We start from the raw sequence: 70452 nt of genomic DNA on the forward strand, positions 1-70452 counted from the left end.
AGGACAATTCAAAAAATCTGCTTAATCTGTTCCAATCTCATATATTTTTAAGATGATTGTTGGAACATCCCTGCTATGTCCAGGTATCAACTATCTGTCCCTGTTACTGCCAGATGAAATTAGGCACTGTAATTTGTGTCTGTTGTGGGCATCTTCAGTGAGGCTGAGTCTTACATAGGTATATGAAATCTGAATTCATGTCATTTGGAATACTTTGGCCTTGATTACTGCAAACTATTGCAATATTAATACTGTGATGACAATATATTTGTAAAATGTATAGTCTAAATAAGGACGTTCAGGAACAACCAGCAACAACAAGGCTCAGACCTATTGTAAACTAAAAGCTCCTTTGAACTGGTGCACACCAAAATGATGCGAGTTTTACTTTACCATGAACTGAGTGGGTGCTGACCAAGATAGAAATGCAACCTTCAAAGTCAGCTGAAATTCATGGTTGCACACATGGACAAATCAAATGCCTTCTGGGAAAATGTTTAATCTCCAGCCGAGACAAATTGAGCTGCTCAGTCACAATGACAAGAAGCATGTTTGGAAAGGTCAAAGGTGGGGATTTCAAACCTAATAATAGGGGTACCTGTCAAGCATAACGGTACACGCATCATGCTGAGGGTCTGCTTAACTGCCATTAATACCAGAACATCACATCAGGTTGGTGGAAAAACAAAGGGGGATCACTACTTCCAAATTATTCAGCTTCACCCCAAATTACTAGATGTTTGGAACTTGGAGACAATTGGGTGTTTGGAATGGAAAAATCTGGAAATTATTAAGCTTCTGGAATGTCCCTCTTCTCAACCCAATTAAAAATGTGGGGACATTGATTAAAAGCCAGGTCTGCCCCAGTTAACCACACAATTTAAATGAACTCGACCAATTCTTTCAAGCATAGTAGTCCGATATCTGGCCAGAAATATGTCAGAAGATGGTTGATACAAAAAGGGTGTGTTTTTTCTGTAAATGTCGAAGAGTTATTTTGGCAGTTGTCTCTTAAGGCTGTACTCACTTTATTTTTTTAAGGTGACACACTTACAATCTTCTTATGTTGTCATATTGTTTATTTGTTTAGGTGCCAAGAGTCTTTGTCAATGGAAGCTGCATCGGAGGCGGCTCTGACACCAAACAGCTCCATCAGCAAGGAAAGTTGTTGCCCCTCATCGAGCAGTGTTCTCCCTGCTGTGCTGCCGAGGGCTCAGGGAGTGGACACTTTGAATCCTCTAAATGACTAACCGTTTTTGTAGTCTTTCTAAATCCTCTAGTATTTACACCTTTGCTCAATTTGATGCTAAAGGTTATGAATTCTTTGAGCATGTATATGCTCTTCGTTTATCAAAGCCAAGCATGTTGTTGATGTCTAGTTTGCTTGTATTTTCTCACAGAGATGGAGAAAAAGGAGTGTGATTTATGAGTGTAATATTTTATTAAAGTCTTTATCTTAAAATCTAAGTAGTAAGCACTGGATGCACTTCAGTTTTTTCTGTTATTTTGTTGAATTGCAAAATTCAAAGAGAAAATACTTTAAACCTTAATATGTATTGGAATTGGCAAACCTAGAAATAATAACATGTAAGAGTGAATCATTTTTGAATACACCCTTTACTCTGCTGCTGTTCAGGGAAATAGTAGAGACCAACATATATGTAAGGGAAAAGTTGATCTGTTTTGTTTTGTGACTTGAGCAAAAGCTGCGACTGTCTGAATGTTTACTAGAGAAATGCATTGATAAAGAATTACCAATGCAGGTCAAGTGTTTATGGTTACAGATGAGCCTAAATACGATAAAATATTTTTATTCCTGTACATCAGATGTATATTATTATTTGATAAACATAAATTAAAGTCCTTTCTCAGGTTCCAATGCATTTGTCCACATTTCTGTCTTTCGGAACTGTGTATTTTTTTCTGTTGATATTTTAAAATCAGAATGCATTTCAGTGAATTAGAAACTTGTGGAAAAGTTCATTTATTTCAGTAATTCAATTCAAAAAGTGACAATTAGTCTTTCATAAGACTTCATAGAGTTTGTATTAAAATTTGCAGCTCCTTTTGCAGGAAGTGCTGCATAAATGAGGTGTGGCATGGAGGTGATAAGGCTACTTAGGTGTTAAATAACCCCTGGTTGATCTAATAGCAGGCTGCTCTATGTCTTAGAGGCTGACATTTTTTCGGGAGTCCCACGGGTCACGGGATTCTCACGGGAAACCCGCGGGACGAGAGACAGCTTCAGTAAAGATCACGTGATTGGGACGGTACAGGATAAAACATGAACGGGAGCGGGAGCTAAGCAATAGGAGGGAAAATAAACTAGGATCAATTGTCTTTGGAAATGTAAACTGAGACTTTGTTATAAACTTTCAGAAAAACAAAACTTGGATCGACGCCGCCATTGTGTAGTTTTTTTCCAAGAAGCCTATACTATAATGTGAGTCAAACGAACTACACGACCCACAAGCCAACAGTGCTTCTGATCGATGTTTTCCACCTGCGTTCAGGATGGAAGGAACAAACGCAGGTGGAGAACTGGACGTGGTAAAATTGGATTTGTAACGTAAAGTCAGAAGTAAGGACTTATCTATTAAACTCATAGAGCTGACAGGAAAGTCAGGAGAGTTGAATGTAGCGGTTTTAACACGCAGTCTGCTGCTTGTAAAACGTGTTTAGTTGTAATCAAGTTCACCAGTGATTAAGGGACACTTGTAAGGCAGATTCTGGATTAAATCAGCCCTGCGTCTCTTCATTCATCAAAGCAAAAGTACCAACATGTGTTAAGTCTCATCTGACCAACAAAATTGCTGCATGTGCTCTAAAGATTTAAGAGGTAAGGTACGGAAGCCCGTGAGGGGACATGGGGAAATTTATTACTTTTGCGTCTCGACTCAATACTTTTGCATTCGGCATTTTGGAGCAACAGCACAGATGACAAACTGCTCATAAAACAAACAGCACTGATATGTCATTGATATGGTTTATTTGTCATTTGCAGGTTAACACGCAGTAAACAATGTGATGAAATGCTTAGGATAAGAAGAACCGTTCAAATCACGATAAAAACAAAAACACTAATGGCGTACAAAACAAAGTACACATCATGCAGCAGTAATAAGGAAATAAAGTGTCACAGATGTGGTTTCGTGCAGTTTTATGGTCCAGAGTTCAGTAGTTTGTTTGACAGCTTGTGGATAAAAACTGTCTTTTAGTCTGATTGAAGATAATTTTATTTAATGCTGATTTCAAAATAAAACTCAATAAATCTCAAAACGGGTGTAGTGTTTGTTTCAATTTTGCAGTTATCTGGTTTGGAAACTATCCCACAAAGTATTGCGAAATAACGCAAAGACTATTGCGTGGGGACACAAAAAAGAAAAAAATCCCCCCTTGTCCCCTCGCGGGCTCCGTATAGAAAGGCTTCATCAAGGGAAGATATTAAATAAATATGTTGTGAAATAGAAAAAAAATTGAATGTACCATTAAATGTACAATTTATTTAATACATCATTAAATATTAAGTGTACCACTAATTACATCATGTCGTCTTTAAAATTATACTTAATTATTCAGTGGCATATTTAATTGCATAATAGTCCATTTCATGATATAATGGTACATTTATTGTTTCTAATGATGTATTAAATAAATAAATGGTACCTTTTAATTTAATGGCACATTTAATGTTACATTTATTTCGTGTTACATTTACTTCACTTATGGGACATTCACAACATTTATTTATTTTATGATGATTTTATTGTATTAATTTTGTCCAGTTTGACCCTCCATTCTTGATGCCTGTATAGGAGGTCATGTCAGAATTTAAATCAGGTGTTCTGGAGCAGACACACATCTAAAACTTGCAGAGAAGGGGTCCCTTAGGACCAGGGCTGTGAACCGTTGAGGTACAGTTTCTAAATTGTGAAGGTAATGCCTTTTTGGCCTTTTGTTCAACAAGTACAGTTCTCTTACTAGGTGTATTTTTCTTTCGTTTCAGCAACTTGAAACATAAAAGTAATGTCATTGTTCAAAGGAAACAGTCACTTAATAAATAAGTAAAATACAACTATGTACATTTTGTTTATTCAGCTAAGATAGACATGGTCTGTTTCCTTGTTTAATATTTTATTATTTCTTCATTATTATTATTTTTACTTTAACTGGCCTTTACTACAGCTAAAAACAGGGACCTAACTGGTCCTTCAAAGAAAGAAATTGCCAAAAGACTAAATGAAGAAAACAAAAATGGGAGTGGCACAGGAGTGGGAGTCAATTTACCAGGAGTGGGACGGGACAGGATTTTTTTTGTTATGCTGGCCTGGGATTGGGATGGGACAAGACATTTTTCTGTGGGAGCGGGATGGGACAGGAGAGAAAATCCACTCCCGTGTCACCCTCTACTATGTTTCTCATTTTCTTAGCTAAATCACACAGGTTCTCTTGAGTTAAGGTCGGACAGGGTTTCTGGTGTGTCCAGCACAGTGTTGCTACTTTTGGCAATATCGAAAATAAAATCAGCATCTCCATAAAGCTTCTCAACAGAATGAAGCATGAAGTGCTCTACAATTTCTTAGTAGACATCTTTTCTGACTTTGGACCAGATAAAACATAGTAGAGCAACACCAGCAGACAATATGGTTCGCCAAATAATAACAGCATCTTCACTCTTCCTTGACTCTGGGACCTTGATTTTCCAAATGAAATGCAAAATTTGCAGTTGAAGAGAGGACCCTTCCCCACAGCAACAATACAGTCCTATATTTATCTTAGCCAATGTATGATTCTTCAGACGTTGCCACTGTTTCAGGAGTGGGTTTTACACAAAGAACGTGACAGCTGTAGCCCATGTCTTCGATACGTCTGTTAGTGGTGGATCTTGAAGCATTTACTCCTGTGACAGCCCATGTCTTGTGAATGTCATCCAAGTTCTTTAGTGGTCTTAGGTTGACATCCTGTCCTAGGCAGTGGTTACCCTTGTGCAAGTTTTCTACCACACGTTTTTCTTCCACTCAACTTTCCAATTGTATGAGACATCTTTGGCACTTACCGTTTAACTTAACCTGTCACTGTGTTGGACAGTCAGCAGTGTTCCCCTATGACTGTGCAGGCAGACAGTTCTGTATTAAACGCCCCCTCTTATTTTGTGTTACATAATATGCTGTAGAAAGTTACATTTTAACAAACGAACAAATAACCGCTTGAAACATGCCGCTTGATGTAACAAATGTACATTCATGATTTAGGCAGCTTGAATTGACCTGCTAAAATACTAATATAAAGCATTTTCGATTTGGTGTTCACAAATATTTACTGCCAAACAACATGGGTGTTATATAATTTTTTTAAACGACAACTAAGACATATTTTTTTCAAAGTTGGGGGATCCCTCCGCCGGTGCATCCACTAAAACAAATCGCGCGTACCCAGCTAGCCCACGATGCACCGCATAGCAGTGAGTCCACTGTGCAACAATTAATTAGCCCAGCTAGCGTGTGCAGTGCTAACCTGTCAGCATTTGATAAATATATACACCCTGAAGGTTTAACTGTACGGTGAGAAATGTCTGGAAGCGCCGGAGAATGGTGCCTGATGGAGAGTGACCCCGGAGTGTTCACGGAGCTCATAAAAGGCTTCGGTAAGTGTTTGTCTGGGCAAACGCTGGCAGCTCATTCAATGTGATGTGGCTATGCGTCAGCAGGAGCTAGTTGCTGCAAAGCTAATTTCTAGCTGGTGCCAAATTCCCTTCATTGTTACCAATATATCCTTATCTGAGAATCTTGATATGCCATCTAATTATCGCTCCTTTGGAAAATTAGCAAGCAGTAGATAACTTCATTAGGAAAGCTAAATAGCTAGCATTACTCAGCGTTCAAAAACTACGGCGCGTAAAAACAAGCCGTCATTGTAACAGTTTTGTTTTTCATGGCTTTGCTGTCTGACTGTATATTAGAGGCACTTCATTTTCAGCTCAACTGTTATTAGCAATTTAAATGACAGATCAATGCTTCCTTTTATTTGCCAGGCTGCAAAGGAGCTCAGGTTGAAGAGATATGGAGTATGGAACCGGAGAACTTTGAGAACCTGAAGTATGTTTATATTTGCTACATTACATTCTTGAACGGCTTCTCTTAAGACGGACCGTTTAATGAATCTGTTATGTTTCAGGCCAGTCCACGGGTTGATTTTTCTCTTCAAGTGGCAGCCAGGGGAAGAACCAGCAGGATCGATTGTCCAGGATTCAAGGCTTGACCACATTTTCTTTGCCAAACAGGTACAAATTTTGTGCTTTAAAATGACACCTCATTGGTGAAGGTTAAACAAATCCATGACTAAGAGAAATGCAAGGTTTCCACTTCCTTTTGTTTAAAATAGTTCCTAGTCACTTCCTTTTGTTTCTTTGAAAGTGAAGCGTTTATCCATTTTTTGTTTTGCAGTCACTGCATAATTGCAAAACTTGCAAAACATATCTGTAGCACACTGGCTTTCTCATTGGTTTCTCAATTCAATTCAAAAATACTTTATTAATCCCAAAGGGAAATTAAATGTTGTTATAGCTCATATTATGAAGGTTTCCTCAAAGAGCTGTTGTAGATGCTGATGGCTGTGGGCAGGAAGGATCTCCTGTAGCGCTCCGTCTTACAGCAGATCTGAAGAAGCCTCTGACTGAAGACACTCTGTTGTTGTAGGACAGTCTCATGAAGAGGATGCTCAGGGTTCTCCATAATGTTCTTCATTTTATGAAGAATCCTTCTTTCCACAATGATCTCCAGAGGTTCCAGAGGAGTCCCCAAAACAGAGGCAGCCTTTTTTATCAGCTTGTTGAGCTTTTTTAAGTCCCTGGCTCTGATGCTGCTTCCCCAGCAGATGATGGCAGAAGAGATCACACTCTCCACAACAGACTTATAGAAAATATGCAGCATCTTGCTGCAAACACCAAAGGACCTAAGCTTCCTCAAGAAGTACAGTCTGCTCTGTCCCTTCTTGTAGATGGCTTCACAGTTGCATCTCCACTCTAGTCTGTTGTCCAGGTGAACACCGAGGTATTTATACTCCTCCACCACCTCCACCTCTTCTCCCATGATGGAAATAGTTTTAGACTTATTCCTGTTTCTTTTCAAATCTACAATAATCTCCTTTGTTTTAGTCACGTTCAAAATGAGATGATTGTTTCCACACTATGCCACAAAGCGGTCCACTGCCTTCCTGTACTCAGCTTCTTGTCCATCTCTGATCCACCACACGACTGCAGAATCATCCGAGTATTTCTGCAGATGACAGGAGTCTGTCTTTTACTGGAAGTCTGAGGTGTACAGAGTGAAAAGGAATGGTGAGAGTACAGTCCCCTGTGGTGCTCCTGTGCTGCTGACTACCTGGTTAGACTCACAACCCTTCAGTCTCACAAACTGTTTTCTGTTTGTCAGGTAGTCTTTGATCCAGGAGATTGTTGAGGCCTCCACCTGAGTCTTCTGGAGTTACTACAGTTGTTAAAAAAAAACTTTAGTCTGCTGTGCTGCAGACATAAAATGTCACATAATGCTTTTTATTGCCTTAGAAGCTATATGCTCTCACAGTTTTTTTGCAAGATAGCTCAAGCTGTCAGATTGGAAGGAAAGCATTTGGGTCATCAAATAGCTGGATGGTTAACCTTGCTCCAGTCTTAAGGTCTTTTTCTGTTTCTTCAAGGGGTTTCTTCCAGGATTGCCCTGTATTTAGTTCTGTATATCTTTACGTTGATTCGGATCAGCTTCCCTGTCCCTGGTGAAGAACAGTATCTCCAGTGCATGCTGCCAGCACCATGTTTTACTGTGGGGATTGTGTGTTCAGGGTTATATTCTTCTGTCACACATGGCACATTCATAACTTCTGCCTGGTTTTGTGCCTTCTCTACATGCCTGTGGCACGCCAAAAAACAGGACAATTTATGGCTTCTTCTGCGATTCTTCTCTAGAGGGCAGATTTAAGGAGTACATGACTAATACTTATTCTGTCGAAAGATTCTTCAATCTAAGCTGTGCATTACTGCTGTTCCTCCAGATATATCATGGGACTCTTGTTTGCATCTCCAACGAATGATATCCTTGACCAGCCTGTCAGTTTAAGTGGACTTTGTTGTCTTAGAAGTTTTGCAGTTGTGACTTCTCTTTACGTTTTCAGATAATGAATTAAACCGTGTTTTTATGAGATGATCAAAGCATTGGTTATTGTGTTATAACCTAACCCCGCTTTCATCTTCCCTATAACTTTATCCCTGACATGTCTGGTGCATTTCTTAGTTTTCATGATGCAGTTTGTCCTCTAATGTTGTCTAACAAATATCTGAGGCCTCCACAGGACATATACTGAGATTAAATTAGAACCACTTGGGCTCCATTTATTAAGTGAATTTCAAGGATAGTTCGTTGAACTGCACTTTTTTTAGGGGTGACAGAGCAGAGATTGCTTAATATAAAATGCACCTTACACTTGTTACATTTTGAATTGAAAAACATGTTGAGTCATGTCTCAATTTCTTTCCACTTTACATAAAATCGCCCAAAAAACAAAGGGGATTGTTCAAGGAGTGCGATAACTTTGGCATGGCGTTGTTGCTCTTCAATGTCAGCAGAATACCGAAACACTGAGGGTATGGACGACCAATTCTGCCATAATTAAGAATATATACAGAAATAAATAAGTGATTATAAGATAACTACTGGGCCCAAATGTAGCTAGAAATATAAATTAGTGTGCTATTTAATGGAACAAAATAAAAAAAAAAAGGGATTTATTCAATAATTGATCAATTAATCAGATATAAATACAGGTCCTTCTCAAAATATTAGCATATTGTGATAAAGTTTATTATTTTCCATAATGTAATGATGAAAATTTAACATTCATATATTTTAGATTCATTGCACACTAACTGAAATATTTCAGGTCTTTTATTGTCTTAATACGGATGATTTTGGCATACAGCTCATGAAAACCCAAAATTCCTATCTCACAAAATTAGCATATCATTAAAAGGGTCTCTAAATGAGCTATGAACCTAATCATCTGAATCAACGAGTTAACTCTAAACACCTGCAAAAGATTCCTGAGGCCTTTAAAACTCCCAGCCTGGTTCATCACTCAAAACCCAATCATGGGTAAGACTGCCGACCTGACTGCTGTCCAGAAGGCCACTATTGACACCCTCAAGCAAGAGGGTAAGACACAGAAATAAATTTTTGAACGAATAGGCTGTTCCCAGAGTGCTGTATCAAGGCACCTCAGTGGGAAGTCTGTGGGAAGGAAAAAGTGTGGCAGAAAACGCTGCACAACGAGAAGAGGTGACCGGACCCTGAGGAAGATTGTGGAGAAGGGCCGATTCCAGACCTTGGGGGACCTGCGGAAGCAGTGGACTGAGTCTGAAGTAGAAACATCCAGAGCCACCGTGCACAGGCGTGTGCAGGAAATGGGCTACAGGTGCCTCATTCCCCAGGTCAAGCCACTTTTGAACCAGAAACAGCAGCAGAAGCGCCTGACCTGGGCTACAGAGAAGCAGCCCTGGACTGTTGCTCAGTGGTCCAAAGTACTTTTTTCGGATGAAAGCAAATTCTGCATGTCATTTGGAAATCAAGGTGCCAGAGTCTGGAGGAAGACTGGGGAGAAGGAAATGCCAAAATGCCAGAAGTCCAGTGTCAAGTACCCACAGTCAGTGATGGTCCGGGGTGCCGTGTCAGCTGCTGGTGTTGGTCCACTGTGTTTTATCAAGGGCAGGGTCAATGCAGCTAGCTATCAGGAGATTTTGGAGCACTTCATGCTTCCATCTGCTGAAAAGCTTTATGGAGATGAAGATTTCATTTTTCAGCACAACCTGGCACCTGCTCACAGTGCCAAAACCACTGGTAAATGGTTTACTGACCATGGTATCACTGTGCTCAATTGGCCTGCCAACTCTCCTGACCTGAACCCCATAGAGAATCTGTGGGATATTGTGAAGAGAACGTTGAGAGACTCAAGACCCAACACTCTGGATGAGCTAAAGGCCGCTATCGAAGCATCCTGGGCCTCCATAAGACCTCAGCAGTGCCACAGGCTGATTGCCTCCATGTCACGCCGCATTGAAGCAGTCATTTCTGCAAAAGGATTCCTGACCAAGTATTGAGTGCATAACTGTACATGATTATTTGAAGGTTGACGTTTTTTGTATTAAAAACACTTTTCTTTTATTGGTTGGATGAAATATTCTAATTTTGTGAGATAGGAATTTTGGGTTTTCATGAGCTGTATGCCAAAATCATCCGTATTAAGACAATAAAAGACCTGAAATATTTCAGTTAGTGTGCAATGAATCTAAAATATATGAATGTTACATTTTCATCACGACATTATGGAAAATAATGAACTTTTTCACAATATGCTAATATTTTGAGAAGGACCTGTACATTTGTCAGAAATAAAGCCTGGTAAATATGGGCAATATTTATCACCATATTAATAATCTTTTTAAAGTAAACAGTCATTTAAAGATGATTTCTGTCCTGATCAAGAGTTCAGTTTATATAAAGTTTATATGTTTTATTTCATGTGGAATTCATGTGATTTCTTAAAAAAAAAAAAATACAACTGGCATATATTAGAGGAGAAAATATACCAGTGCTTAAGAAATAAAAGGACAGTAAAATAATTTGAAAAATAATATATTTTTGAGGAAAGAAAATATGTTTTAAATATGTTTGGGTGGTAATGAATATAAAAAAGTAAAGAGATAGAGAGGGAGTCATTTATTTATTTCTGTATATATTCCTAATTATGGCAGGATCAGTCTTCCATAGCTGGCTGTTGCTAAAATCAAACAGTTTTTTTTTTTTTTACCTTACAGTTTAGTTCATAATATATAAATATTTAAATGTTGATTTCAGTCAGTTTATCTGTTGTTTCTCATCTTTTCATTCAGGAGTACCTAAGTTACTACAGAGAAAACCATTTGTATGGAGCAGTTTATTTAAAATGCTTACACATCAGAAATGATATTTACTACCAATGATTTCTTAAGTAAAGCTGTTAAGTTTTAAATGTTAGTATTTTTTATTTATTTCTTAACTGACTAAGCCTAATGTGACACTTAAGTCCACTACCATCAAAAAAGTGTGAGGATGCTGCAGATCCTTATTATTGTTAATCAGTGGATGTACTCTGTGTGCTTTCAAACATCTATAATTAATACTCTGTGTGCTATTTTCAGGTCATAAACAATGCATGTGCCACCCAGGCGATCATCAGTGTTCTGCTCAACTGCTCCCATCCTGACATGTTGCTGGGAGACACACTGACAGAGTTCAGAGAGTTTTCACTGAGTTTTGATGGAGCTGTACGTAAAGGGTATTTTTGTATACTTGCTGCACTGAAGGGATAAACAACACAACTTGTGTATCGCTCTCTCTCCACCTCTGCATTTGTAAGGCCATGGTTTCACTGTTGGTTTTAAAATCTTCTTCATTCGCTCCACAGATGAAGGGTTTGGCTCTCAGCAACTCCGAAGTGATCCGTCAAGTTCACAACAGCTTTGCTAGGTGAGCATTTGCTCATGTCGTTCCAAGTTGGAGAAGTTCCGTTTGCCTGCTTGCTACTTATTTTTAGTTGTTTGTAACTTTGTTTATTAACTGGTAAATCTAGTAAATTCATTTGATGTTTGTTATTCTAAAACAAGTCAGTAAAAAAAAAAAAACAGGGTTTGTTCATTTTTCCAATCTAATGACAAAAAAAGACCCTTTTCCAGCAGTTGATTCTTATACTTTACAGAAACAAGGTTTTAATTTATTTTGCCTTATGTTTGTTTTATTTGTCTCTAACATTAGGATTTGTCACATGATTATCTTTTGACTGGGTTTTTATATGTTTTGAAGACAGCAGATGTTTGAATTTGATGCAAAGTCTTCAGCAAAGGATGAAGATGCCTTTCACTTTGTGAGTTATGTTCCTGTGAACGGCAGACTGTATGAACTGGATGGGCTTCGGGAAGGTCCAATTGACTTGGGTAATCGGAATAATTTTGTCTCTAAATATTTCACATTTAAAGTTTCTGTACATGTTGTAAAAAAAAATTTTAATTTCTAAACATGAGATCCTGATTATCCTTTGCTTGGCCAAACTCTTTATTTCAAGGTGATGTACTGTGCACGCTTATGGAAACAGCAGATTTTCATAGATCTCAAAATTTTGTCACAGGAACCTGCAACCAGGATGACTGGATCAGTGCAGTTCGCCCAGTGATTGAGAAGAGAATACAAAAGTAATCAATACATGTAAATATAGGTATATATATTTATATTTTTACATAAATCTCAGGTTGATTTGTACACACTCGTTTCCTTCTTCAGGTACAGTGAAGGAGAGATCCGATTCAACCTGATGGCCATCGTATCTGACAGAAAGATGGTTTATGAGAAGAAAATTGCAGAGCTCCAGGCTCAGCTCACAGAGGTAAGTTGCAATGAGAAATAATATTACACTTTTCTGATTTGAAGGCTGCAAATGTTAAAGGGTCTTATCATTGACGAGCTCATTATATAACATGTTTTTTAGACGACAGCCACTGTTTTAATGAAATTAGAGGTTAAACATAATTATTTTGCTTAATCAAAACATTTAAGTCATTATAGATAAAACAACCAACTAAAGACCCAACATGATATTTATTAATAAAACTAAGGGAATTTGTAGTTATTGAATGTTTGACATCTTCCAAAATGACTAAGTTCATCTTTTTTGTTTCCGTTTGGAGAAAATAGTTTTGGACATTAGAGCAAACAGCAGTTATGCATACATAACTTGCGCACTCAGTAAGCTGTAGCCTGTTCATACTCATAATGAAGGATGTGGGTTGTTCAGAGTGCCTCGTCACTCCAAAAAGATGTCATGTAAGGGGGATAGGACAATTGCCTGTTGTTTTACTAGCCATTGTAGCCAGGAACAGGAATTGTGATGTGGGTTTGACTTAGGACTGCTTAATTATGGAAAAAATATAATAGCAATAATATTTTATCAATATTAAAATAACAATTATTTAAACATTTTATTCATTGGGGTTGGAAAAACATTGCAGTTTTTATCTTAAAGCACAAGGAATAGCCTTAAACATGAAATATTGGGAAAAAAAATCTCAACTGTAGATAAATAAACAAAAAACATTAGAATTACAAAATGAATAAATAAGAACATAAAATATTGTCACAACGTATTATAAATAAATAATTTAGCTTGACCAGACCAATTCTCTCACATTTACTACATTAAGCTAATGGAATATCGTCTCATGTACCTTAATTTAGACCAAATATATCTAATGAATTTCGTTCAGTTTCTGTATTAGTTGCAAGTAGTTCCTCAAGTTTAAACTTTAGGTTCAGAGCACTTCAAACACCTAAGAGTTGCAAATCTCTGCTTAATGCTTCTGCTGCTGCTGCTTACTTTGAGTGCTGATCATTTAGCCCCTTCTCCATGTTGTACCTTTGCAGTTTGAGTCATTGCATTCCTGACTTATGAAATGACGCTGTTTACCGCAGGGTATATATAATGACTTTGTGTCACTTTATACCCGCCATGGGGACATTTTGCCACTGGTTCCCACCTCACTTTCACTTTTGCTGACTTTTCAAAACACTGAACTTCAGCAAGTGGATTCTGTCTCCGAGAGGGAGGAAAGTGTTCTTCGGACAAGATTCGTTGCAAATTAAGAGCATATTTTCAAAGTACAAATGGCCTAAATAATATTTAAAAACCATTAGGAATAACAATTACGCTGTTTTTTTTGTTTTTTTTTTGTAATTTTAGCACAAATTGAATTTCAACAATAAATGTGATTAATTGCACAGCTCTATTTTGACAGTAAAATCATGTTATAATGCAGTAGTATATACAATTAAATAAATATTAGTAGCATAAGAAAAAAACTCAAGTGATAAAGGATAAGCTGAAAATACAGTAATTGCATACATGTTACATAAAACAGTAGCTGATAAATACTTAATGCTTTCTTTAAGGTCACACCTGCCATTCTGGATTTTTGATCTACAGTATTCTTTTGTCTGGGCTATAATCCATACGAACTCAATTGTGTGAATTTAGTTTTAATTTAACTATCAAATGTAATACATTCATCAAATAAAAAAGGTGCTACAGGCTCCTTGACAAAGGTATTAGTTTTAAATCCAACCGTAAATGAAGACATTTTTATTCAACTAAGACGGGAAATGAGCTTTGGATTTCTGGGCTTACCACTAGAGGTCAGCAAAAGTAGTGTTTACATATTGTTTATGCTGGCTTTACCAAAGTGGTAAACATCTTTTGAAACAGTCCCCAAGTATGGTAGAAATCAGTCTGTGAAGAAGATAGGGCTGGATCCCAGAGACTGTTAAAATCGTGTATTTCTTTTAATGATTTCATTTAATATTTTTTGAAATACATTTTATCACTCTATTTTCAGGATGAGCCCATGGACACCGACCAGAGCAGCACGTTTCTTAGCTCCATCCAGTCAGAGATCGCCAAGTACCAGCTGCTTATTGAGGAGGAAAATCAAAAGCTTAAAAGATATAAGGTAGATCACAATTAAACTAGCCAAACAACACAAGGTCATTCATGAATGTGAAGCTTTGTTTTATTTGTATTCATCTGGTAAAGTAAATAGTTCATACCCATTACACATCTTGTTTGAATTCTGGTTTCTTGCAGGTTGAAAATATTCGACGAAAGCACAACTACCTTCCCTTCATCATGGAGCTACTGAAGACATTGGCAGAGTACCAGCAGCTAATACCTTTGGTGGAAAAGGTAACATTTTTCTCCTTTTTGCAGTTTTCCACAGCCTCATCGACTCTGAGTGCACAGAGGCTGAGAACATAAGTACCTTGACATTTCAAAACGTCCTCCATTAAGCATGCAAATTAATTTAATGAGCTATCGCGGTGCAACCTGCAGGTCATTTTTGTGGGCTGTGAATGAAAGATAATTATTTTCCAGCAAAGAAAAGAGGTTTTTAAAGGGAATATAATTACCATTTTGATAAGGCACTCCTTTCATGAAAAGTTCTAATTGACATTATTATAAACCAATGCTTCAGTTGTTGTTTTGTACACTAGAGGGCATCATTGGTGAGCAATTTACTTTACTTTCACATGTGAAATAGGTTAATTTGTAAGAAAGGGCTTAATAATATGTAAAGTTCTTTTTTTTTTTTGTTTTAACACATGGATACTGTACCAATCTAAACGCCATGGTGTGTGTGGTTTTTTCTCAACAGGCAAAAGAGAAACAAAGTGCTAAAAAGGCTCAGGAGGCCAAGTGAACACCACCACCAACAAAATCACTTTACCAGAGGAGGTTCTGATCAGACATAAGCACGCAATCATCCTGAACACCAGTCACTCATTCATCTGTGAGCCAAGTTCAGATTCTGTACTTCACCAGTTTTCTTCATAAGAGCAAGCATGACAGCCTGCAGCACTCGCACACTGTGGCTTCCTGTGAATTATTCAGAAAGAACTGCACTGCAGCTGTAGCACAAAGACTGTCTGACAAAACGCTGTCTCCGTGTGTTTTATTAGCGCTAATGCATGTCTGAAGGAAAAATGTGGTCGTATTTTGTTCTGTCTATTTTCATAATAAAATGTCTAGATGTTTGTGAGGTGTTTGTTTTCAGACATTTCATTTTCATCTTCACTCACCTCTTTGTTTTATGTTTTAATTCTGGCTAGAGATTTTCACATTCCCCCGCTGTTTAGCCGGACTTGGGTCTTTACTGCGACCTATGGTCGAAGCACTGTAACAGCTGGAAGCATTACATTTTGAAAGTGCCCAGGACAGCTCAGTAAGTCTACATGATTAAAATAAAATACTTTTACAATGCTGTGTAAAAGTATTTATTTTACACAGCAGTCAATCATTAGGATGAGATTTACATGTCATTAGTACAGCATCAAGCAAAGGCTGATTCATTTTGGATAATGATTGTTATACTTTTTGAAAGTGCCAGTGGTGAACACGAGTGAAAGAAAAAAGTGCACAAGTAACGGGTAACCACAGCCTTTATAGGATTGCCCTTACCTGGGTTAAGGGGGAAAAGGACTGAAATTACGCACTCTTTGCAATTGATGCAGCAATTGATGCAAAAGAAGCCCTGAGCACGTATTGAGTACATGCACTACAGTACACTGACATACCTTTTGAACAGAGCTGCAGTTTACCATGTAATGAAAATGTTCTGCACATTTTCTATGTAACATTATTTGAGAAACTTTATTTGGGTTTTCATTAGTTGCAAACTAAATGGTCAAAATGAACAAAAATGAAGTCTTGAACTACATCACTGATAGATCTATGATACAGGACATTTTTTCAGTTTAGTGAAATAAAACGGCTAAGGATGTTTGATGATGGATCAAATGATTTGATATTTTAATTGGAGCTGCACCTGTATATGCTGCCATATGGTAACCAGCAGTAGCTGTATTTAAATAATCCAATAAAAAACTTTAATTAAAATATTTAAAATGACATTTGTGACTACTGAGATTACTTTGTTGCAATTGTTAGTTTTGAGCAAAATATGACATTGCAGTTTTAGTTTCATATGATTTAAGATGATATATGTAATTGTCCTATGGTTCAAACTCAGGCTTCCACAACTTTGCAAAAGAATCCAAGCGGAGTGAGGATATGCACATAATAGTTCTCTGAAACAAAAACCAGCTCAAAGAATGACGAGCACACCATTTTGTATTGTTTAGATTTAGAAATACTGTATGTTGTTTTGAACCTGTTCTTATTTAGTCTTCTCTTTTCCTCCATTCAAATCAACATACTAATGGAAACCTACTGAGAAGACTCTTATTTGCTTAAATACCTGCTCTTGAACAGAGCGTGCATCAAAAAGCCTGTGTGCATTCTGACGCATCTGCAGTCTGCTGACCAAAGTAAGACGTGGCCTGTTTCTAATTTTAGATCCAGAGTTTACATATGTACCTTGAGTACTTGTTGGACCAGATCCCAGGAGTCTGTTGCCAGGTTCATGCATGGCAACAAATGAAAACCTCATTGGTCTTACTACCAGCCGAGTGGAAAAAAGATCATCTCTGTTTTATTATTCTGTCACTGCACGTGGATTAGCAACTAAATCAACAAGTATTCTGTTCAGCAGACTTTGTTTTCATACCCTAGCCACCACAGTTCAGTTCTTTATTAAATCCAATAATTGTGGGTTTATTTTTCTTGTTGTAATGTTTGTGTTTGACTACAAAATGAAGTACTGCAGATGGTGACTACAGATGCTACGAAAAAGAATAAAGTCCTAAATAGCAAGAGCAGCGTAGCGGAATGTGTATATGTTATGCCTACTTTGAGGGTCAAGGAAAGTTTATTAGAGTTGAACAGGCCGATCACTAAAAACAGTTTTGTTTAGACAAAGTCTTTAAGCTTTAGGCGTTTTTACGTAAATCAGAGTAAAATTAATGTAACCTAACCTGTAACCTAAGCTCAAATATCGTGAAAAGCAGAAATCACAATCTTAAACATTAAAAAGTTTTCAAAATCTTCATTTTAAATCTGCAGTAATTATATAAATATAAGAAACCCATCTTTTTTGACTGTCAAATGTGCACATTTACTCAGTTGACCACACCTGCTTTTATTGACACAGGTCTTAAAATTGACTTCTCTCAGCTGCAGGTACACAGAACATATCGTACATCTTTTCACGTTATGGCAGCAGGGCACAGGTCTGAGAGGGGAGCAGACGGTGTCAGGAGCAGCATCTTTGTGTCCTGGCTGCTGTCAACTGCTACAGTGAGTCCACAGCCTCTGTGAACGCAGACAAACAGCCGACAGGAGTAGGATCCGCGGTGCTATCTCTTCTCCACTGACTTTAAACACGGTAGTTATTGTTATTAGAACAAAGAAGGTTGTAGCATTTTAAAATGATAAGGAATGTTGTGTGACTTAACATCGTGCAAACAGTTTCTAATACCTGTGTACACTGCATACCTTTGTCCTTTGGTCACAGTTAAAAATACATAGCATTTAATTACTTCTAATTTAAGTACAATGACGGCGATAAGAATTTCCTGGAACACTGCATGACACCTTGAGAATTTTCCACTAAAATTAACAGATCAGCATCAATTTCCAAACAGTGTCTTGCAGACATATTTATATCCCCTGTGATTTTTCAGTGTATGTAACATTACAAAATCAAACTTCATGTATTTCACTGGGATTTTATGCTAAACAATAAAAGAAAATGGTGTATAGTTGTGGAGCAAATGATAAATGTGTTTTTAAGCAAAGGACAATCTGGACATTTTTGCATACATTTGTATACAACCGCCTTTACTCTAATACCCCAAGATAAAACTTATGTAATTAGTAACTATAGTCTACCTGTGTGTAATTTAATCTCAGTATAAATACAGCTGTTCTGTGAAGGCCTCTGAGGTTTGCCCAGGAACACAGCAGACAGGTCAGGTATAAAGTTATAGAAAAGCTTAATGCAGAGTTAGGTTATAAAACTGTTGTGATTATGAATCTGAGAATATTATTTAATATTAATATTTTAATATTTTATCAAATAATATTTCAGTCTGTTAAGGGTTGTCCTGTGAATACCAGTCCAGTAAGGCGATGGTATTAGGACAAAATAGAAAGGTGTGAGCCAAGGTCTGACATTATTGAACAGCATAAACTCTGCACACATGGAATGAATTCACACAATTTCTTAAAATACAAGAATTTATTAACAAAAATAAGTCAACTCAAAGTCAAACATATTTCAATCAACAAACTCTTTACTATGCTAAAATAATCCAACTAAACTACCAAGCAGAATTAAAGAATAACAAAGACTAATGGGCTATGTACAATATAAACAAGTTGATCAAAGATGATTGAGAACCATGACCAAAAGAGTGATGCAACATTACCATGCAATGTTATTTATGTTTGAGAACCAAGGATTATCTTGAAGAATCTGGAAGTGAAGTTAAGTTAGTTTTGGGACCAACTTAGGCAATAATCAGCAAACATTTAGACAACCATTCACAATGCAAGATCAGATAAAATATTTTAATAAAATAAAGTTTTAAATAATGATCTGCTGAATAAAACCAATCTTCTGGATGACTAATTCTCAATGGTGTCTCATTAGATGCCTTTATTTATTAAAATAATATTCAAAGAAATATTATTAAGGAAGTGGTAAAATATTTGAGGAAATATTTTGAAAAAGAGCCAAATCTTTCTGGAGAAATTGGGGCTTAATGGTGTTTACTTAGTTATCAAGTTTAGTAAAATAATGTTTAGGGACTATTATTTACTACATTGAAAACTAACAACCTTTCTGGGTAAATATTCTTTAGCAGGCAAGCACATGTTCTAAGCTGTTAGCAGTGAAAGCTAACAAAAGAAGCTGATAGCTTAGCACCAGAATCAAACATATACCTTTAAAATACCGTCAAAAAAAGGGTTTAAGCGCATACTGGGAAAACCGCTCCACTCGGCTTCGTAGAGACAACGTCTCTACTGGGGAATTCTCTGGAACACAGCTTGCTTCTGCAGGCCTCAGAGAAAAAGTCAAGCAAAATGCTTATACCTTAATTTCCCTTTTTTATGAATGAATACCGGATACACAAACAGTGATTCACTCGTACTTAACTCAGTGCATATGATCGCGTAATCTTATGACACCCTTGGATCCAGTTTGAAGAGTTTATGTCTGTTTGCCAGCAAAGAGACATTAGCGCGCTGCCTCCCCTGTCCCAATGATCACCGGCGTGGAAGAGAAAGGACCATTGGAAAGGTGGGGGTTTTATACGGGCAGTGGCATCATGGGAAGTCCGCTGTTACCCCCCTTTCCACTTCAAAAGTTGTGCTGGAAGTCGGTTAAATGCCATTTATTTTGAAAGTTTCAGAAAAGTTTGTACCAGAGTTTTCATGTTGAAATCCATGGCTGTGGGTCCCAACAAAATAATTTCCAAAGCTTTAAGCATCTCACATAGCTCTGTTCAATCCCTACTCTAAAAATGGACAGAGTGTTGCACAACTGGCTCCCTACCAAGACATCGATGTCTGCCTAAACTGACAGGGGACACGGAAAGGGTTCATCAGAGAAGCAGCCAAGAGGTCCATGGTAACTCTGGAGGAGCTGCAAAGATTCACAGCTGTTGACAGGACTACAATTACTCATGTACTCCACAAACATGATCAAATATGAGCTGGTTAAAGAAGTTTGAATACTTTAGGAAGGCAAGTAACAGAAGTAGTAGTTTTTTAAGACGAGTTCACAGCCGCAAAAGTGCATTATTTTTAAAAGGTGGATATTGCACTTTGAAATCATTACATGGCATCAATGGCACCTGATGGAATAATAAATAATGAATGTGATATCTTTTGCCTATCTAATATTTGATACAAGTTTAAATAAGTTATTTTTGTATCTAAATCTACCTCTTTATTGCCAAAAACTTTGGTTAAATCAATGTGCAAACCATGTATATGTGCACAAAAACAATGAAATAGTTTACTAGAACAATCTTAACGTGGGTGAATACTCTTACAGTAAATCTGAAAGTTACTAATATTTAGATATATCTAGCTTTAATATTTAGTTTTGCACTTAATCGATAAAGAACCACATTAGAGGGTTAAAGCATTAAGAAAACATTTTATATCACAGGCAGGCCAGCTGCCCAAAGCTTAAATATACATGAAATATCTAGTACAGGATCACAGTTTTTACATTCTCAAAGTCATTTGCAGTGAAAACAGTAGACAGTGTCATACATATTAAACTTGCACATCTTCTGTAAACAAGTGCGAATGCAGCAAAACAAAAGAAAAATGCTTGGTTACATGGGAAGCGTAAGACTCCTGTACAAAGTCTTTCCGTGGATTTCGACCAAAAGTACATTCTTACAGTGCTGTCGGTTTGATAAGAGCAGAGATGCACAGTTCAATGTTGTTTACCTTCTCAGTTCTGATGCAACAACTCTACATTATTCTGTTGGAAGTGTATCATTGCATAAAACTTAAAAAGGCATAAGATTGTAACGGTATACCGAACAAAATATGGGTAACAGCCCAGTGATAAAAATGTAACCTTAATCCTATCTTGTAAAAGTACTTCCTACAGCATATTCATATTACCCTCACAGCTTCCTTGTTGAAATCACACAGTAGGACAGTCCAAAAATGACTTTACTTTGCATTTTCCACCCTCACCGCTGCTGTTTATGCTCAGAATTTGCATTCAGGTCTGTTATCCTGATGCAGCACCGGGAATGAATATCATCTGCACTCAACTCACAGTCCAGCGGTAAACAAATGACTTCAGGAGTGGGTGTGCAGTTTGACTAGTACTTTATGAGCTTGCTCTTTCCACTGGCAACTGCACACAGTTCTTTGTAGAGGTCTGAGTTGATAAACCTGGGGTATGAGTTGTTCTCCATCAAGCTGTAGATTTTCTTCTGAGCAGCCTGGAAGGTTGTGGCGGTGGGTGCATTTAAACTTTGCTCAATAGCATTTTTTGTGTTGAAATCCAGGTTGATCTGTGGCAAAAGAAAAAGAAATACTAAGCATTTCATATTCTCAAGCAAAATACCACAAATAATATAATATGAGATAAAAATCAGCTCCTCAAAAAGCTAATTTTGTTACCTCCTTTGGAGCTTCACTTTTAATGAACTCCTCGTAGATGGTGTTGGCCTTGGACACCAGATCTTTTTGTGACGTGAGGGTCTTGTAGTTCTCACACGTCGTCCAAAATTCTATGTTCTCCTCACAGAACTCAGACTTCAAAAAGATACGGAAGGCAGCTTTCCCATCTGTGGGAGGAAGGAACAGAAGATGAGGGTTGTGAGATGGGCCCTAGTGTCTTTCTTAGGCTCTTTGCCCATTAATGGAAGGTAAAGTAAGTGCAAAGTAATTACGAGTTTAAGTTTATTGAGGCCAATAAACTGCCTTTATTCAGCTCCCAGTTAGTGTGACCTTTGAGACGCTTTTTTATGTAAGACTGCTGCAGCAGTCGGATGAATGATACTTACATTTATGGGCGAGTAGTTTGTCAAGTGACTGTTCCCATTGATTCACGTCATCAACACCTGGCCTGAGGGTAGAGAACAGAGCTTTTGTAAGAGATAATTATAGCCAAGACAGCTATCACTTTTGTACTGCCACTGTAAATTCTTGCAATTGACTACCGCACCTAAAATAATACTAGGGACAACTGACTGGTTATTCAGTCGTTGCATAGCCTTACGGTCCTTTTTGCAGCTTGTTTAGCTCTACTGCACACTTTGATGTCTTTCATTTTGAATCTAATTAGTTATTTTTGAAATTGAAATAGTATTTCATATTGAAACATGGTTATGTGTAAAAATGTGCCCAAAACCAAATTTTGATAAATATATAACATTTATTTGAGAATAAATCCACAATATATGTATACACATATAAAAATTGCCATCCTACCTGTACGACCTGTTTTTCATTGGACGCAGAATCGACTTGGAAGAGTTTGTCCACAGAAATCTTATTCTGTTTCTCCAGTTTTTCCTCCTATTAAAAAGTACAATTTATCAGTATTTTCTTTAAGTAAAATTTCATTAAGAACAGGAATAGGTCACAGAATGCTTCACTTACTTTATCCCCTTTTTCTCTGCAGAGAGGTCACTGGGTTTCATGCAGTCAGTAGGAGCCATGTTTTGTGACGACATGCTGCTGAGCTTCTCTCTCATGGTTTAGTCTTGTCTCCTTCTTACTCTTGGCTTGAGAGGCTGCTTTATACTTTTTTGCTCTGGCCAGGAACCCATGCATGACGAATGGGAGGTGGCTTTAACCTGATTGGCTCTAAATGGACCCTGGTATGCCTCTGCCTGGGACTTTGCCTGAGGCAGAGGAGAGGCTGTCACTGCATAAACATTCTCTCTGAATATGCTGCTGGTTTCCAAAATTAAGAGCTGGGTCAAAATGTGAAATACATGGCAACCATATTGTTTCTAAAAAAAAAGTATATGCAAGAGTAATGTCTTAACTCATATTTTCTACAGTACTTTTTTTGTCTTAATGAAAAGTTCTCAATCAATTTTGAAAAAACTTTAGCAGGTTGTGCCAAAAAAGTGTTCTTTTTCAAGATGGTCTGCATTCTTCTTTTTTCACTATTTGTTCTTTAAAACAGATTAATTCGAACACCTGAAACACTACCTGCAGTTCTAGTTTGTAATGAATTACTCACACAGGGTGTGGGAGCGTGAAGCCTCCTGACGTTGTTGTAATGGTATGCTGTTTTATGACCAGTTGGTACAAATATGACGCAATATCCTCACACCTTTCAAGATAGGATGGATAAAATAGGTATGTATGCTTTAGACAGGATAATACTTGACATTTATCGTAGATTAGTGTTTAAAACATTTGTTTAGATATTGGACTGTTTGGTTTTAGGCATAAAAAAGGTGTTAAAAGTTATTAATTTGATTCTTAATATGTGGGCAAAAAACATATGGAAAATGTTACGTAGTTAGATTTATTGGATTAAGGTTTGGCTTATTCTCGGAGGTCTACAGAGAATTCCATGTGAACCGAAATGCAAGTCTGGGAACTGATCCTCCTTCAGCAAACACAAGCTCAAACATTACATCTTATTAAAGTCAACTTCAAAATGTTCGACCCAGCAGGATTAGGAGTGGACTGGGCTAATTTAAAAATAACACCCACACACACTCCAAGCCTTGTAAATACAACTGGATGTCAATGGTCAGCTGGATAAAAATGAATGAGATGGTGACAGACATCAAATTATGCAAGTAGAAAATTTGAGATGAAAACTTTTTTTGGTGCTCAAACTGCGTCAATTCTTCTTTTGACTGATAAGCTGATAAATACATAGCCTGCTTGCTTTGGCTGAACAGAGATTATTTAATAAAAGGTATGTAAGTACAACAATGGCATTAGGGAGATGAATTATGCTTAGCCTGAAAAGTAAAAACAGCTTTAGGTAATTGACTACAGACAGGAAAAATTACACCCAGCTGTTCAAGAGTTTTGTTTACCCATAGTTAAGAAAAATGTATCTTTTTGGATTACTTTCCAACTTATTTATATACACCTACATAATGTTATAAGAAAATTAAAAACAATTTCACTGAGTTCACTGTAGCAAGGTATGGAACAAATCCCAAACATAATATTTATTCAGCTTAACCTGCAGGTCCTGTATTTATTCACAACTGGTGAATAACCGCTTCACCTTTGCTAAACACAAACTCTGCTATCTTTTGATTCCCTTTTTGTCTGTGTTTAAATCTCTATTCATTAAAAATCTCAATCTCAATCATAAAAAAGCAGATGTTGAAAGAAAATCAGAGCTGAATACTATTTGGATGACCTTAAATAATAAAGATTTAGAGCAATGTTATGGTTTATGTCAGCAAAACATTCAGTAACTGGAGGGCCCTAATAGGCTCGGTAAAAGATTTTACAATAACATTATGAGCTTACAACTATGACATCATATCCCCACGAAACTAAAAGGTCAAGTCTACTTTGGAACACAACATGCTTATAGGTAGAATGATCCCATTTTGTTCTGCGTTATTAGTGCTATAGTGTATCTGCGTCACCTGTTGTGTACCGTTGTGGTTATCCTTGGCCTCCCTCCCGCTTTCGCACGGGTCTAGAGCTCTGCTGGGCGAAAACATGGTGTTCACCTCTTGTGTTTATTATGATGTGCAGACTGTGTGTAAGCATCTGTCTGTTTATAAGTGGATGGAGAGCAGAGCCAAGTTTCCACTAAAGTACCCGTTTTATTCGTCTTAAACAGAAGGTAATTCCCATCAATGCTTTGCACCATTTGTCCTTTTAGTGCTTTTGGAAATTGCAGTATTCAGAAAGCACATCTGCACTGTTAACCTCCAATTGGGGGTCTTCTGCTTGGACTGATAGCACAGAGCAGCAAAATAAAGAGCCTACATTAAGCATGACGCTGTAAAGGTTTTACAAAAGATTTGCTCTGAGCCAGAAGCACAATTGTTGAAGGGAAGCACAGCAATCATAACAACACGTTCTCTTTTTGATCCAAACAGCTTGGCAGTCAAACAATTTCAGAGAAAAGAATCAAACAGGAAATACTATTAAATTGACTTTCCATTCTAGCTGCAACTAATGATTAAAGTTTACCCAACAGGTATATAATGAAATCAGGTAAGCTGCTCTTTCTCCTCTCCTGGAACTTTCTTCAAACACAAAATACTTTAACACAACAAGAAGAGGCTGGTTTGATGAGAGTAAATAATTTGAGCTGAATTGTGCTTGTAGGTATTTGCTAAAAAGACAGATTGTAGACTTACGTATAATAATTGACAGGAATATTTTTTGCCTGCTAGAGGGTGAAATTTCACAAAATTACACTAAAATATTATTTTATATATTATATTTAGTTGTTTTTTTTCCCTGATACAGCATACATTTTAATTTTGATTTGCTCATGTTTCAACATTCTAGTAATAGTTTTACATATGCCAGAACAGATATTTTATACCAGAGTCCTTAAAACACCTTTTTGGGGCATTTCGTCTTCTACAGAAGGCATTATTGTATATGGCAGTTGGGATGCACATGCTCACACACAAGTGCTTTAACAATGAATTAACTCCCTTGACTCCTAAAGCAGCTAAATGGATATCTAGTCATCAAGTAAAATGTAGTTGGACATTAATCGCATTCCTAAACATCTGCACTAATGAATTCCAACAATGTTTCTTTATGGCAGTGGCCTTTTTACCAGGAAAATATGCTTTACAAAAGTGGTCAAGAACAATTAGAATCTTTTAAAGAGTCTTTTTAAAAAGCATACATCATCATTTTTATAACGTTACCTTTCCAACTGTGCTTGGGCTTGTCACTCATGATGTTCATTATTTCATTTCTTATCTGAGGTTCAGAAAAAAAAAAATAAAGAAAGAAGGTGAGCTTAAGGCAGCTGAGCACATAGCCAAAATTCCAAAGAATGAATTTGTAACACATGGAAAACTAATCTCTGACACCATTGCAAAAAGCAAAGGTCACCAAAGAAGAAAGCCATTATACAAAGATATCCAGATTGAATGGGAATTCATAAGGCAATGACTTGCATCATGGTAACTTGTTTAGTGAGATGATGGAAGTGAGGAGAAATGCGTGAGAACAGCAGTTCAGAGACCTAAAAGACCAGCACACTATCCAAGGATTTAAAAGTGCTCTTTCTTGACGAACCTGATCTATTACTTTTTTGCCACAGTGGGGAATAATTCAATGTAGTTCATTTTGGACAGCATACAGAAAACAAAAATCTGCCTTACTTCTGAATAGCATTATTACCCACTGGTGTGTGCCACACTCCCTTTCCTACCAACAACTTTGAGATCAAAATATTTTATGTAGTGAGAATGCAGCAGTTGTGTAAAACTGAAGTGAACAGAACCAACTGAAAGTTTCACTTTCTACACATGATCGCTGTGCTACATTCATTTAGTTGCCAAACCAATATTCAAAGGACACCATCACACCCCACAAACCTTATAAAACTATTTACAATCAGTTTTCGCACAACAAGATGTCATTTGGGCGTAAAATGTAATTCCAAACTAATGCTACACTTGTAATAGTTGAAGGGAAGTCAAATTAATAATTTGTAATCTGTTGTTAATTTGGCCAGACTGAGAAAAACAATTTTGTCCCATCTAATTAATGGTCTGGCTGTTGATTCCTCTGGAGCTATCTGTCATTCTTATGGTTTGAACTGTTCTCTGTCCCTTTTTGTCAGCCTTAAACTGGTTCTTCTACTTAAGATCTATCTTATTCAGCCAAGATCGTCCAGATGTATACTTACCAGGTGGTCTGATGTTATTTTCATGGAAATATGTATTTTATTTAGTCCAAGAATGTTCTCTGTTCTGGTGTCCAAATAATTCAATTTAGACTCAGACTCAAATATTTCCAATAGTCCTGGTCTTTGTCTATGTTCTCTCTGGCAAACTTTAGTCTGGCCTTCATCGTTTTCTAAGAAAGCAAAGATTTTTTCCTTGCACACTTTATATGAAGCTTTAACTTGTGCAATCTGTTTCTGATTGTAGAGGCATGCAACAGTAACAAGAGCCTTTTTTATGTCCTGGGACATTTTAGGGTTTTTTGGAAACTTCTTTTAGCATCTTGCGGTCTGCTTTGAACTTGCTTGGACAGCCAGACCTGAGCATGTTGACAGCTTATTTTTAGAATTGTTTTCATAGATGAAATGGCATATTTTAAATTATTTTGAGACCTTTAAATTTCTTATGGCACATAATTTCATGTCATTTCTGAAGTTCTCTTCAGGTCTTACTGTGGTGTTCAATCTCAACAGTGAGGAGCACCCCAATTAAAATGTCTGAGGTTTGAGCAGGGCAAACCCACTTCAAAATGCTGAGCAACAATGTTTTCATCTATGTTCTCAACTTGATCTGATATGCTTATGCGTGATTTTAACCATTTTAAATGGAAATTGATGTGGGTGGTTCCAAATTTTTTCTTCACCAGAAATTGCATTATGTATTACATTTTAGAGACGCATTTAAAAGGTCTTTATTGCTAAGAAATACATGTATTATAAAAAATTAAAGTTTCCAATAAATATCTAAATGACCAAAAATGTTTACAAAATGCGCACAGGCTGTTGTTGAATATTCTAATTCTTTCTCCTGATTGGAGCTGAATAGTTTGGGACTGTTTACTAGTTTAAATCAGCATTAAATGGGTGGTCAGAATTTGATGGCTAATCAGTTTATAATCCATTGATAATCTTGTACCCACCTATTCTTGGAAGTGAGTCAAAGCTATTTAACTCAAACTGCAGGGGTGTTGGGAAATTAAGTGTAGTGAGAGGTTAAGACTTAATGTGACATTTTCCTTGCATATTGTAATGCTGAACAGGTCACAGGACTGTTTATGCTTTGAGCAACATTAGGATCTCAGCTGGCACCACGTCTCCATGGTGCTGATCATTCTTTGTTTTGGCATCATAACTAGAAGAATGGCTTGAAGCATTACTCTGGTGTAAATGAAAGAGAGATACATGGCATACTGCCATACTAACTATTAAGAAAATAATATCTAAAGTCCAGGCAAGGCCATTGTAAAATATAAGTGTAAAAAAAATCTGTTTTATTAAACAAATAAAAAATAAAAAAAAACATCCATCAGCGCTGCAGTCTGTCTTTATTCTGTGCTAGATCTTCAACAATTTTGTAGTTTTTATGTTTTTTTTAATTTACTTTTTTACAAAGAATTGGAAGATAAACAACAAAATAACATTTTTATGCTCCTTGAAATCAAAGATGATTCGTGTAGCTTACACTGGTTTATCGTTAACAAGTAGAGGTTATTGTTTCGTATCCTCAGAACAGCAAAAATACACCATTTTGAGGAAAGCTGAAAAAAAGCAGTCTATTATTTGTTGATTTGCTTATTTGCTTATTTATGTTAGAAAATAGCTTTACTTTTTTGCGCAGGGAGCATCTTTATTTTTTGGGAGTTGTTTCTGGCAACAAATCTTTGACATACATACATTCCTCCATAGGTATGGGGTTGCTATGTACTTGAATTAACCAGCTGTTGCCATTCCAGTCAGAACGTGTTATGTTTTTAAACTTTGTATACAGTACAATTACAAGTATGCATGTTTTATCAACAATATCAGAAAAACACAAAAAAATAAATATGGTGCTCTAATAATTGCAGTTTAACAATATGTTGTTTTTTAAATATTGTTATTCATACCTTGTATTTCAATTACTTAAACCAGACAGCAACAGATTTGCCATTTTACTTACAGTAATTGATCCTCCACTCAGAAGCAATGTAGTGTCAGCCATAACTTAGTGACCCTAGCAATATTTGTGTATGTAATTATGTTTGTATGTTTACACATACTAGTTTGTACCATTGTCCTTAGGATAAAAAACTAGAGATACATACTAGTGAGAACATGCCCAGTTTAAGCTGTGGTCTGAGCCTGTTTCTGTTGCTTATAGTTGTAGTTTGTTTTAATTATGGCATCTTAGAGCTAATATGATATTTTGTTATTTACCGACTCATGGTTAAACAATTGTGAATGTAATCCTCTTCTTCATTACAGAAATAAATTGATTAGTAATAGTTCACAATAACACACCTTCATATTTGACCTTCCAGGTAAAAAAATCTGCTTGGGGATCTCTTCAAAATATATTTTCCAGACCATAGGTTGTTTGAAAATAATGTTTTATACATTGTTGGGGGAATCACGACATCATCAGAATATGAGGAGGAGATGACCATCAGATTTTATGCCTAAATGGTTTGTCTGAATGTGTGTCAAGACATGTTCTCAAAATGATATTTTTACTTTACTATTTAAAAAATTTAGTGCTAATGCTTTAAAATAACCCATAACTAATCATAACTTCAAATATAAAAAAAAGTGTAACCATGCTACATGCTCTAGTTATATGCAACATATGCATATCATATGCATCTTTTAAAATGCAAAATCTAAGTCTTCATTAACAGGGAGAAGTGAGAGGCACAAAACACCTCTGAGGTTTTTGACCATATTCTTTACTTGGTTTCACGTCAGTAGGCACACCTCTGCAAAAGACAAAAATAGGTTGTGAGTTTTAAAAAAGGTCAAACATGTGACACTCAGCATGCCTAGATTGATTGACGTCTGTGTGTTTCGTGGGACAGAAAAGTCATAGACATCAAAACGCTTCTGGAAACATTTTCTTTCAAGTTCTCTAACATCCTGTCTGACAGAATCTGTTCCTATTTTTACTCACATGACAAGGGATGCTTTGACTGATTGGTCAGTTCTCTAACTGCATCTCTGACAAAAACAGTGGCACAAATTGTGTATTGTAATACAGTAAAATAACAGTATTTTAGTATGTGTTGATCAGTGGAACAATCTCGGTTAGTAAAGACAGAAAGTTCTGAACAGTGAGTCAAGCTTCCTTCTTCATGCTAACTTAACATATGACAACTGAAAAAATACATTTTATTTGTTAAATAGTTGGGATCTAATTAATCTTGTGTCTCTTATTTTCATACAGAAAAAGTAAAAACCTATAAATGGATCATTTGAATTTTTCTCATTTAGGGTTTTGTGGAGTTGTCATGATGGCGCCGCAGATGGTCGCCTCGGCGTGTTGGTGCGCATTGTTTTGTTTTGTTTTTTGCTTTAAAATGGTCTTCTGTGATGGTACCCGGAGCTCTCTCACCAGAGAAGAACTCATGAACATCAGGGCTACTACACCAGAGGAGTTATTTCCAACTTTTCTGCCTACTGCTCTGGAATTTTTGGACATTCTGGTCAAAGGTGCGCTCACCTTTGTTCACGTGGTGAAACGCCGGAAGAGAGGGAAACGGGCTGGGGTGCTGGTACGACTTCACCAGCGTGGACTACGAACACCGTTACCTGGAATATTTCTCTCTAACGTGCGCTCACTTCCCAACAAAATTGAGGAACTACAACTGCTGTTGGGGAAAAACAGGGACTTTTATTCATCGGCAGTTTTGTGCTTCACGGAGACCTGGCTGTGTGGATTAATACCGGACTCTGCGCTGCAGCTGGCAGGATTCCAGCTCTACAGAGCGGACAGAGACACGGAACTCTCCGGCAAAGCGAAAGGTGGAGGAATTTTCTTTTACCTCAACAGTGGTTGGTGCAACGACGTGACAGTGATTCAGCACTGTTCTCCAGACCTGGAAGCCTTCATCATAAACTGTAAGTCTTTCTATTCCCCCCATGAGTTCGCTTCGTTCATCCTGGTCGGTGTTTACATCCCGCCGCAAGCTAACGTTCCGGGCCGCACAGCGCATGCTCGCCGACCAGATACTGAGTGTGGAGCGGACCAACCCGGACTCCTTAGTAATCGTCGTTGGCGACTTTAACAAAGGTAATCTGACCCACGAACTCCCCAAATATAGACAGTTTATAAAATGTCCGACCAGAGAGGACAACATTCTGGATCACTGTTACACCACCATCAGAGACGCTTATCACGCCATCCCACGTGCTGCACTGGGCCAATCCGACCACATCATGGTCCACCTGATTCCTGCATACAGGCAGAAACTAAAGCTCTGCAAACCTGTTGTGAGGACGACAAGGAAGTGGAGCAGTGAGGCTGTGGAGAATCTCCAGGCGTGTTTAGGCTGTACAGACTGGGATGTGTTCAGGACTACTACCAACAGTCTGGACGAGTACACAGAGGCTGTGACTTCCTACATCAGCTTCTGTGAGGACAGCTGTGTACCATCATGCACCAGGGTGAGTTACAACAACGACAAACCCTGGTTCACAGCCAAACTCAGAAGGTTAAGACTGGATAAGGAAGAGGCCTTCAGGAGTGGGGACAAATACATATACAGAGAGACGAAGTACAAGTTTGGCAAGGCAGTGAAAGAGGCCAAACGACTGTACTCTGAGAAGCTCCAAATCCAGTTCTCAGCCAACGACTCTGCGTCTGTCTGGAAAGGGCTCAAGCAAATCACCAACTACAAGCCGAAAGCCCCCCACTCCATCAACGACCGACGCCTCGCCAACGACCTGAATGAGTTCTACTGCCGCTTTGAAAGACAAAGGGACAGTCCTGCAACCATCCCCCACGACGCCCCCCAACAGCTGCAGCCACAATCCACCACCGCCACCTCCTCAACCTCAAGAGGGGCCTTGGCACCTCCAACCCCCACCCTGAAGTTCCCCCCCACCAGCCTCCTACCCACGCCGAGGACGGCTCTTTCCATCCAGGAGAGGGACGTCAACAAACTCTTCAGGAGACAGAACCCCCGGAAAGCTGCTGGTCCGGATTCTGTCTCACCAGCCAGCCTGAAGCACTGCGCTGATCAGCTGTCTCCAGTCTTCACAGACATTTTTAACACCTCACTGGAGACATGTCATGTGCCAGCCTGGTTCAAGTCCTCCACCATCGTCCCTGTTCCCAAGAAGCCAAGGACCACAGGGCTTAATGACTTCAGACCCGTCGCCCTGACCTCTGTGGTGATGAAGTCCTTTGAGCGCCTTGTGCTCTCACACCTAAAAGACATCACCGACCCCCTCCTGGACCCCCTGCAGTTTGCCTACAGAGCCAACAGGTCTGTAGATGATGCAGTCAACCTAGCCCTTCACTTCATCCTCCGGCACCTGGACTCCACAGGAACCTATGCCAGGATCCTGTTTGTGGATTTCAGCTCTGCCTTCAACACCATCGTCCCAGCTCTGCTCCAGGAGAAACTCTCCCAGCTGAGTGTGCCCGACTCCTCCTGTAGGTGGATAACTGACTTCCTGTCTGACAGGAAGCAGCGCGTGAGGCTGGGGAAGCACGTCTCTGACTCCCTGACCATCAGCACCGGTTCCCCCCAAGGCTGTGTTCTCTCTCCTCTGCTCTTCTCCCTGTACACCAACAGCTGCACCTCCAGTCACCAGTCTGTCAAGCTTCTGAAGTTTGCGGACGACACCACCCTGATCTCTGATGGTGACGAGTCCGCGTACAGATGGGAGGTGGACCATCTGTTGGACTGGTGCAGCCAGAACAACCTTGAGCTCAACGCTCTAAAGACAGTGGAGATGGTTGTGGACTTCAGGCAGAACCCAGCCCCACCTGCCCCCATCACCCTCTGTGACTCCACAATTGACACTATGGAATCTTTCCGCTTCCTGGGAACCATCATCTCCCAGGATCTCAAGTGGGAGCCAAACATCAGCTCCCTCATCAAGAAAGCCCAGCAGCGGATGTTCTTCCTGCAGCAGCTGAAAAAATTCAACCTGCCAAAGACTATGATGGTGCACTTCTACACAGCCATCATTGAGTCCATCCTCACCTCCTCCATCACCATCTGGTACGCCGCTGCTACAGCCAAGGATAAGGGCAGGCTGCAGCGTGTCATTCGGTCTGCTGAGAAGGTGATTGGCTGCAGTCTACTGTCGCTCCAGGAACTGTACACCTCCAGGACCCTGAAGCGGGCAGGGAAGATTCTGGCTGATCCCTCCCACCCCGGTCACAGACTCTTTGAAACTCTCCCCTCTGGCAGGAGGCTGCGGTCCATCCGCTGGACACCTGTAACCTGTAACTCTATGCGTTACATTAATGCTCAGCTTGGACTCCTGCTTTACTTGCACTGCCATACTTGCACACTGATCATCTGCACTGTTGTATTGCTCTTGCATCTTATACTGCTCTATACTTACTCTCACTCACTTAAAACTGTGCACATATATTTATATTATATTGTAGATATGTTTATACTGTTTAATTTGTATTGTATTGCACTGACTACGCCAAAACAAATTCCTTGTATGTCCAAAAACGTACTTGGCAATAAAGCTTTTCTGATTCTGATTCTGATGAGCAGTCAGTGTTTTACATGCAGCCAAAAGCTGCTTAAATGGTATTATTGTCAAGTGTATGGAAAATTAAATGAGTGATTCTTCAAAATAGGTTTACAAATAAAAATCTAGAGAGTATGGCTCTCAAGAGTCAGTTTTTTTGAACAACTTCCTTGTTCAACTACAGGTGCAGGTCTTTTGGGATATGGCTTTGTCAGCAGAGTGACATTTCTCCTTGGTGCGTTCAGACCAAATTCAATTTAAGCGTCAAAAAGGCGTCCACTGCCTCAAGTTGGACGCTTGTGCACTTTGAAGTCAGATGCTGATATTGAGTGCCAAAAACACTCTAGACGCGTGTCTTAGCAAAGTATGGACAGACGCACGTTGGGAGGAGCTACCCTTGGTTATTTTCCTCTGCTGGTCTCATGTGTAAAATAGCAGATGCAATCGAGAGGGTGGCATGGCTTTATTTGCTGAATAATTTAAAGACGGGCACAAACTGTTGCCGTCTGGGTGTGGCAGGAGAAGCAAAGGGGACTGGTGGAGCTCCAAAGTTTGCCTGAAGAAGTTCCATTTTTGGACTCTATGAGGAAGTTTTTGTCTCAGCCATGGCTATAATAAGGGCAAGAACCTTAAAGCACAAAACTGCAGACTTTTGACCATACTGAAGTTAGATGGATATTGGATATTCGCGCTCCGCTGATAAATTGGGACTTCCTCCCGTTTGATCCAGGGCAAGCAGTCTGCAATTAGCTGCCCTCTACCTGCTCCCTTCTCCTGTAGATGGTGGTTTGCTTAAAAACCACTAATAAATTTCCGAACCAAACACGCTGTTTAATGGTGGTATTGTTTTGTGTATTTTGGGGGAGATATATGTGCATCTGAACAGCTGATTTTATGTGTGATCAGCTGTTTTATGATATTAAATACAGCGTTCCACCTGGATGTAATTCAGAAAGTTCATGTGTCCTTTTTCTTTTCTTTCAACCTTCGGCCATGGTTTATGATTTGTAAATAGTAAAATGGTCCTTCCGTTCCGTGATAAAATACATCACAAAGCTGAGCTTCTCTGATTGGTTGAGGTGCTGCTGTTGACTTTGCTTAAAAACCAGATGTCCCTGATGCTCAAGTCGCATTCGGTCTGAATGCATCGTTATTTAGACTGAATGAAATGCACCTGTGAACATCACATTTTTGCTGCAAATTCTCGATTAGATTTAGGTCTGGACATTGGCTAGCTTATTCATCACATGAATGTGTTTTGAATTGTAGGGCCAAAAAGATCAACTCTGGTCCCATCGAATCGAGTACCTTCTTCCACATGTTTGCTCTGCCCCCTACTTGGGGAAACTGTAAACGGGACTTTTTATGGCTTTCCTTTTACAGTGGCATTCTTCTCATCTTCAGGCCAAATTTTTTGGTTGCACAAATAACAGCTGATGTGTCATCAGATTCTCCCACCTGAGTTGTTAATTTATGGAGCTCCTCCATAGTTTCTATGAGCCTTTTGGCTGCTTCTCTGATAAATACTTCCCTTGCCTGGCATGTCAGTTTAGGTGGATAGACATGACTCGTTTGGGATCCAGTTGTGCCATACTCTCTTCATTCTCATATGTGACATTGACAGATGCCCTGTGGGATGTTCAATGCTTGGATTATTGTTTTAAAACCTAACTCTGTTTTGACTTCTCTACAAGTTTTTCTCTGACCTGTCTGGGGTAAAAATAGATTTAACTAACTCTAAAGGTCCCTTGTACTATACAGTCATAGTCAATAAATTAGAATATGTGTTCCAAAGAGGCTCATTTGTCTGATTAAATGTCAGTCAGTCAGTCATTTTCTACCGCTTATTCCATAGTGGGTCGCGGGGGAGCTGGTGCCTATCTCCAGCAGTCTATGGGCGAGAGGCGGGGTACACCCTGGACAGGTCGCCAGTCCATCGCAGGGCAACACACATACAACTTTGATTAAATGTATTGTTCAAAAATAACTTTTAAGAAGGTATTAAAATACTTTCCTTAGGACTGCATTTCTGTGTTAAAATGTCTGATGTAATATTCTAATCCTAAATGTCTTGTCTCCAATGGTTGTAAGCAGAAAATCATAATATTTAACTGAAATAAAGGCTTTAAAACAGAAGTATGCATGTAATTAATCTATATAATGTTTGGATAAATGGAAACACAGGTGCAAATAAACATGGCTGTATAGATTATATATAGGCATGCAATATTTTCCATATTTTCCATCTGTCCTGTTGTAGGAACTTTGTTTTCTGTCCATATATTTTTGAAATACTTTATCCCTAATATTTGCATGATGAATGTGAGTGGAAAGCACACATATTTGCATTTTCCATTTAGAATTGTTTTGAATCCTGGATGGAAAAATTTGCCGTGCCATAGAGTATAAACACGGATGTTTAGTCAAAAAATTTTATGCTTTAGAAGTTATTATTCAAACTTCAACATTAGCACTTACATGTCCCTTGCTCTTACTACTGGCAGTACATTAACTTTTGTGTTTCTGTGGTAAACTGCCGTCACGTAGTGAATGAAGTTGGCTGAAATCGGTCAATGATAAATTCCAACCCTGAGAGTGCCAGTGTGAGTGTGCATGGAGGTAGGCACAATGAGTGCATTGAAGAGAGAATCATGCACCTCCCACTTCTACAGATGCAGACTTTAAACCGGGGGGTGGGGGGTGCAAGGTCTGTGGAGATCTTGGTTGCACCTCTGTAAGAATAGAATAGAATAGTCTTCATTGTCTTCATAGAATAGTGTTCATTACTCGCACTGGGCTCCCATACACCACAATAGGATAAATAAAGAAAAACCAAAAAAAAACAGTCTTTTAAGAACGTTTTCTCTTAAAATAGAGATATCATTATAAGTTATATGATTAGTGATGAAGAGTGGAAAAATGTAGAGCTTTCATGCAATATTCGTAGCATCTTGGCTTTAGAGAGGGAAGTATTATCCCTGTTTTGATGACAAACCTGCATGAAGACAAATTTGTCTGTTTATACAGTAAGGACATAAAAGAGATCAGACAGTGTCAATAGGGAGCAGTTTAATCACTCACAACCCGTAACTGTGATTCATATGCTGCAGAGTCGACAACCTATGATGGCATTGACTTCAACAGGATGACTATCTCCTGCAATTAATCTTTCAGAGGTTTAAAGTGAAACATCAAGTTGGTAAAGTCTCAATTGTCAAATGTTAAGATTCTTCCACAGCAATCCCTTATGAAAAGGAAAAAAACTTCACTGTGTCTTGGTTTTCATGCTGTGACGGTATAACGGTATGAAAAATGTACTCATAATTTGGCCTGAAGCAATGCATAAACAGCCTTAAACAACATTCACTGGTGTGATCTTATCTCACCTTGGCCTGTTTTTAGTTGCTAGAGGTGATGATATTTTAATAGTGTCGTGAAGCGACATCTTTGGTCTTTGTTGTGGTCTTGTGTTTTCAACCTTTCATTTTGTTTGGGTTTTGTCTAAGTTCCTTTAGTGGTTTCTTTTCTATTACTTGTTATGGTTTTCTTATGACTATTATTATATTCATTGTTCTAGCTCCTTTGTCTTCCTTGTAGTTTCTAGTTTAATCTCCCATTTAGTATATCTGTGTTTATTTATGTTTTGGTATTTGTTCACCTGCGCTCTTTTTTACTAGTTTATTTTCTCTGTTCCTCCTCGTCCTGGTTCCCTTTCTGTGGTTTAGGTTTTGTTTATTTAGGTCAGGGTTTCTTTATGGGTTCTTTGTTAATTATTAGGTTTTGGTGTTTCTTCTATTCCCTCTAGTTTCTCGGTTTACTTTAGTTAATGATTATTCTAGGTTCTTATGTCTCTTTTGGTTTATTATCTTCGTCTATAGTTTTGCTTAATTCTGTTTCCCTGAGTTTTGTTATTTATAGTTTTGTTTTTGTTGTCAGGTTCCTTTGGTTATGTTATTGCCTAGCTTCCCTCATGTTCCCTTTGTATTCTAGTTCAGTCACCTTAGCAACCATCCAGATTCCCTCAGTTCTCTATAGCACACACCTGATTTCCATTCTCATCTGATTACCTGCCTCAGTTTCTCATTGGTCCATACTCCACTTCCCTCTGTTCATAAGCTCTCTGTTTTTGTTTGTTCTTCGCTGGTTCCTTGGTTCATTTACCTATCCTCGTCTAAAGCTTTGACTACTATATACCTGCAGAGTCAACTCTGTAAGTTTTTGGAGTTTGGACTTGTGTTTTTGTACTTGCAGTGATTTTTGCTACGTTTGGAAAACCTTTTGAACTTATTTTTGAATAAAGAAAGAAGACTCCTTTAAACATGCAGCTGCCGAGCCCTTGTCTGTGCTTTGGTCACTCTAAACCACAGAACTCGACAAATAGGAACTTTCGAGGTTTAGAAAAGCAGTTACTAGGCCTTACAAAAGTATTCACAACTCTTGAACTTTATTACACGTTGTTACTTTTTAACACTGAATTTATTTATTTATTATATTTTATTTTATATTATACACCATTGCAAAATGGTGCACAATTGTGAAGTGAGCCCTGATGGCCAAATAATTGAAACTTGCTCTCCCCTGATCAGAGCACGTTTTTTCACATTTGCTGTGGTCTGAGATGTTTAAAGCTTTGGGATATTGTTTTTTTTTAACCTCTAACTGCTTTATAACAGACCTGTCTGCTGTGTTCCATGGTCTTCATGATGCTGTTTGTTCACTAATATTCTCTAACAAACCTTAGAGGCCTTCACAGAACAACTGGATTTATACCGAGATTAAATTACACACCGGTGGACTATTTATTAGTTAGGTGAATTCTGGAGGCATTACACTGCATTTTATTTAGGAGTATCCAGGTAAAAGGTACTGAATACAAAAACAACAACCCAAGCTTCAAATGTTTGATTTTTACAAGCAATGTGAAAAACGTTTATCGGTTTCCTTGCATTTTATATTTACGCAAGACATTACATGAAAGTCTGTGGTGGTAACTAAGAACAAATCATATGAAAAATTTCGGGGGGTATGAATACTTTTCCAAGGCAATAAATATACTAACTGAAGCGCAATCTGTAATTTCTACTACCAGTTTTATAACAAGGTCTGCTGAATTTGCTACTGTTTGTTTAACCGAGGTCTGACCTTTGTTCCATTAAGATATATTGTGTTGTGCATGCAGGAAAAACCAAAATGGCACAAAGTAAAACTGAGAAAATCAAATTCTTCTCAATGCCTGATTTCTCAAGAAACTGGAAGTGCAGGCATTCCGGTTTGTCAAACACACGTCACTTCTGTGTCAAAAAGTATCTTTCAGTTGCATTAGAACACAAAGCGATAAGAGGAAACAAATAGCCCTGTCTGGATGTGTCAAAATTAAGATTTCTTGACCATTATTTTTATGAAAATCTAAACTGCCAAATTCATGCTCATTTTAAAAGATTTGGATTTTTAAACTACTTTACTTACTTGGATTTTTGTTCATGATTTATATGATTTCCAAATTAATAATGTTTTAAATTTAACAGAATAAAGTGTAAACTATTTAAATTAGTTTATCACATCTGCAAAACACTGCTATGTTTCATGTTTTTTTCATGTATCATTGTGTTAAGCAATACCACAGATCACTATGTCCTAAATTAACTCTGGCTTGAAATGCAATCTTTTAAAATCTGCTCTTTTCTAAAAGTGTGTTGTTTTCTTTAAACAAGCTTCTGGACAGAAGAAAAGGGAACAAGAACAGATTATAGCAACTTGATAGAGCAAACTAAAAGAGTCCACTTAGTTTTAAAATGGTTCAAATAATTTAATATCATTTAAATCCACTAGTAGTTAATAGAGCCGTTCAAAACTACAACAAACGTTGCATTGTGACAGTAAGCAATAAATAATATGATGTTCAAATTTTAAGTTACCGTAATTTAACTAATACATTCCTAATAAGCATACATTCACTCCGTGTGCTTTGACAATCAGTAATAAGGCCCATTCCCAACATATACAAGGAGTTTGACCACATTCTTGTGTAACATGTCCTTATTCTGTCATTATCAAATGCAAATCTTGTCATGTTTCAGTGCTGTAAGATGTCGGTTTGAGTTTCGGCAAGCAATCAACTAGGTGACGAATTAAAGTTGACGTAAGCAGCCTCAAAAAGGGAACTTCTTGGTTTCAACAGTGCAACTATTTGTCAAGATTTCACAAAGAACTTAAAAAATGTGCATAATTTGTTTTATTTATATATATTATTTTAAATTGGATTTAAATTTAATGAAAGTACTCGCAAAATGTAGTCTGAAAACACTCAACCTTAAACAACGAGGAAAAAACTCCTCCATGGGCTGCCTTTGTTCTAGAAAAATATACATGCATTTAAATCCAACTTAGTTTAAAGAAATTAAGATGTTTTAAAAGAGTTTTCACTAAAAAGGATAGATCAGTATTTAATCCTCAGTCTGCGATGGATTTTATGTCCTTAGTGCTATGATTTGATTATTAACCAGTTCTTTGGCAACAGCTTATTCTGAGCAAATAGTATTTAAGTGCCATCATAAACTTCTACCTCTATTAATTTTCACTTTGTCTCTATTTCTGTCTCACACCTGAGTGAGAGAGTGGGAGTTCATCAGTTGTGACTGTTGTATCCTATATCTTCTATCTGCAAAGAAAACACCTCTCCAAAATAGGTTAGAGAGCATCTATTGAATGCTTTTCTTACTCAGCTCTGCTGTCAGAGTGGAAGTCCGTCATCTTGCTAATTCACTCAGTGTCAAAGGCGTTCAGTTGTCCTGCACAATCTTTATGCAGTGACAAGATTCTATATGGTCATTATTCTGAATATTTGCTTCAAAAAAGTCCTCAGGTGTGCGGTGCTTAATGTAGAGATCCTCTCCTTTTTTAGTGTAGAACAGGAGTGGCATCACCAAGGTGCGCGGGCCTCTGTTTGTGTCCTAGTGCCACACTGGATGACCTTCCTTCCTGTTTGTTGTCAGTTCCTCCTTTTGAAGGAGCCTCAAACATTCCAGTTATGGGTTTTCTTCTCCTTCCTCTCTCCTCCTGACTGTGCTTTCATCCCTTCGTGGCGTCAGCAGCGAGGCTTTCCAGGAGTGTTCTATAAACGTCCGAGCGGAGGAACCGCGGGTACGAGTCTCTTTCCATCAGCCCGTAAACTATCTTCTGAGCTTCGTCAAAGCTGTACATGGTGGGAGTCTTGACGTTCCTTTTGATCTGCTCTCGAGTGTGATAGTCAATGTTGATCTAGAATGAGGCACACAGATAGGTATGAGGAGGATTCGAGCCAAGAGCAAGAGATGTGAGATTCAACATTTGAGCTGGCGTTTTTTTCACTAACAGACAGAGCTCAAAATGCAAAACAGAAGCTGTGTGTGTGTGTGGGGAGGGGTGGGGAGTCTTTGAATGCAAAATACTTTTCTCAGCTTACTTACCTCTTTAGGTGATTCTGCTTTGATGAACTGTTCATAAATCTTCTTAGCTCTTGAAGACATTCGAAATGAAGACTTAATCTTCTTGTAGTCCTCACAAGTGAGCCAAAATTCAATATTCTCATCACTATATTCTGATTTTAGGAAGTTACGAAAGGTAGCCAGGCCATCTGAGGGAGGAACAAACAATATCTGGCTCAAGGTGCAAAATACATTCCTTTAAAGCTTTTTTTTAAATAAGTTATTCATTTCAAACTTTCATTTTCTTAAACCTAATTTACTGTTTTAGCAACATTCTAAATTCCAAGACAAAAAGCAACTCACATTTAGATTCAAGGAGCCTTTCAAGAGACTGTGACCATTGTTGGGTATCTTCTAAACTTAGCCTGCTGGGATGAGAACACAAGTTGGATTACTGACCCAGAATAAAATTTGAGTAAAGTAAATCTACAAGGACATCAAGGGCACTAAGGGCACTGAGGCATTCAAGCCAGGAAGGCCACTGCAGATATGCTTATCAAGTTCATACAAAAATGTTGAACCCTGGAATTAGCTGGCCGTAGTATCTAACATGCCAAAGCAAACATGGTGTCTCTAGATCATTTGAATCCTTTCGTGATGCCATAGATGGAAATAACTGGAGCAGGATGGCTATTTCAAAACTGAAATGTATGCAAAACAGTACATACGATTCCTTACCTCTCTGAGCATTGAGGCGACTGTGAGAACATGCACTGGAGTCGGCACATAAAGTTCTTGCCACTGTGTAGAAATAAGAAACACAAGTTCATCCTTGATTGATTTAGTATTCTCAAATTTGTCTCTAGTAACAGTATAAAAGCATGTTGAGCATGTAAGTAATTAGAAAATGAAGAGCTTAACATTCAAAATTTAATCACAATATAAATGTTTTTCTGAAAATAGATCTGAAGAACATTCTCTAACATTCTTGTAATTCAATATTTGTCTGACTTTGACAAGTTTTCATCACAGTTAAAACGTCAAAATCTCTCAGATAAATCCAGTGGTTAATAAAGATCTTAAATATTAAGTACCAGGTCAGCACATCGACAGCACACGCCGGTTTAAAGTTTAAGTACTCACATGGTATTGTTTCTGTTCCTGTCATCTCGGTCCATGATGAAGTGATGTGTGCTGGGTGGTTTGGCTTTTATGCTGGGCATTGTTTTGTTAAGTCCACACTCTCAGGCTCTTGGTCCTGGTCATGCTGTGTCTAAGAGGCACTTAGGAGGGTTCCCCCTACGATGCAGCTTTTTATAAGGTTTCCTGTCGCCACAGCAGGGCTGCTGGGATACCTCAGCTCTATTCAGACTAAAGAGGAAGCACCCTTTCCTCCTCCTCCCGCCTGTTGCACTTCTCCTCCTACTTCACAGTTAGAAACAACACACAGTGCATGAATGTATCCCTCCTCCTGATGCCTTACTCCCTATTATGTCTTGCTGTTTCTTCTCCTTTCTCTTCTGCTGACGCTTTTTAGTCTCTCTTCCTTGCTGCACTGACCAAACAAATAGCACTCTCAGGCTCAAAGGATACAGTGTTTGAATTATTTTTAGTCTAGCAACGCAGATGCAAATGACAGCAACAGAGACTATGATAGGCAAATTTTCAACCATCTCATGCAACATGTTTAAGCAGTTCATGAGATGAGACTAAATCTCATGAGAGTTCAAATGGAAGGTCTCTTCTTCAAAGCCAAAAACTTTAAACTTTATTTATCCAACAAGGGGAAATTATTTGTGAAGAAAATCATGAAATGTGAGGCCACAATCTTTTGTGAGAAAGCGGAAACACCAGAATGAAAGCAACAGAGACAGAGCAAAGAGACAGGAAGTAAGAGAGACTGCCAGGATGTCACATTCTGACCAGTCTCCTTTGCAAACCGCCAAGTTAGTGTCTGCCACTCACTGGATACTATCGCCTCTTTTGCCTTTTCTCTGTAAACCTCAGAGATGGTTGTGCATGAAAACCCCATTGTATCAGCAGTTTCTAAAAACCAGCCTGTCTGGGAGCAACAATACCAAGTCATATTCATTACATTCCCTTTGTTCTCCATTCTGATAGTCCATTAGAACCTCAGCAAGCCATATTTATTGCATCTAAATGTCTAGATGTGCTAAATGGTTGTCAGATGAATGGCTGATTTACAATTTTACTGAAAAGAAACTAAACATGTGTACCTTATAAAGTGGACAGTGAGTCTATATTTACCTGTGATGACAAAAAGAAGTAAGAGCCTCAACTGATACTAATGTGGAATTTTAGGAGTTTAGGCCTGTTCAGAGACTGAATGGAGGGTAATGTGGCAGCCTACCACACTGCTTTTAAGTGAAAAGCAACTTATAGATCTCAATCTTGTGGTTGGTGTAAGTTGACTGCAAAGGACATGACAGCTAAATAAATAAATATGGACATGTACTCATGTTCTCTTTAAATAAATGTTGAAAGAGTCTAGGAATACTAATTTATTTGGGTTATTATTGATTATAAAATAAACTGGAAACCTCCAATTAGATATACACAAAGTAAACTGTCAAAATGTCTCTTTATACAGAATAAAGCCAAGCATGTCCTGGAATAAAATTAACTCCACATTCTTTACTGCTGCCAAGTTTTACCTTACTTGAGTTATTGTGCAGAAATATGGATCAATAATTACAAAACTTTAGTATAAACAGCATTGCAAAAACCAGCAAAAGGAGTAATCAGTAAGGTTGATTATTTACAATCGCACTACTCATAAAATCTAAATCATTAAAATTTACTGACATAGTTGAACTACAGCTATCTATCTTGTTTAAAGCCTAAAATTAATTCTTACTAGAAAACATTCAAAAGCTTTTTCTTGAAAATGTTAGGGCATTATAACTAAAGGGGAAAATGTGACATTAAAACAAGCAAAGACAGAACTACAAGACAGAGCTTTGGTATATCTGTATTGCACCTTTTCCACTGGCTTGATTTGGCCCTACTTGACTCCACTTGACTCGCTTTGCAAGCGTTTCCATTACTGTCTTTTCAGTACAGGTACCTAGTTTTTTGGTATCTGCTTCTGGGGCTGAGTCAGGAGTAGATGTGACGTGAACAGAATGCTGTTCACTGATTGGCCATGGGACCAGGAGAAATGAGAACATTTTTGCTGAGGAAGTGCAACAAAAATTTAATAAAACTCAAGAGTTTGCATGCAGGCAGTGCACTGTATTTATTAGCATCCTAAATCAGTTGATCGCACATAAAACCAGCTGCTCAGATGCACAATCTTTTCCCCGAAAACACACAAAACCATATAACCATGAAACAGCGTGTTTGGTTCGGAAGTTTTATGGTCCTTAAGCTAACCAGCGTCTGCAGGAGGAGGGAGTAGACAGAGAGCAGCTGCCCTGGACGTCAACTGGAGGAGGACTCCACTGAATCTGCAGAACATGAAAATCTAATACCCAATCTAAATCCTAAAATTAATTTTATTTTTTATTGTTTCACGCAGATTACTTTATTGTGAAAACATCAGAGTAATAGCAACACAGCGGACTACAATGTAATGGCCCAGTGGAAACACAACAGGTACCATACCAAGTAGAGTAAAACCAAGTGGAGCGGAGTCACACCGGCAACAACCAGCCAGTGACAAAGGGTCATATGCGGGGTGAAACTATGGAACAATTTAAATGTGGATATCAAGCAATGTCCAAACATAAAACAGTTTAAAGCAATATTCAAGAAGATCGTCATCACAGCACATAAATATGAGAAATAATTATTTAACTATTACTGCTGTTTTTATTGTTGTAATTAGTGATTGACATTATTAGTTATTATTGTTAGCATCATTAACTCTGCACATTGACAAACAGATGGTTACAAGTGAAATTACTGATGCTTACTATCATGCAAATATGATTTACAGATATACAGTATTGGGTGAAACTACTTATTATAGAAATAGGGGTTATAATTAAGCTAATATCTACTGGATTAGGAAGTGATTTAAATATGTTGTTTATGGAAGTAAAATAGTCTCATTAGAATAAGACATTTTTTAGACATAAAATTTATAACACTGAATTTTTATCCTGTGCAATTATGTATGTGAATTGTTTTTTGTACTTAAAATTTGCCAGCAAAAATTTGCCTGCAGAAATTCGCCTGCAAATGTGTTGACCTTCTGGTGACTCAAGCCAAAGCAATCAGCAATCAATCGAGTCGAGCGTCTTTTAGCCAATCAGATTATGCTTATTTGATCACGTGACACACCATTGCCTTGGGCAGAGGCGAGTCTCTTAACAGTTTGCTGGATAGTGGCTTAATGAAGATCAGTGATGAGATTTTTCTGCCAAAACTATATTATTACAAAACGCCAGGTAATTAACACCCATTTGAATCTCATGTTTCCTGCTTGTAAATTATTTGGTTTTGAACGAAGGGACTTCAAGCTTCTTGGAAATTGCTTTACAACGCTTTTGCAGTTCGATGGGCAGCAATAATTGCTTTTATAAGGTCATTGCTGACGTCTCCTTCCCCTGAATTGTATTCACACAAACATGCATGCTCCAGACCAACAAAATGACAAATCTTCTATTTTTAAAGATGTTTTTACAGTTACTGGTGACAAATTAATATGTGGATTTGATGAGTAGCACCTGGCTGCTAGGTCTCTCTTAGTCTTATGGGATCAGCAAAGTAGTACTTTGTTTTTTCAATAAATGTACTGTCAGTGATTGAATTTTTACCTTTTGTAATGACTGTGTTAATAACACAAAATCTATTCTGGTGAATATATTTTATGCTCACTCATTACATTCATTGTTATGTATTCCATGTGTAAATGTTGAAAAAATGTCTTTTTCATTGTCTTCTGTTTCTTTTTTTTTACATTTTGAAGGTAATTATCATTCATTGAAGCCTGCTGACATATGCTGCCCTATTACAACCCGTCCTTTAGTTTGGCTTCACTGATGCTGCTTTCCGTCTTTTGCCCAAACATGGCTATAAGCACTGAACTGTTACATGGAGACACTGAATATTGAACTGATTGCACATTTTTATGTTATACTAAAATGTTACACTCCCAGTGGATATAAGATCATTTAGGATTTCTAGCACTTTGATCAGTCTCAATTGGGGCAACTGTTACACAGTACCATTCACAAAACTCACTTCCTTTTAGCTACCATGGTAACAGCACTGGGCAATGAGAAAACAGTGGCAGCTTGTGCGTGAGGAACAGTACGCCATATGATGGAGTTTTGAGTACTTTGTGATTTAGCAGGAACAACCCCTGACCCCAGTGTACTCACAGTTGCTGATGTAGAGCTTCTGAAATAAACTCTGCTATTCATTAATAACTGCCTATTAAAGCACTTAATATGTTTTGGTCATTGTAAATACTTTAACCAAGTAGTCTTAAATTAAATGAATGTCCTACAAATTTGTAGCAGGCAACAGACCCAAACCCTCTGGTTTTGATTTCATATTGGTTTTTGGTAAACTATAATTGCCATCACTGTAGTCATATCTCTTTTGAATGCCTAAAGCTTAGCATGTGTGGGATTCAGGATAATCCCACACATCCCAGACCCAAAACAATGCCTAAATACTGATGTAAATGTGTGAAAACCCTCCTGCTCTGTAAGAATAGATGTGTGTTCTGCTTTTTCTTGGATTGAAAACATCTAAAAACCGTCACATTCTGGTAATTCGTTGATTGAAGTTGCAGCTTCCTTTATGACAGATTGACAGATTCTTAATACCAGAAACAACAATGGTCATTCCTGTTATCTGGTGCATTTCTGTTGCATATTGGAGATTTTATGCTTTAAAATAGTAAAGGTAAACTGTTCTTAAAGCACACTATAAGCATAACTAAATAAACATATCCATTTTTCAATTTTCTTTTATCAATTCAGTCAGAAAGTAGCCAAAACTTAAAACCCTATATTGTTAAAATCAAGATAAGAACATTACGCCTGACCCAGACAACAATATGTCTCCTCTCATTTAAGAACGTATAACCAGTCTCTTTTCTAGGGCTTCAGAAAGTACTCTTGGTAAAGTAGACGATGTCTAGAATATGCTGACAGATGTGCTGGTCCCACCAAGCACAGCCAGATGTGATCGGAGCACTTTTCGGCAAACTGCCTCAAACAAGAAACTTCTAATTTCACAAGACAAATTATGTCAGAGCTCGGGATATCTTCTATACGAAAGAGAATGTTGAAGTCTATAGCTATCCAAAGTTATTATTATTAAAATAACATAAATAACACGCACATACAATATATTAAAATAAATGTTTCTCTAAAGATTCTAATATAAAGTTAAAAAAATGGCTCACCAAGTAGTGTCTTCAAGTCTTGGATCGTCCCTTGTGTCTGCTGCTACTGCTCCATGCTGCTCTCTTCGCCTCTGGTTGTTTCATTCAGTGCTGTATTTACTGTAACCCTGGATTTACACTGTATCTGCTCTGGACCGGTCTGGTCCGCTGCGAAGCACGAAGGAGCTCCAAGAACATATGCAGATCGCGCAATAAAAGGCAGTGATTAATTAGGAAGCAAGTTCAAAACATCTCATTCTGCGGAAGTTAAATGGCTTCATTTTTCATTTTATGCATCCAGATATTTTCATGTGTTTTATTCTACAGTGGGTGAGTACACTGAGTGCAGCGAAGCTATATTTGGTGCTTAATTTGTGCATTTAATGTTTAATTGCTCAGTTAGTTAGCTAACTTAGTTAGCCCAGTAACTAATCTAGTTGATCTAATGTTAACAACTGCTAATATATACACGTGTATATATAGATATAAGTTTGTATTTATTTATATAGTGAGATCTAGTCTGTCTTTAGTGAATTATTTTGAAAATCCGAATGTTGTGCTCATTTTGTTTCCTGGTGGTGCGCTATGATTCATGCATACTGACTCCGGCCGTGCTCCGGAATCCGGGAAAAATAGACTCCTGTTAAATTAGATGGCCATCCACACGCCGCAGCACTTGTGCTCTGCCATCTGATGACAACTGACTTTCTTCTTCTGACTCTACTGCATCTCTCTGTGATAGTGACTGAAATATATCTAAAGAAATATCAGATTCTTTGCTGCTGTCTGTGTTGCTGGCCATAGCAGCAGCAGTGAGTTTACCTGCGGTTTCCTTTTAACGTCATAAAATAGGGCCACAGAATCGCAAAGGAGTGGTGTGGAAATGCCTTTTTCTTAACATATCTCAACAACTGTTCATTTCAGTGGCATGAATTTACATTTTAAAATATCTTATCAATATTTCCTCATTGCAATCACCAAAGAAAAAGAAAATGGAAATTTTTCTCATAATTACGAGATGTCATAATTATAAGATTCTGATCTCGTAATTATGAGATCTTATCTTGTAATTATGAGATCTTATCTTGTAAATATGAGAAAAGGTGTCTATTTTCTTTTTCTTTGTGAAGGCAATGAGCTTCCGTAAGCCTGGGTGCATTTCAGATGCATTAATTTATAGCCATGAAGCATCTTGTACTAGTTTAATTGCTCCTGCAGGAAGAGAGCCACTTCCAGCAGGTCAGAGTGGGGTTTTCGCCTGAACAACCCCAAGAACTTAAGATGCCTGTGCAATGTTGACATACTAATATTAATGCCATCCACATTAAGTAAACTCAACATTCCCCAGTGTCTCATACCTAAGAGGAAATAAAGGTATATCAAATCCAATAGCGCAGTCATTGTCCACTTTTCCTGTTGTGCAGTCTATGAAAGTTTCTTAACTTTTTTCATAATTACGAGATAGGATCTCATAATTACCAGATCTTATCTTGTAATTGGAGAAAATATGTCTATTTTCTTTTTTTTTGGTGAATGCAATGAGCTTCCGTAGTTTCCTTTCCATAAGTGTAATTGGATTTATCATGAAAATTCAATGTCATAGGCACTTTAATGTTTGCTGTTGCAATGCTTTATTCTTTCAGCACATTATGTTTTTTAGTTCTCGCTCACTTTTTGGAATTCTAGTGTGCAAAGCTGATGCAATATGGGAAATAAATAAATAAACAGAGTTGAAACTTGTTATGGTTAAGCTTAAAATACAGCTTTGTATTTCTTGAAAATAAATGAAAGAGAGTTTGATTCTATCTGTAAAATAAGTGCAATTTGTTATTTATTTTCAAAGGAAGATGCATTTTTTATCTTAATGTTAAGTTCTATCTAGATAATAGATAAATAATCTTAAGTAGTGTTTTTTCTCATACATTGAAATACGTAGTTTTAAAATAACTGTCCAATCGTTTTTACCTCCAAAGTAATGCTGACATTTTTAGTATTTTAACTTTTTATGTTACTCATGAGATAGAAAAGTCCTCTCTGTTTCAGTCAGTAGGTTAAAGGGGCATTTACAAAAAATACGTGTTGCTGAGAAGTTATGTGAAAGCAAATTTTCTAAATATTTTTAAGCTCATATAAACAAAAGACCCTTTATTTTTTTCTGACTTCCCTTACTGGCTCTTTTTCTTGTGAATCTGCCCCATCATTGTCTGAGGGTGATGAGATTATTCCCCTAACAAGGCAGTACATTCTCACTGCTGCGCTTCAGGTCTTCTGATGACTCCAGCAGTGTTGTTGTTTAAGCTCCTGACTTATTTTTAGCTGCCTCAGTATTCCTTTTTAGGCACATTTTGTAGGAAGAAAGCCTTGTTCAGGACAGAGAACGATTAAAGGTCACAGAGGGATTGCTTTTTTCAGCTTGGTAAACCCTGTTACTAAAATCATCCCTGAACCTAATTAGAGAATATATCAGCCATAGGACCAAAAACAGAATCTTATCTGAGAAATGGAAACTCTTCTCCTGTTTCAAGGTTCCTGTCCATCTACAAGTCTGCACTTAGGCATTCATTCAGAGAAGTATAAATTCTTAGCGCTGGAAATATAGACAAACAATGAGACTTATAGACAATGTATAGGAATGACCACAACAATGCAGCTACAGTGTAACCATAACTCAGATATTTGCAAGTGATTTAAAGTTTAAGTCAAATTGCAAGTTTTTATTAATTAACGTTCTAACTGAATGGATACTGTCTAGTTTGCTTAAATCAGATCTTTGCTGTAGGCTTTTTAATTCTAACCATCAATAAGTCTAATATAGAATATGAACAGTTAACTTCTTTATATTTTCAAAAGATTCCATTTAAGTTGTAAAAAAAAAAAATGTTTCTAACTGCTGATTTGCAGTCCATTAAAAGTTGACTTTCTAAATGAATTAATCAGGAACTTAATTTAAAAGAGCATAAATATTTTTGTATCTACATACAATGGCTTGTAAAAGTATAAGTATTCATACCTCTTGAACCTCTCCACATATTGTCACATTACAACCACAAATATAAATATATTTTATTGGAATTTTACGTGAAAGACCAACACAAAGTAGTGTAGAATTTTTGTGCATTGTGCAAAAGTATTCAGAGCCCCTGAATCAATACTTTGTGGAACCTCCTTTTGCTGCAATTACAGCTGCAAGTCTTTTAGTGTATGTCTGCAACCAGCTTTGCACATCCAGTGACTGAAATTTTTGCCCATTACTCTTTGCAAAACAGCTTAAGCTCAGTCAGATTAGATGGAGAGCGTTTGTGAAAAGCAGTTTTCAGATCTTGCCACAGATTCTCGATTGGGTTTAGGTCTGGACTTTGACTGGGCCATTCTAACACATTAATATGTTGGTTTTTTTTAAACCACTCCATTGTAGCCCTGGCTTTATGTTTAGGGTAGTTGAGCTGCTGGAAGGTGAACCTCCACCCCAGTCTGAAGTCTTTTGCAGACTCCAACAGGTTTTCTTCCAAGATTGCCGTGTATTTGGCTCCATCTATATTATTCCCATCAACTCTGACCACGTTCCCTGTCCCTGCTGAAGGGAAGCACCCCCAGAGCACGATGCTGCCACCACCAAATTTGACCGTGGGGATGGTGTGTTCAGAGTGATGTGCAGTGTTGGTTCTCTGCCACACATAGCATTTTGCATTGGCCAAAACATTCAACTTTGTTCTCATCTGACCAAAGCATCTTCTTCCACATGTTTGCTGTGTCCCCAACATGGCTTGCAAACTGTAAACAGGACTTCATATGTTTGGGCCTCTTGGCTGCATCTCTGATCAGTGCTCTCCTTGTTCGGCATGTACGTTTAGGTTGACGGCCTTGTCTTGGTAGGTTTACAGTTGTGCCATACTCTTTCCATGTCTGTTTGATGGATTGAACAGTGCTCATTGAGATGTTCAAAGCTTGGGAAATGTTTTTATAGCCTAAGCCTGGTCTAAACTTCTTCACAACCCTATCCCTGACCTGTCTGGTGTTTTCCTTGGACTTCTTGATGCTGTTTGCTCCCCAATATTCTCTTAACCAACCTCTTAGGCTGTCACAGAGCAGCTGTATTTGTACTGTGATTACACACATGTAGACTCTATTCAGTCGTTAGCAGTCATCAGGCAACTTCTGAAGGCAATTAGTTGCACTCAACTTAAAGAGGGCTGAATACTTTTGCACACCTGACCTTTCAGTTTATTATTTGTAAAAAAAGAAAGAAATCATGTATAATTTTTGTTCCACTTCACAATTGTATACCACTTTGTGTTGGTCTTTCACATAAAATTCCAATAAAACATATTTATGTTTGTGGTTCTAATGTGAAGTTCAAGGTGTATAAATACTTTTACAAGCCAGTACAGGGAAAACATTTTAATCCTTGTGTTTAAAATGTCAACCCATTTACTATATCACATAGTGTTTAAAGTACATATGCTAACAATGCCACCATAAAAAAACAGTAATAAAGAGCGATGTTGAATATAGCAAACGAAGAAAGAAAGAATACTGAATTTCTGAATAAACATAAATAGGAGTAATTTTAATTTGAACCAGAATGTTTTTTTTTTCTATTGACATTAGCTTAACAATTTTATAGATATTAAAAGCAAATTAAGTTCAATTTGATTCGAAATGATGCAAACTCATTTAATTTGGAGTTCGGTTTGAATCATTAATAGCTTACAGTCCCCAAATTTTACTGGTTAAAAAACTCAAACTCACCCTTAAGAGAATATGTGCATGTCTGTCTGAAATGCATTCTATGGTTTACTTACTGTAAATATTTGCCTGAACATGAAATAAAAACAGATGAACTTTGAAGCTGCTGCCAACTAATTTAAATGACATGTATTGCTGACAAACATTACCGAGATCTCATGTGTACTATGTGTAACATCGCAATGACAACCAGTCATTTGTATACAGGTCCTTCTCAAAATATTAGCATATTGTGATAAAGTTCATTATTTTCCATAATGTCATGATGAAAATTTAACAATCATATATTTTAGATTCATTGCACACTAACTGAAATATTTCAGGTCTTTTATTGTTTTAATACGGATGATTTTGGCATACAGCTCATGAAAACCCAAAATTCCTATCTCACATAATTAGCATATTTCATCCGACCAATAAAAGAAAAGGGTTTTTAATACAAAAAACGTCAACCTTCAAATAATCATGTACAGTTATGCACTCAATACTTGGTCAGGAATCCTTTTGCAGAAATGACTGCTTCAATGCGGCATGGCATGGAGGCAATCAGCCTGTGGCACTGCTGAGGTCTTATGGAGGCCCAGGATGCTTCGATAGCAGCCTTTAGCTCATCCAGAGTGTTGGGTCTTGAGTCTCTCAACGTTCTCTTCATAATATCCCACAGATTCTCTATGGGGTTCAGGTCAGGAGAGTTGGCAGGCCAATTGAGCACAGTGATACCATGGTCAGTAAACCATTTACCAGTGGTTTTGGCACTGTGAGCAGGTGCCAGGTTGTGCTGAACAATGAAATCTTCATCTCCGTAAAGCTTTTCAGCAGATGGAAGCATGAAGTGCTCCAAAATCTCCTGATAGCTAGCTGCATTGACCCTGCCCTTGATAAAACACAGTGGACCAACACCAGCAGCTGACATGGCACCCCAGACCATCACTGACTGTGGGTACTTGACACTGGACTTCTGGCATTTTGGCATTTCCTTCTCCCCAGTCTTCCTCCAGACTCTGGCACCTTGATTTCTGAATGACCTGCAGAATTTGCTTTCATCCGAAAAAAGTACTTTGGACCACTGAGCAACAGTCCAGTGCTGCTTCTCTGTAGCCCAGGTCAGGCGCTTCTGCCGCTGTTTCTGGTTCAAAAGTGGCTTGACCTGAGGAATGCGGCACCTGTAGCCCATTTCCTGCACACGCCTGTGCACGGTGGCTCTGGATGTTTCTACTCCAGACTCAGTCCACTGCTTCCGCAGGTCCCCCAAGGTCTGGAATCGGCCCTTCTCCACAATCTTCCTCAGGGTCCGGTCACCTCTTCTCGTTGTGCAGCGTTTTCTGCCACACTTTTTCCTTCCCACAGACTTCCCACTGAGGTGCCTTGATACAGCACTCTGGGAACAGCCTATTCGTTCAGAAATTTATTTCTGTGTCTTACCCTCTTGCTTGAGGGTGTCAATAGTGGCCTTTATCACAATATGCTAATATTTTGAGAAGGACCTGTACACCATGCTAACTCAGGGACAGCAATAGTCATTTACTTAAAGGGGCACATACTGGATTATTTTGACTTCTGATTATGAGGTAAACATTGTTCATGAGACTGGAGTCCCAGACCTTGAGTTGAAGTAGAGTCTTACGTCTTTAAGTATGTGTTTTTACGACTTTATGCAATTTGACTCTAAGTTAGCAGAATCAAGTCCCAATCTCTGCAGTGGTTTAAAAAGTCTGGGCACAAAAAAAAAAAAAAATCAACATTAACAAATAACTTAAAAAAGAAACCAATTCCTCTTTAGGTAAAAAGCGCATATCATTGTACTGTTTACATATCAGTTGTCCTTTTGTTCTCCATAATCCCTCCAACATACTTAGACTTGCCAAAAGCCCAGGTAGATTTTAGGGCAACCCTGAACAAGTCTACAAGCATAAGCATGTACAGCGTTGTCTTCCTTCGATGCACGTCACCATCACATACCTCCTCTCTCTTTCAGCGGTTGCTTTCAATAACTTTACAATGTTAACATAAAACATTTTTGGTTACATATAGTGTGAGTCAAATAATAAATGTTTTCCCCTAAACAGTAACAGCAGCATGTTTTTTCCTAAATATACCACTGAGTCCTAGATTTGCACTTTAGACTCAGGTAAGCATCTGAGTGAAGGAATCTGGGACAAGAGTCTCTTAGCATCAGCAGGTAAACATGTTTTTGGGCCTCATCAAAGCAGCGTCGACTTGGTTTCTTCAGTGACTCCTGGATCTTCTCTCTGATGCAGTGGTCTACATTGATCTACAAGAGAAAAAAACTGGCACTAAAGAAACAATTCTACTGTTGCACATGTTTCTGTAATAAAGGTTCTATCAAAGGTTCAAGAAAAGAATGTCTAATGAGGCTGACATGTTCAAAAAATTTATTTACCTTCAATCCCCACCTATTTGTACTTAAGGCTCAGTAGTCCCTGCCCATTGAACCAGCGGGTCAAGTAAAATCTTTCACCAGGATTATATTTATTATGAAAGCTGGAAATCCTAGAATCTATCAGATAATAATTTATAAAACATTTTAAGCCCTGGCAAAAGAGGGCTGGATTTCCTCCCTATTCATTTTCATAATTGGTAGAAGTTGTAGAGATATATGAAAAGATGTAATGTAATCAGGGTTTCCTTTCTGCAGAGTTCTTTCTTTTATTTAGAACAAACAAAACTGAGTAAATTATGATTTTCTTCCTGCACTGTTCAAAATATTTTCAGAAAGGTGTGTTTCTGTCTACTTGTTTGATCTGAAGACACTGTCTCTGCCTATTTGTCTCAATTAAGAGAATAAATGTGTGCAATAGTTTACTTCCTGTCCTTTTTTATGATTTTGTTTTCTTTTTATTTATCATCACTTTATAAAACACAAAGGCACCAAATAAAACAACAACAAATGTAATTTATATCTAATGTGAAAAACACAAATGCCCAAACTCTACAACATGAACAACTTATCATTAGTAATAATGGTGAACACTCACAAATTAATTACAGTCAAGAGATATGTGGGGGTTCAAATTTGAACAAATTAATTAATTCATCAAAGTAATAATTAATCATTTAAAATAAATACCAACATTTTAAACAAACTTAGAGCACCAGAAACTGCACAAGTTGAGACATCTAAAATGTTGGTTCACTTGACTGTGAGAGCGTTTTACTCGTTCTTAATGAGTGTTTTTTTGTGTGTTGACACAATATTATGTTCAATGAAATAAGATTAAAATGGAAATGAAATGTCAGTGAGCCCACCCGTGGCCAAGAAAGCCACTTCTCTTTCTGTGACTTTCCAACTCCTGAATTACTTTCAAACTGACCTCTCTGTGCGCTGTAGGTCTGATGAACTCCTCGTAGATCTTCTCAGCTCTCCATTTCAGGATGTCTGAAGTTGACCTATAATCTTCGCATGCGAGCCAGAAATCAAGGTTTTCCTCACTGAACTCAGATTCCAGGAAAGAGCGGAAAGGTGCTCTGAACTCTGTTGAAAAGTACAAGTTAAAGTTAAGCAATTATTCTGTGTGATATGTAAATCTTCATTGTTTGAAGGTTTATGGAAGAATTGCAATATTGTGAAAAGTAGAATATCTTACTTTTATCTCTTAGTAATTTTTCCAGAGACAGGTCAAGTTTATGGTCAGTCTTCCAGCTGTTATAAAAAAAAACAACTTATAATTGATTTTCAGTCAAATTAAACACAAAATATATAAATAACTAAAAGAACACTACTGGAGGTTTGAAGGACATGTCTCATCATCTAAATTTTGACCAAACCGCCATATGTTGTTGTTTCTCATCCTCCGACTTAGAACAATATCAATCCTGTGAAACAAATCAAAATATATCTATCTAAATATAATGCAAAATCATAATTTTAACCATAGAAAAAAATGTATAGTCAGTAGCATACTGTATAGCTTACCTTTTTGGCCGCTGTACATTTGGTAATAAATCCTTTATATCACTAAACCGAATCTTGGAAAACAGAAGCTTGGGCATTTTGACATTACTGGTATTGTCTTAGGAGGATGTCAGATGGTCCGATGTGGTATAAGTAAATGGTGCTTAGTTTCCCCTTAGCTGGGTTTCAACTTGGTAGCTATAGTGTAACATCTGTGACGCTGAGGGCCTGCTGGTGCAAGCATGAAAATACCTTTCAGATAAGCGTTTGGACAACTACAGATTTGACTCAGCGGCTGTTGCCACTGATTCAGAGCTGTAAAATTCCAGTGAGGAAGGATGGTTCTTTGACTCAGATATTTGAGTGAAAATCTGAAAAAAATTCAAAGCACTCAAATAATTCTCAAAACAGGTTGAGCAACCTGTCTTTCAATTTGAGAATAATCTTATTTCAAAGTAAAGAAATAGCAGTCACATTTTTTTTTCTTTCTGTTAAGTTTATGAATTGTGTTCATCAAAGGAAGAAGTTCCTGCTGAGACCCAACACTTCCAGCTCCAATACTTGAAGCTTTAACACAAGTCGGGAAGTCAGTGGTATGGATCCCATGTGAATTTTTATCCTGAAGCGTGTCATGTGGCTGGTTAAGTTTGTCAGGTCTTCCCTGCTCTTCCTTATCAGATAATGTTATCCTTAGATTCTAGTTTCCCTTTGGTTTTCTTATAGTTTAGTTCCCTCGTGTCCCTGTGTTTCCTAGTTCCATAGTAACCATTCATTCCCTCAGTCTCCACAGCCAGTGGAGACTGAGGGAATGATTAACCTAGCTTCTCCCTCATTGGTCCACTCTCCTTCTCTCCCTGCTTATATACCTGGTTCCTCTAATTATTCTTCGCTGGTTCCTCATTTTATGTATAACATGTTTGTCACATTTTTCCCCGAGCTCTGTGGATTATGCTTCTTGTAAATTCTCTTCTGTGAATCTCCTACGACCTTGTAAGTGCTGATCTCCGAGCCTTAATTAAAGAAGATCTGTTTTCAATATGCTGAGCCCAAGCGACTGTTTGCATTTTGGTCCAAAACAACCTCAGACCGTGATAGTAGGAACCAGCCAAACTCAGGACCAAGCAGACAGGGCGGCCGATCTACTTGAGTGGAAACAGCAGCAGGAGGAAAGACTGAGGGAGATGTATGGGAAGGATGTCAAGATCCTACCTTCTCCCCTGCTGCTACAAGAGATGGATGTGTCTGAAGGTTCCAAATTGGCACGAGCTCCTCCAGGGTTTGAACCGGGCCAGAACAGCACCACTGCCACTCCATCTGCTCAATTGTCTTCCTCCTCGCGCCGTAGGCACCGTCGTCACCTGCCGTCCATGCCTGCAGTGGCCGCTGCCCAGCTCTCTTCGCCCACAGCGCCTGCTGCTCAGCTCTTCTTGCTCGCAGCTTTTGCTGCTCAGCCATCCATGTCCGCAGCAGCTTCAGCCGAGCCATCCACGTCCGCGGTGGCTTCAGCCAAGCCATCCACCCCATAGCGGCTTCAGCAGAGCCATCCACGTCCGCAGCGGCTTAAGCCGAGCCATCCATGTTCGCAGCGGCCCCTACCGAGCCATCCACCTCCGCAGCAGCCTCAACCACCACTGAGTTTCTGGCACCTATTATGCCCTATTCCTTGGTGTTCATGATGTGGGTGTTAAAAAAAAGGCAAGGTCCTCATGGACCTAGGTATCCATTTACTGACATCACAGAACTCACCAAAGCAAACACTAGAAGTCCTTGATCAATTAAGGGGCTGGAAGGTGCAATGGGGATGCTACTCACCAAGCTCCCTTACCGTCGAGATGATCGAAACTGAGCAACAAAAAATAATCCAAACCATTCACGTGTCTGTGTCTGTTACCACTTTAATGGCCAATTCTCCCGGTACCACAACACCTGTTTCTGATGTGAGTCGGCTTGACACCTCCCCTTCAGCCTCCGCTGAAGGTCGGTTCGACGCTTCTGCATCAGCCTCCACAGAAGCTCATCTCGACGCCTCAGCCATTGACCAACTTGGCTCTCCTGCAGCGTCTCAGGACTCTAGCGGTTTCTGCCCCGCTTCCCAGGGTGACTTTGAGTCTCCTGAGTTTCAGCCGGCAGCTACGTCTTCAGTGTCTCAGCCGGCTGCTAAGCATCCATCCCGAGTTCCTGAGATCCGAGAGGGATTCATGGATGAACCGCCTCCGTCCCGAGTTTCTCAGTTCTGAGAGGGGTTCAAGGAAGAACCGCCTCTAGCCAAGCCTCCTGAGCCGCAGCCCGCAGCTAAGCCTCCTGAGCCGCAGCCTGCAGCTAAGACTGACTTAAGACTCAACTTTGACCCAGACTCTAAGTCTTCTGATTTAAAGACTGATTTCAAACCCCGGGACTTTCCGACCGACAACAGACCAGACTCCCAGTCTTCTGACCCACGGTCTTCAGGGAGTGACCCCGACTTCAAGTCTCCAGACTCTCAGCCCGACTTCAAGTCTCCAGACTCTCAGCCTGACTCTAAGCCTCCTGAGTTCCTGCTTGACCTCAGACCTCCTAACCGAGGGTCCCCTACTCGACTCAGCCGACCTCTTGACCGAGGGTCCTCTACTCGGCTCGGCCGACCTCCCAGACACCGACCTCCTGATAAGCATCTTCGTGGGTACTCCTGGTCTAGGCGCCTACCTCCCAGAACTTCTGCTCAGCTGCTGCCGGGCACCCAGACTCTTGCTTCGAGGGTCCTCTACTCTGCCCGACCCGACCTCCTGACCGAGGGTCCTCTACTCTGCTCGGCCCCCACTGGTCGTCCAGGTTACTGCCTGGTCGTCTCCAGCCGCCCAACAACTGGCTCCTTTGTCGCCTGCCTCCACACCATCAGCTCCTTCGTCGACGGCCTCCTGATCGTGTGCTCCTTCATTGCTGGCCTCCTGCTCTCCTGCTCCTTCGTCGCCGGCTTCCTGATCGCCTGCTCCTTTGTCGCTGGCCTCCTGGACTTTTAGTTTGGACTTTGGATCAAGGACTCTAGTTCTTTCCCCTAATGGGTTTTGTGTTTTGGACTCTTGCTCTCCTTCCTTAGATTTAGTTTTCTCTAGAGTTACTATTTATGTTTAGCTCAGGTTTAATGTTTCTATTGGTTTAATAGCTGTGTTTATTGATTCCTTCTGTTTACTTTGTTCTGCCTTTCCTCTTTGCTGTTCCCCTAGTAGTTCCTCCTCCTACTTCTAACCAGCGACTCCCAAGGATTATTATTTTTATTTCATTTTACTTTTTTCTAAAGGATGTTGATGTTTTTATAATTGAACTTGAAATAAGGACAAATTGACGCCAGCTAATCAGCACAAAATGCCTCCCTTCACCACAGAGGACTTCGACAAACTTTTACAGAAATTGGCTGTTTTGGAGATGAAAATCCATCGACTAGAAGTGAATGTGGAGGTGAATATGGGGTAGAGCGATGATTCAACTCTGCCTGCGATCCCAAACAGTGACAGCTAGCTCAACAACTCAGCCGGCAATCTACCGGCAGACCCCCCTGGCATGTTTTAGGCGCATGCCCAAAAAATCAAGGTGGACGACTCACTGGAAGATCTCAGCAATTAAATAAATTAGAATCGCCAGAATTACAGAGAAATGCCCCCCCGTTTCCCCTGGGAAAAGGAGACTTCGACAGCAAGCTGCTTTCACAACAACTGATAGGAGTGAGACAGCTGGAAATAATGGAATTCCCCTCCAAAACAGATTTGCCCCACTACAGAATGAAAACCAGGAAAATTATCCATCTTCTGAGAATAAAAGGTTTGAGAACAACCTTCACTCTAAACAGTCTTCTCCTAAGCTGGCAGAGAAAAAGCGCCCCACCGGACCGAGAACCCTAATAGTGGGCAACACAGCTGTGGATGGGATTAAAAACTTCTGCAACAAGAAAAACACAGAAGTTATGATTGGTACCAGTAATGTGGTGTCCGATATCTCAGAGAATATTCTTGCAATCACAGAAAAGCACCCATCTCTAGAAAACCTTATTATATACTGTGGAGCCATGGATGATGTGGCTAAGAAAAAATCAGAAGGACTGAAGGAGGATTTCACTCGTCTTCTGAATATTGTTGGAGGTGTCAATATCAAGGTGTTTCTCAGCGGACCCTTTGCATCGATTTTCTGTGGAGATGAGATTTTTTCGAGACTTCTGATGATTAATAAGTGGTTGAAAAAAACATGTGCTACCACACCTGTGAACTTCATCGACAACTTTAATATTTTTTGGGAAAAAAGACAACTCTTCAAGCAAGATGGTTTCTGTTTGAACAAGCCAGGAGCCAGACGTCTGACATCTAATCTCTTCTATTCAGTAAATAATCCACCAGCAGCTTCGACCTTTAGCAGAGAACATGGAGTATCAACAATAATGATAACGCTGCCTCCAACAGCTCCAGCAGAAACAACCGTCCAGTTGGCTGAGAAAGAGAGGTCATCACAAAAGGTCTCCCCGTCGAAATCCACAGGAGTGGTCCAAAACAAACTTTTTCAGTGATTTTGATGAGCTTTTATCTGTGATATGTGTTGATTATGACAGTTTAAATCACTGAATGGCTTAGCAGCAAAATACATTACAGACTTGTTGTTAGTGTATCAACCACCCAGACCTCTCAGGTCTTCTGGCTCAAATCTACTCTGCATACCCAGAACCAGAACCAAACATGGAGAAGCAGCTTTTAGTTCTTATGCTCCACTAATCTGGAATAAACTGCCAGAAAACTGTAAAAGCGCCGAAACCCTAAGTTGCTTTAAATCAAGACTAAAAGCCTAATTGTTTAGAGTGGCCTTTGACTGTGCCATCTAAACATTATTAGTTACGTTTTCAGTCCAATTTTCCTTATCCATCATTCTATTCTCTTTATTTTATTTTATTTTATTTTTTTTAATTACCTCTGTTGTTTGATTTTTTGTATCATTATAATGTCTTTCCGTATGTACAGCGCCTTGAGGGCCTTGTTGCTGAAAAGCGCTATATAAATAAACTTGACTTGACTTGACTTAGATCCCCTTCAGTTATTATTTACTCAGTGTCCATTTCCCTTTTATATTAGTAATTCTCCCCAGCCTTATTTCTAGTATAGTTCTCCGTATTAGTCTCTACTATTTAAGTTCCTTCCAACAGGTTATAGTTTATAGTTATTTGTTTCCTCACTAGGCTTAGTTCCACTTATTGTTTATGTTTTAGTTTATAGTAATTCTAGGTCTTCGGTTCGCTGCTCTTCCTTATCAGATAATGTTATCCTTAGATTCTAGTTTCCCTTTGGTTGTCTTATAGTTTAGTTCCCTCGTGTCCCTGTGTTTCCTAGTTCTTGTCGCCATAGTAACCATTCATTCCCTCAGTCTCCACAGCCAGTTCCCACACCTGCTTCCACTTCTCTTTTGATTAACCTAGCTTCTCCCTCATTGGTCCACTCTCCTTCTCTCCCTGCTTATATACCCGGTTCCTCTAATTATTCTTCGCTGGTTCCTCCGTTCATGTATACCATGTTTGTAACGTCTTTCCCTGAGCTCTTTGGATTATGCTTCTTGTGAATTCTCTTCTGTGAATCTCCTACGACCTTGTAAGTGCTGATCTCCGAGCCATAATTAAAGAAGATCTGTTTTCAATATGCTGAGCCCAAGTGACTGTTTGCAATTTATTGACAAGACGCTGGTGGATCGTTTAGGAATCAGAAGTGAAGAACTCACCACGCCTTTAAGAGCCACGGCATTGGATGGGAAGGAGCTGCTTCGAATCACACATCGAACCCGACCCATTCAACTAGTCCTCAGGTAATCGCCGGGAAACCATTTCTTTTTATGTATTCCCCATCACACATTCTTCTACCGTTCTGGGTTTTAGTCGGCTAAAGCTGCCTAATCCACATTCAGACTGGGCTAGGTCCGGCATCCATTCCTGGTCCTCATTTTGTCTCTCCACTTGTTTACAGTCCGCTGTTCCACCTACTTCCGCGCCGGCACCTCCTGAGGAGGCTGACCCCTGTGAGTTATCGGGTGTGCCAATTGAGTATCATGATCTGCGGGAGGTGTTTAGTAAACAACAAGCCCTGACTCTTCCACCTCACCGCCCCTATGACTGTGCTATCGACCTGCTTCCAGGAGCACCTTTACCTACTAGCAGGTTATATCCAATCTCCCGTCCAGAACGTCAAGTACTTGAAGACTATATCACTAAGTCATTAGCTGCTGGGCTCATTAGACACTCATTGTCACCACTTGGGGCAGGGTTCTTTTTTGTCAGCAAGAAAGACCGGTCTCTGCGGCCGTGTATTGACTTCAGGGGACTAAATGCTATCACAGTGAATAATAAATATCCTCTTCCTCTCATTTCTTTTTACCAAGCTATACTTACGCAATGCGTACCATTTAGTGCATATAAGACAGGGGGATGAATGGAAGACAGCCTTCAAAACTCCCTTAGGCCACTTTGAGTATTTAGTGATGCCTTTCGGATTATGCAACGCACCTGCGGTATTCCAGGCCTTGGTGTATGATGTCCTACGTGACTTTTTGAACATTTTGTCTTTGTATACTTAGATGACATACATATCTATTCAAAAGATCTGACAGACCACCAGGTTCATGTTCGTCTAGTACTACAACGGCTGCTAGAGAACAGGCTGTTTATTAAAGCCGAGAAGTGTGAGTTTCACAAGTCGTCTGTGTCCTTCTTGGGGTTTATTCTGAAGAGTGGTCAGTTATGCTCCAACCCAGCCAAAATCCCAGCAGTGGTTGAGTGGCCCGGGCCTGACTCCAGGAAACAGCTTCAGCGGTTCCTGGCCTTTGCCCATTTTTATCGCCGCTTCATAAAGGATTTCAGTCGCACTGCAACCCCTCTCACTAGCCTAACCTCTTCCAAGGTAACTTTTTCTTGGACTCCTGAGGCCAACGCAGCCTTTTTGGCCTTAAAGGAGAAGTTCGCACAGGCACCCATCCTTCTCCAACCTGACCCGTCCAAACAGTTTATCCTGGAAGTAGATGACTCAGAGTCTGCGGTGGGTGCTGTGCTGTCTCAACGTTCTGGTGAAGATATTAAACTCCACCCCTGTGCTTATTTCTCCCGCAGACTGACCCCCAAAGAAACTACGATGTGGGAGACCGTGGGCTCCTGGCTATCAAGCTTTCCCTTGAGGAGGCGTCACTGGCTGGAGGGCACGGAGCATCCAGTGCTGGTCTGGATGGATCACAAGAACCTGTCCTATCTCCAGTCAGCTAGGAGTCAGAACCCACGTCAGTCCCATTGGTCCCTATTCTTCTCTTGGTTTAACCTCACCATCTTGTACCACCCTGAGTCAAAAAATGTTAAACCTGATGCCCGTCAATTCTCTCCTGATGTCACCAATGAGTCCCCCGTTACCATTTACCACCCAGCTGCAAGATTGGCTCCTTAACATGGGAGATCGACAATCTAGTAGTACAAGCATTACGTACTGACCCTGGTCCCAGCAACTGTCCCCCTAACAAGACATATGTTCCCATGTCTGTCCGCTCCAGTCTGATTCAGTGGTTTCATGCTTCTAAGTTCTCTGCACATCCTGGCTCTTCCCGTACCGTCGCCCTTTTCTCTTGTCAATTTTGGTGGTCCACTCTCCATAACGATGTCAAAGTGTTTGTTGGATCTGGTACTTTCTGCGCCCGGAGTAAGCCATTACATTGGCCCCCTGCTGGGTTACTGCAATCAATGCCCATACCCAAACGACCTTGACTGTTGGCTTGGCTCCTGAACCTCCTAAGACTAAGTCCCCGTGAGTACACTCACCTGGCGTGGATAGTGCCCTGTTGAATCTCATTCTGGACGATCTGACTCCCAGCCCCATTGGAAGCCTCCCCGGCTCAGTAACAACCAGAGACCAAGTAATCCAGTATTGGCCTTTTGTGACGTCTGAAGTTTCTCTTAAATTAACCAGCAATTCTCTCTCTAGAGAATCCTAAGAAGCCGGTGATCCTGCCTGTGATCCTGCCTGTGATTACCCGGTGTAACTATAACAAAAACTGTACAAATATACTTTTTCGTCTTCTCAATTCTCCTAAGTGTGGTTTGCATGTGGGTCAAACAAATCCCTAAAGATATGACACAGGGGACTTCATGGTCAGGTATGGTAAGTTTGTGGTTAGAATACTGGTGGGTTTATTTCAAACTTTCCGCTATAGAGCGACAGGAGCTGTAGCAGATGTAAACACAAGGGTGTGGACTCAACTTTCCATGAGCCAAAGCCCTATATATTGCAGGCTTGACAGAACAATACTTTTACACAAGTACATGGAAAAGTTCAGAGAAGGCAAATCACTTTGCGTACACAATGTCATTGTGAAAAAGCTCATTGAGCTTGTGAAAAGTTTGTTTTAAACTTAAATAATGTGTTTACTTAATTTGACATAATCTAAAAAACTGTAGATAATAGTAGGGTTTGGTAGCAGTTCTTCTAGGTGACCTAATACTCATAAAGACAAAAATAGGCAAGTAAGTAAAGTTTATTTGTTAAGCGCCTTTCCCAGACAAAACCATGCAAAGTGCTGTACAGAAAACCAATAAAATAACAATGGTAGTTCTTGCCGGAATACCACCTAGGTCAAGTCCCTCCTTGGTACCCCACACACAACCTAGTGCAGTGGGGATTGTTCAGGGCTTTACACAGAAAAAATAAAACACTTGTCACATTAAAGGATGGCCCAACATAGAAGAGCAAGGTCACTGGGTCAAGAAGCGAGTATTCATTTTCATCTCCCATATTTCTAAGACAGTGATGTGCAAAATTCTAAAAAAGAAAATACATCTGGTTAAAGAGAGGAGTGAAAGAAGTCATCCACTTTAAACATGTAAAAACAACTCAAAACAGAGGAAATAGCCCCAGGTTTCATCTTTCTAACACCTACACTGTTGTTCTGACTCGTCTCCCTAGGTGGGTTTAAAACCATTCACAATTTGTGACACGTGACCAAAACAACTCAAATGACATCGGAGATTGTTAACATTGTTAACTCTCACATTACCTTTGGGGTCAATTTGACTCCATTTAATGTTTAATGTCTCTAAATAAACATTTGACATAATTTTTTGCCATGATATTTAGTTGCTTTTGCAGTTTGATCTGTATTGAATAATTCCAACTGCACAAGGGTCCTGTTTGTCACCTTAGCCCTAATAACCAGCATCGGTGGTGCAGGGGAAAAACGTGCGACCCATGTACAGAGGCTACAGTCTTTGAATATATAAAAATGTATAATTTTGCTGAGGATGTCAAGGCCAAACGTTTGCAATATATGTATATCGAAACACAGTCTCTGACCTGACAACTGTTGTAATTATGAATATAAATATCTTATTTAATATTCATATTTTAATATTTTATTAAATAATATTTTGGTCTGTTAAGGGTTGTCTTGTGAATACCAGCCAAATAAGGCGGTGGTATTAGAACAAAATCGAAAGGGATGAGACAAGCTCTGACATTATTGAACAGCAAAACTCTGCACACACATGGAATGAATTCACACAATTTCTTAAAATACAAGAATTTATTGACAAAAATAAGTGAACTCAAAGTCAAACATATTTCAATCAACAAACACTTCACCATGCTAAAACAATCCAACTAAACTACCAAGCAAAATCAAAGAATAAGGAAGACTAATGGGCTATGTACAATATAAACAAGTTGATCAAAGATGGTTGAAAACCCTGACCGAAAGAGTGATGCAACAATATCATGCAATGTTATTTATGCTTTAGAACCAAGGAGTATCTTGAAGAATCTGGAAGTGAAGTGAAGTTAGTCTTGGAACTAACTTAGGCAATAATTGACATACCTTCAAACAACCATTCACAATGCAAGATCAGATAAAATATTATTTTGATAAAATAATATTGTAAGAATGATTTGCTGAATAAAACCAAACTTCTGGATGACCAATTCTCAACAGTGTTTAATTAGTTGCCTTTATTTATTAAAACAATATTTAAAGAAATATTTTTAAGGAAATAGTAAAATAATATTTAAGGAAATATTATTTTGAAAAAGAGCCAAATCTTTCTGGAGAAATGGGGCTTAATGATATTTACTTAGTTATCAAGTTTAGTAAAATAATGTTTAGGGAAATATTTTACTAGACTGAAAACCAACAACCTTTTTCGGTAAATTATCTTAGCAGGCAAGCACGTCTTCTTAGCTGTTAGCAGTTAAAGCTAACAAAAGAAGCTTGTAGCTTATCATCAGAAGCAAACACATACCTTTAAAATACCACTAATTAAAGGGTTAAATTGCATAAGCATGGACGGCACGTTATGGCCGATCTTCTGTTTAAAATAACCCTTTAAACAAAGTTTTCTTAACTTTAAAATAAACACAAACACAGAAACACACAAACTGCACAAACTGAGCACGTGCGCTGAGCAGATAATCTGGTAGTACTAAGATGGCTGAGTTTCAAACAAACAAAACCAAACTTCATAAAACGAAAAAATGTTTAGATTATTTAATTCTAAATTACTTCTCTCTCTCTCTGCCCAAACCTAACCTCTCATGTGAACTGTGCTGAGGAAACGATGACGTTTGAAGAAAGCATCCACAGCTATGGAGGTTAGCTGAAACAGCTAACCTCCATAGCTGTGGGGCGGCTTGCTCTGTTGGCCGGCCAAACTGCACGTTACAGCTGCAACCACAGTGATGCGGTCCTCCTTCAGACCAGAGAAACTGCTCCACTCGGCATCGTAGAGACAGGGTCTCTGCTGGGAACTCTCTGGAACATAGTTTGCTTCTGTAGACCTCAGAGAGAAATTCAAGCAAAGCTTGTACCTTAATTACCCCCATTCATGAATGAATACCGGATACACAAACAGCAATTCATTCGTACTTAATTTAGTGCATATGATCGCGTGATTGTATGACACTCTTGGATCCAGTTTGAAGAGTTATGTCTGTTTGCCAGCAAAGAGAAATTAGCACGCTGTGCCTCTCCTTCCAGCTCCGCAAGGCCGTGTGGAAGAGACAGAAGCTTTGTGAAAGAGGGGTTTTATTCAAAACAGTGACGTCACAGGGAGTCCACCATTACCCTTTTCCTGGCTGTGCAGGAAGTAGGTTAATGCGATTTATTTTGAAAGTTCCAGAAAAGTTCGTACCGGACCTTCATGTTGTAACCATGGCTGTGGTCCCAACACAAGCATAAACAGGGTTTCCTCCTCTCAATCTTAAAAATGTGTGGTCAATCGATTCCACAAAGGGCATGTTCTTGTCATAGTTTAGGCAGAGCTAAACTTCTTTTGACAATCTTTGGGTAACATTTAAAGAAAAAAAAAAAGTGAGTTTTTAGGATGGATTTAAAAGACTGTACAGACTCAGCATTCCGAATCTCAAGGGGCAGTTTATTCCAGACTTGGAGCTGCCACAGCAAAAGCCCAGATCCGCTCTGTGCCTTCGGCTGAACTAAGAGCATCTGGCTAGAAGATATTAGTGCTCTTTCTGGATTATAAATGTTAAGAAGAACAGTTAAATAACTGGGTGTCTAGCCATTTAAAATTTTATATGTGACTAAAAGAATCTTAAAATCAATACGGAAATGCACAGGCAGCCAGTGTAAATCTGCTAAAACTGGAGTGATGTGGTCATGCCTTCTGGTACCTGTTAGCAGCCATGTAGCAGTGTTCTGGACTAACTGTAAATGGTGGAGAGATGATTTCTCAAGTCCAAAGTATAAGGAGTTGCAGTAGTCTAATCTAGCTTTAATGAAGGCATGGACAAGAATTTTGAGGTCTTTAAAAGGAATGTAAGATTTGGCTTTGGCAATTTGACATAACTGAAATAAACAGGTCTTGACAACTGTGGACACCTGCTTCTCAAATTTAAAATAACTGTCTAAAAACACACCCAAGATTCCTAACAGTGGAGGAGCAATGTCTAGCAAGAGGGCCAAGGATATCAGGTGGCCTAAAGAGGAGTACGATCAACAAACACCATTATTTCAGTTTTATTTTCATTCAGGGTTACAAAATTCTGAGTCAACCAATCTCTGACCTCTCAAAGACAATGAAACAGAGGCTGCAGTGGGTCAGAGACATTCGGATTAGAGGTAATATATTTTGATATCCCCTCCTTGAACTACCATCTTAACGTGGTGGAGAGGTTTGAGTGCTCGAATGATTCTAGAGGCTATGTTGTCTGGGCTTAAATGCCCCTGATAGGGTTTCCCATGGCAAACAGGCTCTGGGTGACGTGTCAGACAAAGAGCAGTTCAAGACGCCTTCATCAGGACCAAAAAAACCAAGGCACGGGACATCGCCTGGTATGACGGTTCCTACACTGGAGCCATGCCTGGGGTCTGAACTTGTCAGAGAGCGTTTGGTAGCCGGGATACTCCTCGCGGGACCTGGCCGAGCCAAGCCTGAAAGAGAGACGTGAGGCCATCCCCCAGTGGGCCACCATGAGGGACCGGTGCAAAGAGGATCGGGCGGCCGACGAAGGTAAAGATCTCGACGGCCTGATCTCCAGATTCTTAGGCTGGCTCTAGGTATGTTGAAGGTATGGGGAAGGACCCTGAGCTTGTGCAGGAGGTCGAGAGATATTGACTAGAAATAGTTGGGCTCACCTCCACGCACAGCGTGGGCTCTGGAACCCAACTCCTCAAGAGAGGCTGGACTCTCTTCTACTCTGGAGATGGTGAGCTGGGGTGGGTTTACTTGTTGCCCCCCAGCTCAGCCGTCTCATTTTAGGGTTTACCCCAGTGGATGAGAGGGTCGCATCCCTGCGCCATCGGGTCGGGGAAAGGTCTCTGACTGTCGTTTCGGTCTACAGGCTGAGCAGTAGTGCTGAGTACCTGGCCTTCTTGGCATCCCTGACGGGGATGCTGCATAGTGCCCCTCCCGGGGACTCTGTTATTCTGCTGGGGGACTTCAACGCCCACGTGGGAAATGACAGCGACACCTGAAGAGGCATGATTGGGAGGAATGGCCTCCCCGATCTGAATCCAAGTGGTGTTTCATTATTGGATTTCTGTGCTAGTCTTGGATGAACACTCTTATGCTTGAACATGGTGTTTATTATGGACAATGAGCACCATGTTCAAGCATAAGAGTGTTCATCAGTGCACTTTGCACCAGGACACCCTAGGCAAGAGGTCAACAATCGACTTTGTTGTTGTGTCTTCAGACCTTCGGCCGCATGTTGTGGACACTCGGGTGAAGAGAGGGAATGAGCTGTTCACTGATCACCACCTTGACAGACTTAGCAGCCCCAAGTGTATAGTGAGGGAATGTCTGGTGGAGCCCTCGGCCAGGGATGTATTCAACTCTTACCTGCTGGAATGCTTTGACCAGATTCCGGGGGAGGTTGGAGAAATGGAGTCTGAGTGGACCATGTTCTGTGTATCTATTGTTGATGCTGTTGAGCTGTGGCCATAAGTTCTGTGATGCCTGTCGCGGTGGCAATCCCTGGACCCGTTGCTGGACACCGGCAGTAAGGAATGGTGTCAAGCTGAAGAAGTAGTCCTATCGGCTGTGGTTGGCTTGTGGGACTCTTGAGGTGGCTGACGGGTACCGTGAGGCCAAGCATGCTGCGGCCCAGGCTGTGGCAGAGGCAAAAACTCGTGCCTGGGAGGAGTTTGGTGAGGCCATGGAGAAGGACTACCGGTTGGCCTCAAAGCGATTCTGGCACACCGTCTGGTGCCTCAGGAGGGGGAAGCAGTGCTTCGCCAACACTGTTTACAGTCTGGGTGGGGAGCTGCTGACCTCGATTGGGGAACATTATCGGGCGGTGGAAGGAATACTTCAAGGATCTCCTCAATTCTGCCATCATGCATTCCCTGGTGGAAGCAGAGGCTGGAGACTCGGGGTTGGACTTGAAGTCACCAAGGTGGTTAAAAAGCTTCACGGTGGCAGGGCTTCGGGGGTGGATGAGATCCACCCTGAGTACCTCACGTTTCTGGATGTTGTGGGGCTGTCATGGTTGACACACCTCTTTAACATTGCGCGGCGGTTGGCTACAGTGCTTCTGGACTGGCAGACCGGGGTGGTGGTCCTCCTTCATATAAAGGGGGACCACCACAGAGTGTGAATCGGCTGGGATGAAGATCCCCTCCTCCAAGTCTGAGGCCATGGTTCTTGACTGGAAAAAAGGGTGGCTTGTCCTCTTCAGGATGGAGTGGAGTTCCTCCATCAAGTGGAGGAGTTAAAGAATCTTGGGCTCTTGTTCACGAGTGAGGGGAGAATGGAGTTTGAGATCTACAGACAGATCGGTGCGGCTGCTGCAGTAATGGGGAAGCTGTACCAGTCCGTTGCCTGTTCGGGTAAAAGAGTAAATCTTGTTTACAGAATAGCTAAAGCTGCTATTGCTCGGTGTAGGGGTAAAAACATGCCACCCATGTATGGAGTCTACAGTAGAGGGTGACACGGGAGTGGATTTTCTCTCCTGTCTCATCCCGCTCCCACAGAAAAATGTCTTGTCCCATCCCAATCCCAGGCCAGCATAACGAAAAAAATCCTGTCCCGTCCCACTCCTGGTAAATTGACTCCCACTCCCATCCCGCTCCCATTCAGAACGACTCCCACCCCTGTGCCACTCCCATTTTTGTTTTCTTCATTTAGTCTTTTGGCAATTTC

At 39.3% G+C, this 70452-nt stretch overlaps 5 protein-coding genes and 1 long non-coding RNA gene across 11 annotated transcripts in view; 3 read left to right on the top strand and 3 right to left on the bottom strand.

The window, feature by feature from the left end:
- The window catches only part of glrx2 (glutaredoxin 2), a 5221-nt gene extending 3340 nt beyond the window's left edge, over positions 1-1881 (top strand). For all 4 annotated transcript variants that reach the window (XM_047375348.1, XM_047375346.1, XM_047375349.1 and 1 more), the window contains exon 4: positions 1091-1881. In XM_047375348.1, the coding sequence (XP_047231304.1) occupies positions 1091-1246 (156 nt within the window). In that variant the 3' untranslated portion in view covers positions 1247-1881. The remainder of the gene's footprint in view (positions 1-1090) is intronic.
- Positions 1882-5236: 3355 nt separating this feature from the next.
- On the top strand, positions 5237-16530 carry uchl5 (ubiquitin carboxyl-terminal hydrolase L5). Its single transcript, XM_047375926.1, has 11 exons — positions 5237-5644; positions 6032-6095; positions 6175-6280; positions 11222-11347; positions 11488-11549; positions 11883-12013; positions 12205-12268; positions 12357-12459; positions 14462-14575; positions 14710-14808; positions 15278-16530. The coding sequence occupies exons 1-11, from the start codon at positions 5569-5571 to the stop codon at positions 15320-15322; spliced, it is 990 nt and encodes a 329-aa protein (XP_047231882.1). The 5' UTR covers positions 5237-5568; the 3' UTR covers positions 15323-16530.
- Positions 16531-20669: 4139 nt separating this feature from the next.
- On the bottom strand, positions 20670-22808 carry rgs2 (regulator of G protein signaling 2). The gene is made up of 5 exons (XM_047375375.1): positions 22666-22808; positions 22495-22581; positions 22068-22129; positions 21682-21848; positions 20670-21572 (listed from the first exon to the last, which is right to left on the bottom strand). Exons 1-5 carry the CDS (start codon positions 22758-22760, stop codon positions 21378-21380), a joined length of 606 nt encoding a protein of 201 aa, XP_047231331.1. The 5' UTR covers positions 22761-22808; the 3' UTR covers positions 20670-21377.
- A 16380-nt stretch (positions 22809-39188) lies between these two features.
- Positions 39189-42200, bottom strand: LOC124873381 (regulator of G-protein signaling 21-like). Of its 2 annotated transcripts, none has more exons than XM_047373997.1 (5): positions 41950-42200; positions 41545-41607; positions 41170-41231; positions 40849-41015; positions 39189-40660 (listed from the first exon to the last, which is right to left on the bottom strand). In XM_047373997.1, exons 1-5 carry the CDS (start codon positions 42027-42029, stop codon positions 40472-40474), a joined length of 561 nt encoding a protein of 186 aa, XP_047229953.1. In that variant the 5' UTR covers positions 42030-42200; the 3' UTR covers positions 39189-40471. The 2 variants fall into 2 exon arrangements, with proteins under 2 accessions (XP_047229953.1, XP_047229952.1); XM_047373996.1 differs by having other exon boundaries at positions 41170-41234; positions 41950-42192.
- Positions 42201-53552: 11352 nt separating this feature from the next.
- Positions 53553-56006, bottom strand: LOC124874296 (regulator of G-protein signaling 1-like). 2 transcript variants are annotated; one of them, XM_047375604.1, is made up of 5 exons: positions 55854-56006; positions 55661-55753; positions 55525-55580; positions 55252-55412; positions 53553-54191 (listed from the first exon to the last, which is right to left on the bottom strand). In XM_047375604.1, exons 1-5 carry the CDS (start codon positions 55928-55930, stop codon positions 54006-54008), a joined length of 573 nt encoding a protein of 190 aa, XP_047231560.1. In that variant the 5' UTR covers positions 55931-56006; the 3' UTR covers positions 53553-54005. The 2 variants fall into 2 exon arrangements, with proteins under 2 accessions (XP_047231560.1, XP_047231561.1); XM_047375605.1 differs by lacking the exon at positions 55661-55753 and having other exon boundaries at positions 55854-55995.
- A 5257-nt stretch (positions 56007-61263) lies between these two features.
- On the top strand, positions 61264-62326 carry LOC124873499. The gene is made up of 3 exons (XR_007039549.1): positions 61264-61426; positions 61513-61637; positions 61796-62326. It is a non-coding gene; the product is annotated as an uncharacterized LOC124873499 (long non-coding RNA).
- Positions 62327-70452: the final 8126 nt, after the last annotated feature.

The sequence above is a fragment of the Girardinichthys multiradiatus genome, chromosome 9, assembly GCF_021462225.1.
Source record: "Girardinichthys multiradiatus isolate DD_20200921_A chromosome 9, DD_fGirMul_XY1, whole genome shotgun sequence".
NCBI classification, from domain to species: Eukaryota; Metazoa; Chordata; class Actinopteri; order Cyprinodontiformes; family Goodeidae; genus Girardinichthys; species Girardinichthys multiradiatus.

What these genes read in the sequence shown, in the direction of transcription:
- rgs2 (XM_047375375.1), bottom strand. Translation starts at nt 22,760, where the DNA reads ATGAGAGAGAAGCTCAGCAGCATGTCGTCACAAAACATGGCTCCTACT. An exon ending in GCAGAGAAAAAGGGGATAAA is followed by an intron (nt 22,582 to 22,665) that starts GTAAGTGAAGCA and finishes ACTTTTTAATAG; the next exon opens with GAGGAAAAACTGGAGAAACA. An exon ending in AAAGTGAAGCTCCAAAGGAG is followed by an intron (nt 21,573 to 21,681) that starts GTAACAAAATTA and finishes CTTTTGCCACAG; the next exon opens with ATCAACCTGGATTTCAACAC.
- LOC124874296 (XM_047375604.1), bottom strand. Translation starts at nt 55,930, where the DNA reads ATGCCCAAGCTTCTGTTTTCCAAGATTCGGTTTAGTGATATAAAGGAT. An exon ending in ACATGTCCTTCAAACCTCCA is followed by an intron (nt 55,581 to 55,660) that starts GTAGTGTTCTTT and finishes TTTTTATAACAG; the next exon opens with CTGGAAGACTGACCATAAAC. An exon ending in AAAATTACTAAGAGATAAAA is followed by an intron (nt 55,413 to 55,524) that starts GTAAGATATTCT and finishes ACTTTTCAACAG; the next exon opens with AGTTCAGAGCACCTTTCCGC.
- LOC124873381 (XM_047373996.1), bottom strand. Translation starts at nt 42,029, where the DNA reads ATGCCCAGCATAAAAGCCAAACCACCCAGCACACATCACTTCATCATG. An exon ending in TCGCCTCAATGCTCAGAGAG is followed by an intron (nt 41,235 to 41,544) that starts GTAAGGAATCGT and finishes TTCTCATCCCAG; the next exon opens with CAGGCTAAGTTTAGAAGATA. An exon ending in AAGCAGAATCACCTAAAGAG is followed by an intron (nt 40,661 to 40,848) that starts GTAAGTAAGCTG and finishes GCCTCATTCTAG; the next exon opens with ATCAACATTGACTATCACAC.
- uchl5 (XM_047375926.1), top strand. Translation starts at nt 5,569, where the DNA reads ATGTCTGGAAGCGCCGGAGAATGGTGCCTGATGGAGAGTGACCCCGGA. An exon ending in GAGAACTTTGAGAACCTGAA is followed by an intron (nt 6,096 to 6,174) that starts GTATGTTTATAT and finishes GTTATGTTTCAG; the next exon opens with GCCAGTCCACGGGTTGATTT. An exon ending in TAATACCTTTGGTGGAAAAG is followed by an intron (nt 14,809 to 15,277) that starts GTAACATTTTTC and finishes TTTTCTCAACAG; the next exon opens with GCAAAAGAGAAACAAAGTGC.